Source organism: Dendroctonus ponderosae, unplaced genomic scaffold (genome assembly GCF_020466585.1).
Source record: "Dendroctonus ponderosae isolate FM_Combo_2020 unplaced genomic scaffold, Dpon_F_20191213v2 Dpon_F_20191213_1, whole genome shotgun sequence".
Lineage (NCBI taxonomy): Eukaryota > Metazoa > Arthropoda > Insecta > Coleoptera > Curculionidae > Dendroctonus > Dendroctonus ponderosae.
The window spans coordinates 42,246,359-42,304,401 of NW_026017110.1; the positions used below are offsets into that span (position 1 = coordinate 42,246,359).

Sequence of the window (58,043 nt, forward strand, 5' to 3'; positions counted from 1 at the left end):
TGCTGCTGCTTGCTTCTTCAAATTGTGCCAAAGCCAAAAAATTCGGCAAATTGCCCCATTTATTCAACTTCCTGTCCACGCCTATTTCACACCATCAGTGACACGGCCTGGTGTGAACAGATCACCTCAATCATAGAGCGCCCATGTAATCTTTCGCCTACTAGGCAGATGATTTACACCTCATTGAGGACTTTTGCGGCTCTTTAGCACGTCTAGTGGTCAAATTCGCGTTAGGCCGTCTAGTTGGGAGCAGACTGTCTTATTAGGGAGTCGTAAAACTAATTTTTGTGCGAATCTTTGGGGTTCAAAGCGCGCGGCCCCAACAAGGTCCAAATTATGGGTTAGAAGGCTCGTTAACTGGGCGCCTTGTCTAGTTAGGCTGCTGATTTATTGGCTTGCCCCAGAACAAGAACCACCACTCTTGGTCCAAAGTGTGCAATTTGAGCCTACAAAGCTCAATTTCGCTTTGAACTCATAGTCCTGAAAGAAGATCTCCGTTTTCACCTAGTAGTGAAGTCTAGATTGGATGAGTTTGATCAATTCTTAGAGCGACCAGTGCCAATTGAGATCGATGTATCAGATAATGTAAAATGCTCAGCACAAGACCGGTTCTGTGCTGTCTAGTCAATATCGAAAATGACGGTTCTTGCACATTTATTATCGTCGATCCAGCGACCGATATCCGTTCATATTTCATACAGCAGGTCCGAAAAACAACCACCTTAATACTATACAATTAGGTATTAGAAACCATTTGCATAATTTTAGAGCAGAGCCACAGAAATTAAAAACTCAATGTTTCTCATAATGGCCATACATTACTGGGGCCGTTTTGCGAAAATGGTGCGCGTGTTGCCGACACGCGAATTATATGTGTTTTTTTGCCATTATTTGGGGTAAATGAACGAACTTTGGCTGCATTCGGGAGGTGGACTTGATGGATCTCGGCCACTATTCACTCGTCTAACATTTGAACAAACCTTCGAATCTTGGTGGGCCGAGCATTAAACAATCCTTTCAACAGTGTGTTTGGTCGGGAACCTTCCGAAATGGAACACGGCGCCACTCGCCCACGTGGGGCGTCCGAACCGATAAAATTATATCAAAACATTGTTTTCGGCCCATTTGTTTCCCCAGTCTCAAACTGTGACTCTGACTAACCCCCGAACAGTTTCGGCAGTATTAAATGCAGTTTATTTAAGCGGACCTGATGTGGACTAATTAGTTTACTCGGTTGTTAATTATGGCTATGTTTGTCTAGTGGGGAATCGAACATCCATTAAACCTCTCTTAAGAGCGAAATGGAAGCCCTGCATGCGCTGCATAAACGCAAGGTGTCATGCCAATGAGGAATAAGGTAACGCGTATGAATAAAGCGAAAAATATAATAAATTGGGGGGCAGATGTTTTTCGCGCTACATATTGCCGCCAGTAGAAAGTGGCACTTTGGAGCGCACATTTTCAACTTCTTAGGATTTTTATTATCAGGCCAATGAAGTGAGCGTCGCCGTTCTGTCCTCAGGTTGAAAAACCGTTGAAAAATGTATCTGAAAGTGTGAATAACCCGGAAAACAGTAGTTTTTCATTATCAGCGTTCTTTGTAGCGAAAATCGGCCGGAACTTGCCTCGTTTGTCCACCCCAAAGTTAAAATATTCACACGATTTGAGATCTAAATTATAATCGGGCAATTACAGTTATTATGACAGAACGAAGAGGCAAGGTGTTGGTTTTCACATGAACCCTTCAACTGGGGGAGTTTTATGATAATTGATATTTCGATTAAACCTGTTTCCTGCATCACTGACTCGTCATATCCTCTAGCTGAAAGAGGGACTCGTCACAACACAAACTTTTCACTGGTTATAATGACAACAGTACACTTTTATAGATGGATTAAATGGCGCGATTAACTAGTTCTGTTTAAAGTAATTTTCCTAACCCCTAACTATTTGACTTTTTTACTTTTTAGGGGCGAAATAATACTAGTTTTGCACAGGGTGTCAGTGGAATTTGATACAATTTTGAGTTTATTGTCGAGAGTTTTCACTGTGTAGCGGCAACAGAACCTGTAGGTCGATTTTAGAACTTTTCAGTTTCAAGACGCCGTATAAATCAACATGCTTAATGCATATTTATAAAAGTTTTAGGCGAAAACTCAGACCTTAGCTAGAGGTATGGTTATCTAAGTTATTCGCTTATTTCAGGAATCAACTATTTCTGGCAGACAAAAAAAAATTATTACGATTATATAAAAGCAAGCAACCTGAACTCAATGTCTGCCATATCTCTGCCTCATCAGAGCATCAAGTACGCTGTTAATATTGTAATATGCTCACCTTACAGAAAATTCCTGCATCAACACCTTTTCTTTCTTGTATTTTATGTGAAAATGCAGTTTTGATGCAATCGTTGTCCAACTGTTGTCTCTGCGACACAGTTCGGAAAATTTTGCGCATTTGCCAAACCCACATTTAGTTAGTCCATACAAAATTCAGGAACATTTTTAGCTTTTCATAGGTTTTGTTAGTATTGCTTTATTTTTTTTATCAATGCTAAACAGTTAAGCTGTTGCCTCCTCTGCCAAAGTTTTTCGATTAACAATGTTTACAATCGCCATTATGCGACGCTCATAAAGACCCCGTTTACCGTTAGGTGCTCGAAGTTGATAAAATGTTGCAAAAAGGCTGTAAAATTAACACTGGCCGAATGCAAAGTGCGTTTTTTGTTTCAGCGCTCGTAACCGTCGTTGTTTTACGAGTGTCCAAGCCGTATGAAACTAATTAAGGAACATTCTAGAAGCGAAGCACCCCGAATTTCAAACCCGGTCAACGATCAGCGTCAGATTGAAATAATCAAAATTCAATTTGCCAGCCAATGAATAATCGCCACGCTAGCAGAGACCGATAAATCCAGTCGCCCACTACATGCGCTCTTATTTGTTGGGACCTTCGGGCTCTATTCTGGTAGTTTATTGGGATTTTTTCAATTGAGTGTTTCGATTTAAACTTATTAGCGTTATTTATCGATTTTCGATGAACCGCTCATTATTTATATCCCGATTTCACGCAACAAATGTTTATGGAACCGCCAACTTCCCTTAACCCATTTGATGGATCGAATTTGTCTGTTTCTGGGAAGACAATAATGTTACATAACGCTTCTACCTGCTTGCTTTATGTAACGCCCTGATCTATGGCCTTAACGACAAAATCGGAATTGCGGTATCTAATTTTTGCCTGCTTTTTAGGGACTAATCGACTGTGGTCCTACCGGGCAATTACACAAAAACAGGTGAATTTGGCAAGATTTCCTATACTTCAGAGCGTCTTGAACCGCCACCCTTATCGCCAGAGCCCACTTGTTAACAAAACGACATACCACAATCCCATCAGATGAGTATTGAATTTCCAACATTGTCCATCCGACTCTTTGCCTAATTGACAGAACCGGACCGTTTTGTTCTTAATAAAGGGCGATCGTTATCGAACGCTGAGAAATCGTGTCCGATGACGGAAAAGACAATCAAATTTGTTTTTCGTCAAAACGGCCTTATTATTCTCGGCCCACAGCCCGGTCAACGATAATGGATTTGTATTTGTAGGTGTCAAATTGCCTATTAAGATCGTCGATAAGTGTGTCAATTATTTTCGAAGAATCGACAGTTTCTACCGGGCACGATCTTGAATAGATCACAAAATGAGCGTTTTTCTTGCTCAAAACCTCATTGAGCCAAAAAAGTCTGATTCCTTTACCACTTATAGAAAGGCGTTGATTTATGCAGAAGCCGTGCCTTATCCGACACTATCTAAATGGTAGTCGGATTGCTTATTGCGATATTGCCGAAGATATCGCACAAACGGTCCACTTATCAACACTTTAAGGTTTAATAAATAATAATTTTGGACTGCCCAAATCACACCGAGGCGCTAACCCCCCAACATTTCTTATGGAAATTCGGCAGCTTCGAGTCTTAAAAAAAATCGCTTATTTTCAGCGGGCGCGTTAAACGAGGGCAAAAGGAAAATTGCCATGTAAATTGCTTTAAAGGAAGGTTCACAGGATAAAAAATCATTAAACCGAAGCTCTAAGAGATTGACTCATTTGCCTGAAAATGTTGGATGTTTCAAAGGTTTTCACGACCATTGCATGGAACTGGTCAGTTTTTCGAGCTTTTACATCGAAAAAGTTGTGGTAAATATTTTTTCCTGGGGTTTCAAAGCCACTCGCGCTTGCGAAAAGACATAAAGAATTTTTTTACAGAACGATTCAAAATTCCGAAAAAATCACCAGTTTTTACTGAATTTGTTGTGCCGTTGTGGGGAGCGTTTTTTGGGCTCTTAGGCTGTTTTTCTTTCAAACCGTCGGAAAGAAATCCGTTTTCTAGAACGTTGTGAAAGCCGAAAAACTTTCCAGTTTCCAATGAGTTTTTCTACAGAGCCATTGGAGCACGACACTGATTTGGACGCTAAAAAACCTAAATTTGCCAATTCTTCAGTTCGTTCACCCCGAAGAGTTCAGCCCAAAAACCTTATTAGAAACTAGGCTGTTTTTAGGACTTCCAGGCCCTTGAAGTAAATAATTTCTTCCTGACGACTTAAAATTTTCAAAAAATCTTCAGTATTTAATCAATTTGTTGTGTCGAGACCGTCGGGAACGATACTGGTTTGGACACTAAAAATCCCGAAACTGGCCAACTGTTTCAACAAACAAAAGTTCATTAAAGACTGGTGATTTTTTGGGAATTTTAAGCCGTCAGGAAGAAATTGTTTTCTAGAACAGCCAAAGAGCCCGAAAAACTACCCAGTTTCTAAAAATAATTTTCGGCTTTCAAGCCGTTCTAGAAAACGGATTTCTTCCCGACGACCTAAAATGTCGAATTAATCTCAAGTTTTTAATACATTTGCCGTGCCGAGCCCTTCGGGTACGACAACGATTTAGACGCTAAAAAACCTAAATTTGCCAATTCTTCAGTTTGTTCAGCCCGACGAGCTCGACCCAAAAAACTTATTAGAAACTGGGGAAGTTTTCGGACTTTAAGGCTGTTGTAGAAAACAATTTCCTCCTGACGGCTTAAAACTCCCAAAAAAATATCCAGTCTTGAATTAATTTTTGTTTGTTGAAACTGAACAATTGGCAAGTTTCGGAATTTTTAGTGTTCAAACCAGTGTCATTCCCAAAGGTACCGGAACAACAAATTGTTTAAAATCTCAAAATTTTCTGGGAATTTTAAGTCGCCAGGAAGAAATTCTTTACTTCAACGGCCTGGAAGCCCCAAAAACTGACTAGTTTCTAATAAGTTTTTTGGGCCGAGCTCTTCGAGCTGAACAAACTGAAGAATTGGCAAGTTTAGGTTTTTTAGCGTCCAAATCAGTGTCGTGCCCCAATGGCTCGATAGAAAAACTCATTCGAAACTGGCGAGTTTTTCGGCTTTCGACACTCCGTTCTAGAAAACGGATTTCTTCCCGACGGCATAAAATGTCGAAATAATCTCAAGTTTTTAATAAATTCGTTGTGCCGAGACCTTCGGGCACGACGCCGATTTGGACGCTAAAAGATCTAGATTTGCCAATTCTTCGGTTTCGTCACCCCGAAGAGGTCGACCCAAGAAACTTATCGGAAACTGGGCAGTTTTTCGGGCTTTCAAGTAAATAATTTTTTCCTGACGATTTAAAATTTCCAAAACATCAGCAGTCTTTACAAACAACAAAAAATGATTAAAACTGATGAGTTTTTCGGGATTTTACGCTGTTGTAGAAAATAGTTTCTGTCTGACCCCTTAAAATTCCGAAACAACCATAAGTTTTTCATAAATTGTTGTGCCGAGCCTTTCGGTTTAGTAGCACAAAAAACCTAAATTTGCCAATTGTTCAGTACTTTAAACATTTGAAACTGAATGTGAATTAAAACATCTTCCATTTTCCTTTAAAAGTTTCAAACTTGCAAAAACCTCGGAAGCAAGTGTTGTTTTTCTAACAAACATTTACGAAAACGTGGGAAACGAAGCAGGAAAACACATCAAGATTCGATTTCATTTAAATATGCGCTGATTTCTTCTTCGTCTTCTGCTCTCATCATCTTCAGCAGGACGTTTACGGGCATTTTAACGAGCCCGCGCCAAATCAACCGATCCTACCGCAAAAGGGACAGATTGAAATCTCTTAATTAGGCCGAAAACCAGTAAAATAGCCTTTTGACTGCAACGCAATAATTAACGAAATTCGCTAATTAGTTACCGAAAACTTGCAAGGTTTCACTTTGCGTTCATACTTTTTGCATTATCGACGTGTATTGACATTTTACATCGAGTCTGGCCCGAGTAAATGGCAACTGGAATGAGAGCAATTTGCCGCTTCTGAGAACGCATGATAAGTATTATAAAACACCGGAACTTTTGCCACTTTTGAACTTCGCCATGTAGTTTTGAAATTACCAAAGCACTTTTTATACAAGGGACGATTAGATGTGGCCATTCCCATTGAAATCGCCATATTTTCGGGCTGATTAGGGCACTTCTTTAATAAAACTCACATTAAGATTATTTCCGGCCGTTTGAGTGGCCATTACGAATGTAATTCGTGTAGATTACCCAAAATTTTAATATTATTGGTGAAACCCGGATGCTCTTTTGCACCAATTTCGAGGCAAAATGCACCATATTACGGTCTCAAATTAGGGGCCTTAAAGAGTTGGTTATGGTCCAGACACCATACAACTTTGTTTCATTTCATTTTCCCCGAATCGAAGCAGCAATTTGATTCAGTAGCTCACAGAAGATATGGGGCAGGTTGTCAGCAGCATGAAAGCAACAAAGTAGTAACAAGGGCATAAATAGTGCACCCAAATCGGATTAGGCCAAACAACGTGCAAACCTATCGGCTTGATTAGTGCGAAAAGTCGTAAAAAGCGCCGATTTTACGGCGGTTTAATCCCGCGATTGTACTGGACTCGTGATTTTCGGGCACTGGATCGCTTTAGATGACTGGCACACTTGTTCAAAGGCATTAAAATAACGAAAATCTAATAAAATCGCCTGCCAACTGACCGCTGGGCCACATTCTTCTCGGCCAACGAAAAATGTTTTATTCACTTTCCGCAACAAACATTAGCTAGTGACCGGAATGGCGTGTGGTGAGTTTCATTTTGCAGATTAAATTTGATCCATTAAAGGCGCAAACAGGAACGCTGTTGCAATCAGCTAAATCTGGCTGTTTGTTGCCAGCATTTTAATCGGGAAAATGACTCTTTTGCTTGAAAATACGGGTATTTTTCTAGATGTCTCAAGTATGCGCGCAGCAGAAGCAAACACCCGGTGAATGTTGGCCCCCAAAAATTGATCTAAATGTTCGTTTTTTTCCATATACAGGGTGATTTATGGTCGATGGCGTATTAGACGTTTAACGAGAATGCGACGCCCGATCTATCTGCAAATTTCTACAGCGAAGTCATCGGATATGCTCTTTCGGCCTAAAATATTTCAGCAATGCGACGTTGCCGCGTATATCAAAAAGTACATACAACTTTGCTATTTTAAATGAGACACCCTGTATATTGTTTAGGCACGCTTAGAGTGGCGATATAGATCTGATTATTTTTGCATTACGATTCCTATATCTATCTAAAGCGGTTTCCGAAATATTAAATAAAATTAATCATTTTTAATCAAAACGTAGCCCCAAGGAATCTTGCATTACAACGCGATTTCGATACCTGGAAATTAAAAATTTTGGTAATGCGTTAGAAAAACCCTATCCTTGGGCCCGGCGTACAGAAATTTGTTCCAAATTATACAGGATGTCTTGAAAATACTGATCTTTCGGCTAGAGATAAAAATTCAAATACGGAAAGACCGTTAAATTCCCTGTGAAACGATATAGCATATTTCTATACCTAAAGCGTCAAATTTCCGAAATAAATGAACATTTTGCAGAACTTCAATTATGTCGACGTATTCATAAAAATAGCCATGAAATGTCATAACAGTTGAAGATTTGGCAATTCTTCAAACCAGTTGTCAGCTTAGCTGTAGATACAGCTTCTGTACGCTTTTTATACAAAATGGAGAGAAACAAATATTCAAACGAAGTTTTAACGAACTTATTCATTCTTAACGGACAATGTAACCAAATTGTTGTAAGGACATGCAGAAAATTCATCGAAGTGTTTCCTAATTTAAAGCAAATGCATGCAAAGAAGTTATAAAACTGGATTGAAACATGTAAGCAAAAGCATAACTGAGAATTAAAAAAAGGTGCCTAATAAATACTTAAAAAAACTTAAAAACTATTTACAATAAATTTTCGAAATGACGGCCATTGCTTTCCAAGCACTTCAAAATTCGTACATTTACAGAGTGATTTGTGGCTCTGTGTATTTCATCAAGATACAGTTCTTCGATGCAATGGATGATTCGACGCCGCAATTCCCCTATGTGGTTGACCGGCGTCTTGTAAACTTTTCTTACATTTACCCCACAAAAAGAATCCGGTGGCGTAAGATCGGGAGATCTCGCAGGCCAGTCCCCCAGGAAGTAGGTACGCTAAAACATTTACAATGTTGTCTTCATCAGAAGTTGCAGGTTTTACTAAGTTCGGTTCAGCTTTCAGTTTGGTGCCATAGTTAAGGATATTGTGTTGAATTCGAACAAACTTTTTTGCATTAATTTGCTTTAAATTAGGAAACATTTCGTTGAATTTATCTGCATGTCCGTTGCAAATCAGTTTTACCTGAATGTTTGTTCAGTAATCTTATTTGCGCATTTAATAAATCAAATTCCGGCCTCAAACGTTCCTAATATGCCTAATAAAGTATTTCGCAAAGCTTCCGTGATTAGCGGTGTTGTCGCTTAAATCGAAATTCCACCAAACATCAATGAAAAATACCAAAGTTCAGTTACAAAAACACTTCATTTTTTACTACTGTGCCATCCAAAATACATTTTAGATTTAGATTAAATTAATATATTTCTCTTTGATTTGCCTTAAGGTACCTATTAGATGTTGCTCAACTGTGCAGCACAGTGCTGTGTGCGTTTATTGACTTTGTGAGATTCACTTGCTAATTTTTCTTATTTTTTGGGTAATTCTCTCGGTTTGTAAACACAACCCGAATTATAACCAACAATAATCGCACTAATATTTAAAATTATTCATTAGCTCGATCACTAACAAGGGCGCGTCGCGCTTGCTTTATAAAGCCTGTGTTCTATGCATTCGTTTGTACGATGGTACGATCATACGAAAGTGTTTCTATTGGAGATCTGCCAGTTCGCACGACGGCCGACGAATTGACAGACCTCCAACCAATAGAAACAGTTTCGTATCATCGTACCATCGTCTAAACGGATGCATGGGACACAGGCTTTAGCCGTTTGGCAACACTCGAATATTCTCCTTCAATTATGGAAAATTCCTTATTCCAAATCCGTCAACTTGTCTCAAAGTTTTATTTCGAGTTTATTTACTATCGAATTATCGAATTTAATTGCATTTCTTTGTCTGTCCTCTTCTTAGTCTTCCCTGTACCCACTGTAACCAGATCTAGCATTTCCAACTTCGAAAAAAAATATTTGGTTGGATGGGATCAACGTGTGTGGTTTTCCCCATAAAGCCGGTCATTTTTTCCACATCATAGACTTTAATGTGACAACATTAGGTAAATGACGGCTAGTTCGAGGCCCGTCGCAAATTGCGGCTAAAAAATATCTCTTGTGCGTGTCGCCGCCCTTTAAGCTCTAATGTCTCTATTAGAGACCCTCAATTTGGGCTCGGTTAATCACAAATCACCTTGGAATGTTACCAAATTATAAACGGAACACTTTCAAAAATGCGCTATTTATCTGTAATTAGAATGGTGTAGCGCGTTGTTTTGCAAACTCCACAAATCATCAATCGAATGGATTTGAGTACGTCGAAAACTGGTGTGGGAAGTAGAAAATTCTGGGTAAAAAACTATGTTTCAACTCCTCTAATGCAACAATCAAAGAGAATAATTGACTCTTGAAATTCAGTTCCAGTTTTTTATTCTTTTCAGAAATTTTTCTTTCGTTTCAGAATTAATCGGTTTCCATATTCTTGGTGAATCCTTTAAGTTACTGTGTTTGTTGAGGTTGGTTTACGCGCTTCTCATCGATAAGATTGGCTTCATAGAGACGCCAAAAAATCACCATGCCCGAGCCTGATAAAGCGATAAAAGGCAGGTTGCCAATAGTCTTTAATTAATAAAAAGATAATGGCGCCATATTAAGATATCAACCTGTCAAAATAGGTGATAAACAAAAAACAAGAATCCACTCGGGCCGTGTTTTCGGTGATTTAGGTGTGAAGTTAATGGAAGGTTAAGATTAGCCTTGTCCAAATAGTTAAAAACCATTCAAATGCAATCGTTAAGTCTATTCTGGGGTTTTTCTGAAACCGATAAAGTTGCGTCTCTTTTATCGATCACCCCTGGCCGCTTTCCCGTGGGCTTTCTTCGAAAAGTTTCAATAACAATTGCTGCCTGATGGTTAAACGAAATGACATGGCCAGTCTTGGTCGGCCAGGGGCTGGTGGTGTGAACGATCCTTATAATTAAATTTTAACACTTTGGGTGCGATAATTAGGGGTTGAAATGCCACTACTAACGTTTAATTAGCCGGCCGAAGAAACTTTCCAAAATGTATGGTTGGCAGGGTGTGATTATTTAAATTATCACTTTTTCCACCTACAATTATAAAAAATGCAGCGGTTCTAATAGAAAAGCTTCAGTTTTTACGGAATGCACCGATTTTTACGGAATGAAGATTCAATATCGTATCTTGTTGGTAAACAGTGGGCATTTTGCGCCATTTTTTTCCCAACTCTGCACAAATCCGGTTAGAGAACCCGAAAAGGTTTAATTACGACTTTAAAGTATTGAGTGATATCGAGAGGAGCATCTCGGCAAGTTAATGTATATTGCATCAGGACACGTAATCCTTTTATTGAAAAGAGGCGAATTTATTTAAGGGGCCACGAGGCATTATTAACATGAAAAATACACCTAATTTAATACGCAAGTGTGACCGCCATTACCGGGATGTATAATGATCATTAAAGGTATATGTATAACGACGTACATCAGAAAAACGTCCTGGAGACCTCAAGATGAAATTAAATAAGGTATCTCTTTTCATTATTTTCCACCGACATGCTGTGGGACAAGTTCGTCGGCCAAAGACAAAGCCCTAAGTTCCTCGTCAGTTACTTTCCAGCATTTCGAAGTTTTTCCCCTGAAAATTCTTGTGTGAGTTCAATCTGAGTCTCTGCTTCTGGTGTGGGAAATTGATACTAGCCAGAGCCTGAAGGTGAAAGTATTAAGGAAGTTTATAGCTGGAATGTTGCTCTCAAAGCGCTCTCGATCATGATGTTGCCTCACTGTGCGTCAGGCTTTATCAATTGATTAATATTTATATCGTCCTCGGTTTGCTTTATTTTATCACTTAATATAATGTAGTAACGGGATTGCTGTTTTGCCCAAAATATAGAATTTTACATGCCTGTTTTCTCAACGCAAAAGTTCTTTATGGTAAAGATATGCTCAGTTTAGGATCGTCTTTGGCTCAAAACTGGGTGAAAACTTGAAAGAAATTTTCGTCAGTGTGATTTAAAAAAATCTATCTCTCAAAATGTCTGCAATTCTACATCATTCTCATGTCAAAGAAGCGAGGAATCCAACGAACTCATTGAAACATACACTGGAAGCTTAAGATTCGAAGGAATCGAAAATTTTGCCTCATATTAAGCGGTTTTCGAGCCCTATCGATCTTGTTACGTTGAAAGCAATCCATTGAGCTCAAAAAACACTCGTGTGAAATTTGGAGTTTTCAGCGAAATGTTCATAAGGATCGATGGCCTATTTTTTCGAAAAATATCAATTTACTCCAAACACGTCGAATTCTACCTCATTTTCATCTGATACTGGAGCCATCAGATTTGGAATAATCGGCATTTTTGGCTCGTTTGTGGGTTTTTCGGCGCTCACGATATTTAACCGACGATATTTTCTATATTATAAACCAAAACACTTCAAATGTGCATATTGGGGAGCTTCTTATTTCGAAAAGAATCGGTTGAGTTGAGAAAATAAGCACGTTAAAATTTGATTTTTGGCCGAAAAGTCCGTAAGAGTAAAAGTTGATTTTTTCAAAAACTATCAGTTTGCTCCGCATAATTCGAATTCTACATAATTTTCATCTCAAAGAAACGAATCGAACAAACTAACTAAAATATACAGTGGAAGCTTCAGATTCGAAAGAATCGAAAAATTGACTCATATTAAGAGGTTTTTGAGCCCTTACGCCCTTTAACCAACTATAGTTTCGTTATTGTAAGTCCAAACACTTCAAATATGCACAAGGAGAGCTTCTTACGTCGAAAGCAATATGTTGGGCTCAAAAAATACGCGCGTGAAATTTTGAGTTTTCGGCGAAAATTTCATAAGGGTGGAGATCGATTTTCTCAAAAAATATCAATTTGCTTTGAATGCTGTATCATTTCCATCCCAGGGTAGCGAGGAATTTCACGAACTAATTGAAAAACGCACTGAAAGCTTTATATCCGAAAGAATCCAAAGTTTTCGAGCGCTTATGATCTTTTCGTCTTTATAGAGCCAAAACCTTCAAATATGCTTAACAAAAAAGCTTCTTAGGTTGAAAGCAATCCGTTGAGCTCAAAATACATGCTCATGAAATTTTGGCTATTGGCAGATTGGAAATATTTGGCTCATATTAAGCGGTTTTCAAACGCTTACGATCTTTTCATCAAAATATTCATAAAAACAGCTTCTTACGTTGAAAGCAATCTGTTGAGCTCAAAAAACACACGTGTGAAATAACTTAAATTACAATTTACTTTTGGTCGAAATTTTTATAAAGGTGATTTTTCAAAAAATATCACCTGACTGAATGCTTCATATTCTACATCATTTTTATGTCAGAGAAACGAGGAATTGAACGAATTAATTGAAAAACACAGTGGAAGCTTCAGTTCGAAATTTATCGAAAATGTTGGCTCATATTAAGCGGTTTTCAAACGCTTTCGACCTTGAGCCGAAGATATTTTCGTTGTTATAGACCCAAACACTTCAACGATGCTTAAGAAAATAAGAGCTTCTTACGTTGAAAGCAATCTGTTGAGCTGAAAAAACCTGAGTGTGAAATTTTGACTATTGGCCGAAAATTTCATAAGTCAAATGCTTCTAATTCTACATAATTTTCAAATAAGGGAAGCGAGGAATCGAACGAAATTCAGAGACACACTAGAAGCTTAAGATTCGAAATAGTTGACATTTTTGGTTTATTTGAAGCGGGTTTTCAGCGGTAACGATAGACCCAAACACTTCCCAAATGCACCAGGAAAGCTTCTTACGACGAAAGCAATCCGTTGCGTTCAAAAATTCCTATGTGAAATTTAGACTTTAGGCTTAAAATGCCATAAGAACCCAGGTCGATTCTTTCAAAAAATTATCAATTTCCTCCAAATGCTTTGAATTCTACATCATTTTCATCTCAAGGAAGCGAACAATCCAACGAACTCATTGAGACACACGCTTGAAACTACAGATGCGAAATAATCGATATTTTTGCATCATTTTAAGCGGTTTTCTAATTATCTTTAACCGACGATACCTTCCTTGTTATAGACTCAAACATTCTATATATGCGTATTCAAAAGCTTCTTAGGACGAAAGCTGAGCATTGGCTCCAAAAAATCAACTTTTCATATGTATGTTTTTTGAGCTCAATGTACAGCTTTCATCCTAGCAACCCGTAGAAGGAGTTTCTGAAATGCATATACATGCATGACTGTTGACTTGTAGACTCATAATAAAAACGATTTGTTGGTTAAAAGAAACATTTTTTGTTTTGTCGGATCAGAAGATCACTTTAAATATTTTTTTATTTCCAACAATATCAACCACCGGATGAGCCTCATTCACCCCTAGTGCCCATATTTGTGCTGAGCTCGAGTCGAGATTAGCAAAGCACTGCTTTCTTGAAGTTTGGCATTTAAAAAATGACCTCAAGCTAAAACTTGAGGAGGTTTTCTTCGATCAGTTGCATGACATAAATGGACAAACTGGTCTCGGCATTTAACGGCTTCTGAAAGGAAATTCGACCATAATATGCGAGTTAATCGTCGATTTTAAATGGCAATATTGGCTTGATGCAAATTTCATATTTATGGCATAATTGCCGTCATTACAGTAAAAAAACTGCCATTGGAGCTCTACTCTGCAGGTCTGTGGCAGTCAAATTCTACTTCTTTCGCCCAAATTCCACTTGGTCAAATAAAGATAGATCTTCAAATTTCCCCTGACAAATTAATGATGAGTTTGTAGGTGGTATGCGTTTCCGTGGGTTTCTAGACGGAATAACCCATATTTCACGGCCCATTTAGACAAAGCACAATCAGTCGGTAATTAATCAACCGATATCTTAGAGCCATAACGTCCAGTCTGGAGCTTAAGAATCGGTATTAGGTACTGCGTTAAATAGTTGTTTTGTAGGGCATAAAGAGGTTATAAATTTCCGTCTAATTATTGGGCTGCCCTAAGGTGACACCGGGCCTAGAAGAGGCCCAAGATGGTTTAATCATAGAGGCAGTTTGATGGTGATTTGGATAAGCCGGTCGAATAATTTATGCAATTTCCCCGAAAATCATGCCGGCTAATTGAATTTGTAAACAGTTTGAAGCAAAGAGGCCGGACGCTTCGGAATAATGATGGCCAAACGTTACACTGCACTTTATCGGCTATTAACTAGCGACGGTATTGATTGAATATTCTTATGAGGTGCCAACTCGATTAAGCCGAGAACAAATTAAGTTATAGCATTAATGTCAGGACTTGTTATTAAAATCGATTGAAAAATTGATTTCGAACAGGATTTAATTACTGCGGCTCATCACACAGACCAATTGGTCTATGAAAAATCGATTTTTTCAATAAAATTACTAGAAAGAATGGAATTAACTTAAATAATACTTTAGTATCGGTACTGCGCAAATAATAGGAACGCATAATTAAAACAGGCGGTTATAATAGGAAAACACATACCCACATACCAATTTGACTTCAAACCGATACACTAAATTCATTGTTCATCTGGACAAACAATCTAGAGAATTCCCGCTTAAATGGGCATAAATCACCAAGTGAGATTACTAAGAGGAGAAAACACTTTCGATCGATGACCTACAATTGCAGAGGAATCAGCACATGGTGGATCAGGGAACTTTTTTCTTCGGGACTTTCTCCCCGGGGAAACCCTCTTCTCTAGGCTCTAAAAACTCAAAGCGCAAAAAGGAATTGGACTTTTAAAATCGAGTTATCGTGTGCTTCAGTGCACTTCCAGTTTTCCATTGATTTGATGTTGGGACATGTTAATTTGTTCAATCAAATGGTACGATCAGTTTTCCTCTACGTATGTTCAACAAATTGTCGAAAAACGAGTGAAAAAAGACAATAAATTGTCCTGCAACGACCAAAATCAGTCAATTTTGTTTTAAATTATATATTTTTGAGTGGGTTTTGAGCTGCTGTATCCAGTGGTGCGTTAATTTTTTTGTCTATTTAGACTTTTTACAAACAATTTTAATCTTTTTTCAAATTAAACTGTATTTTCCCCACTTAGATGACATTTATTGCTAGTCCAGGGGGCTCCCAAAATCACATCCAATTTGCGACTATTTGAATGGGTTTTTTAATGGTTTCCTCCTCACTCGATTTTTCTTTTTGTTGATGTTTTCTTTAGTTCAATTTTTTTCAATCAATAATTTTAACTCTCCACTTTTGTAATTTCCTGCGATTATTGTATTTACTTTATTATTTATCAGCCTGATACAAAGAAAGCGTATTCATCCAAACGAAGAGCTGCTGGTCTGGCGGCTTGAAACGCGCGATTAGTTCTAGTCCGACTGATGAAAACTGAGCAAAATTAGACGAAAAACCAATTTGATACCGTAATTGAAGTCCGATGATGATTCGCGACGGTACATGCGAATAAAAAGCAGCAAAGAGTTTTGGCACCTGCTCATAGGGGGAAACGATCCTCTCGCATTCGACCATTCAGCATTAAAACATTAAAAATTAAGTTGGTAGTAAGTCCAAAGTTACAACGGCAGGTGCGGCACTGTCTTACATCATCACACGTTACAAATGTAACGGACATTCGGGCCTAGTTTTTGTCGAATTTTTCCGTTAAAATCCATCAGTGTTTCATGTGGGATCCGATTGAAAAACGGGCAACATGCACTTGCAAATTTATGCCGATAAGAACCTTATCGATTGGCCAATAAATCCGAATGGAAATTGTGTTTTGATTCTGGAGCGATGATAAGGGCCTTAAGTGATGCGATTTGTATGATAATCACTTTACTGAGCAATCGGCGCAATTTGTACTTGCAACTGTTTGGGACAGTGCCGGCGAGGAAAACAGCCATCCACCAAAAGTGCTGTTTTCCTTCTTACAACCTTCTAACGATGCAAACTAACGGCCTTTTTTCATCTTCACTAACTTTTCCACTAATTACACACCTGCGAAGTTTCCGCTTTCGCTAAGTGCTTGCCTGAAAGCAACCGCCTGCTGATACGCCCCTGCTGCATTGATTTGACTTGAAATGTTAATTGGCGCATATTAACCAATGTTATCACACGGAAAATCGGCACTATCTTCCAAGAATGGCTCAGTCGATTACCTCTGGGGTTGCTAATTTATTCCTGGAATTGTTCACGGCAGGGACAACAATAAAACGCTTCTGAATCTAGGACAATGGCAATCCCTGTAGCCAAACTAGATTATTTGTTGATGGCTAGTTTTGCATAGGAGAAGAGGAATCAGTGGCGGCTCTTGGGGAATGGGTATGGAGGTATACCAAAGTGCAGAAAAATATGAAAAAAATTACAGTGCAACTCCAAGTTGATGGAAATTTAAAAAAACGCATTCTGCATCTTCCTCAGTCACACCTTCCTCCCTCATAAATCTACACATAAACTTGCTTGCGGAACTAGTAGAGGTCAGACTTGTACTTAGTACTTGACTGTCATAACAAACAACCGCTTCCTCTGGTCACTTCTGGCCCCAAATGGGACGCGATCTCCGGAAAGTGAAAGCACTAAATGAAAGAAGACCAACAACATAAACCTCGACGACAATGTAGAAGACGCATGAAAGAAACTGAACCAAAACATCCTATCAGTAGCAGAAAAATTCGGATGAAGAAAGGTAAAAAATAAGACCCGCTGGTTCAAATCGAACACCCTGGTTTACCACTGAAGTAAAAATGCCGCCTGAAAAAAAGAAGCCATTTCTGACATGGAGGAGCTCCGGAGGGAATGAAGATCGATAAGTGTATGTTGACGAAAGAAACAAGACAAACAAAAGAATTCGAGAAATCAAGAAGGAGCTTTGTGAGGGATTCACCAAGACTATGGAACGCGACTTGTATGGTTCATAGCGAAAGATTTGGAAACTGTTACGAAGCAGGAGCGCAGATGCCACCGAAACTCTGAAAATTTATAACATCAATAAGAACCAATGGATGGAATATTTTACCAACTTATACAACTCTGCTCATTCTGTTCAAATTGTCGATGATGAGGACACTTCCAAAACCGATGGACCAAAGACCGAAGAAAAAACTCTGAAGTGATCAGCAGTCGTTTCCATTAAAAATAGAAAAGCTTTAGAAATCGATGATATCCCGAACGAACTCCTTAAATACCCAGGAACGAATTAACCAGTGGTCGCCAAAACGATAAAAATAATCTTCCGCTAGACTTAAAAACAAGTGTTACAATGTAAAACACATTACAATGTATAAAATAGCAAGCTTATAAACAAGGTAACAAAAATGATCCATCTAATTATAGAGAAATAACGTTACTTTGTACAAGTCTAAAACTGGTAACGATCTTATTGAAACCTTCACAATTCACTACAAAACACATTAATGCCGCCTATTAAATTGAAAGACTGGCACAATTCCACAAGCAAACGTCTAATAAAGCTAATCACTGCAAAACACATGCAACACACGTTGGAAAGGCTCCTAAAATCGCTTACAGCATATATAACTAGAACCACGTCATTGGATTGGTCTATTGGGCGATAAAATGCAATTTTTAATGAGCGACCTGCGGGGCCCATAATCATTGATTGCAAATTAGCAGTGTACTTTTCCATAATTTCCCATTGACATATCGAGGGCAATTTCCGCTAATTACTGAAATTTGTGTGGTGGATCCAGGGCCGTTAATTGGGCAAAGACAAGGAGTTATCGAAGCCACGAAATATGATTGTTGGCTATTCCTTAGTGAGTACCTACTCTAGACCAAATTTATGGCCGAATGGAAGCGCATTATCCGTCTGAAATAAATGATGGGGAATGTCCCAGGCCGGCCACCATAATGCATTCTCGCTGTTTTTAAAGATTGTTATTAAATGGCTTAAAATTCTTACGTTCGATTTAATTGTACCGGTGCGATAATGGTATGCGAAATATACGCACTACGACTTTCAATAACAAATTGTGCGGAGCAAAAGTAGGTGCGATAAGAATTGGCCGGTACCATTAAAACGGTTGTATCCTCGAGAATGATACATTTTTCCACCGAGGAACCATCTTTCAATGCTGCATCATGCATTCTTCTTCAATGCGGTACAATGGTGCTGCTGCAGTTCGGCTTTGTGCAAGAGCCCAAATCGAGAAAGTCGAAAGTTTAAACGATGTTAATGATGGGAACGGAACTTTTGAACTTCCGAATTTGTTTTATTGTGTGAATTTTTCATTCCAGTGGAAAATGCTCGAACTTTTTAGACACTCTTAAGATCTAAATCTCTGGTCTGTCTTTGAACTCAAAGACAGTCATTTGAGGTACCCTATTCTTATGCTCCACTAGATAAGTTACGCGAATGAATCTACTGTTCCCGGTTCTCTAGAACAACAATCTTATCACATTTGCAACCTTTGAAGTTGATGCCGAGTAGGTACATGCGAGTATCTAATGGAATATAAACTTTTGTTGGCTCGTTTCAATTAAAACTCTAAGACCTTCCATTAAAGCCCCGATGGGAAAAAAGCATTAATTCATGGATTTTAATCGTCCAAAGTTCTGATTACGTATTCGAGGGGTGCGACCTTGAGATGCACCTGTACCCGCCGAGACACGTGCACCTGTACGTTCCAAAGAACGTAATCTTCAAGGTGCAAGTGGAGCCCCCCTTTTACGTGGTTTACGATCGCCACCCTTAAGGGAAGAGCAGCGGTCAATGCAGCGACTAATTAAAAGGCGCGTGGACAGTCACTATTTGCCAAAAACTCCAATAAAATGGATTTGATCGTGTGACCACCGGAGGGGTAACACCAAATGTCCATTTGGCGCGCTGATTTATCGAGCTGGCTGGCTGGGAAAAAGGGTCCGAAAATGTGAAAAAAACGTGAATAAATGGCCCAGGCCATTCCGGTATCCTCCACACCATTACCGGTGGTCGTGTAAAAGATATTTTTGCTGATAATACACGGTTGCACTTATGTGTAATGTGCATTTCACACGATTAATTCCCGCTGCCCACCCACGTAATACTTCAATGCAACAATGTGATCGAATTAATTTGCGTCTCCGTATGCCAACTAATCCGCCTGTGAAAAAAAAATTATACAAGTCTCCTGGCTATTTTCGCTTGGGGACCACGAGAAAGTTGGAGGAAAGAAAAAAATAACGGTTTTAACCCACTGCGCCCTAATGCTTTTGATTTTTTTTGGAGAAAAACTTTCTACTGGCGCATTCGCCGCAAAGGGAAGAATGCTTTCAAGGCGAATTGCGTTTGCCTCAATATCCAGAAGCAATTGGGCGCAAAATTACCACAAAACTAAGAAAATTTTCCGCAGGCTCTGAGAATAAAGCTTTGAACCTGCTACTACTTTTATCGAACGTCAATATTGATGTTTTTGAGGCAAATACTATTTAGTTGCGATTCGCCAAAAAGTGAAGAAATACTTTCAAGCAAAACTGCCTTCGCCTCAATCTCCAGATACAATTTTGTCCAACGCTGCCGCCAAGAGCACATATTTTCAAATCAAACTGCTTCAAACAATGAGGAAATAGCCCCAAAACTGCCAGCTCCATTGCGCATTGTTGCAACTTGAGGAGCACAACAAGACACAAACTGGGGCACTTTATGGGGCTTATTACCAGAAAAAGCATCCTCAAACGATGCCGAAAAATATGAACAAACTTACAAACTAAATAGCGAAAATGGCAAATCTTACCCAAACTAATTTACGGCCTCTTTGCAAAAGCACAAACTAACAAAACATAAAATAATATAAAATACAAATAAACTTTGATGAAAATTATCGCACATGATCACAGACCTTCGCATACACACATAACCTGAAACCACTAGGAAAAGTGGAAGATTGCACTTTTAACCTTAAAGTTAAACTGAAATCTTGCGTACAGTGGGGCCCATTTTTCCGGTAAACATGGGAAATTCCAGTGAGGATGACGACGATAAGCCCACTGGGCCTCTGGAGAATGCATGGGAAATGAAAATCCCGGGATTCAAGCCCGAACATAACCCCCACGGTATGTTGGAGGAAAGCTCCTTTGCCACCCTGTTTCCCCAATATCGGGAGCAGTACCTCAAACAGGTGTGGCCTCTTGTGCAGAAAACTCTGCTGGCTCACAGTGTAAAGGCTGAGCTTGATTTGGTCGAGGGCAGCATGACAGTGAAAACCACCAGAAAGACCTGGGACCCCTACATTATCATCAAGGCTAGAGATATGATCAAGCTGATGGCGAGAAGCGTGCCCTTTGAGCACGCGAAGCGGGTGCTGGAAGACAACGTGGGCTCGGATATTATTAAAATAGGCACCATCACCAGGAATAAAGAGCGATTTGTCAAGAGACGCCAGCGCCTGATTGGCCCCAATGGATGCACCCTGAAGTCAATGGAGCTGATATCAAATTGCTACATTCTTGTGCAAGGCAACACTGTGGCTGCAGTGGGGCCCTACAAAGGGCTTCAGCAGGTTAGGAAAATCGTTGAGGACACCATGAGAAACATCCATCCGATGTATACTCTTAAGGCACTGCTGGTCAAGAAGCAACTGCTGAAGAATCCTGAGCTTCGCAACGAAAATTGGGACCGGTTTTTGCCGAAGTACGCCAACAAGAACCTGAGCAAACGCAAGCAGCCGAAGAACAAAAAGGAGAAGAAACCCTACACGCCCTTCCCTCCTCCCCAGTTGGAGCGCAAGGTATGTCGAAAAGGAGCAGGACTTTTTGCAGTTTTCTGACTGTGTTCACTTTTTTGCAGGTTGATAAGGAGATAGAGACCGGCGAGTACTTCCTGAACAAAGAGCAGCGTAGGGCGAAGAAGAAGAAGGAGCAGGACGAGAAGCATGCAGAGGCTTCTAAAAGGCGAGATGAGAAAAGGAGTCAGGCCTTCGTTCCTCCGGAAGAACCCCACGCCTCCACGTCCAAGGAAACAGCTGCGAGTACCAAAGTGGATATTGCTGCCATTAGGGCGAAAATTATGAAAGCCAACAAGAAGGCCAAGGCGAAAACAGGGTTCAAGCTATGATTTAGGAAAAATGTGTTTTTTTTGTATAATTATATGCCTAGGAGGATTTATGATTTTTCTCCACTCTCTCATGGCCCCCTACCGAAAAAACCGATTATTGAAAATGGTTGACTGGCTCCTAACCTAGCTCTTCTTTGTTGTTGTTTACACTTTTCAAGCTGATCAGTTTTCCAATGAATTTCCCTTAAAAAACGGGAAAATGTCGGCATACGTGATGGGAATTACATCAACAGGAGGGCTGCCAGTTTTTTCGCGCAAAAAGGGAAACTGCGAAAGCGTAAGCCTAGTTTACAGCCAGTCCTGCTCACCCTTTGGCGGCTTGTTTCTGCTTTGCAGCTCTCCTTCTCCAAATCAGGGTCTCTAAATGGGGTCCACATGTTCGGGAAGCCTCTGAATATCGAGCTGCTCAGTACAGTGACCGACGACTATGCGGTGGCCTGGAAGGAGTTCAACGACAGGTGAAACTGGAGTTTGCTTAAAGCCCCTCTTGAATTTTATTAGAAAGGTGTTTTCCTACAACTGAGTGTTTTTCTCCCAGTGCGTAGTTTTGTAGTTCGCGTTTATTTCACCGTGATACCCTTCTTAGGGCCAAAGTGGCTGCACTCAAATGTCCCCTCTAACCGTTCAAAAAACTATTGAATCAGATAGAACCCTTTTTGGACCAGTTGCAAATGTATCCGATTTTCCCGCTGTTAATTCAACATTTCGTTTTTGTCACTATTCAAGTTATGCACAATTTTTTAGAATGATTACCTCAACTTTTTCTGGTAATTATTAAGACCGTCAGGCCCTCGTCGGAACAGTTAACAATATATATAATATATAACTTTTGTTAGTGGTGTTTTTTGCAAAAATGCCATTTTCTACCACTTTTCGCTCATTGAAATTCACTGCTTCTCCATAAGATAACAAAGGACACCACCACATTTTCGCAAGAAACGCCACTAAGGAAAGTGTTGGTACAGATATCTAAGAGATCAACTGTTAACTTCAAAAACTCGTAAGTACGTGCGGAAGTAAAACCTGATGATACAATGATTCAAAACTTTCAGCATTTATTGCACATAACAAGCCCCATTCAATAAACAAACGTTCTTTAATCTACAACATCTCGTGTCGATTTTGTGAAAAATAATGTTTTTGAAAGCGACAAACTCAATTTTTCAAAATTTCGAAATAAATTCAATATTTTGACTCTAAATTTCTTTTTCTGTCTTTAAATAAAATTAAAAAGTCTTTAAATCTGCGGAGCTTTTTAAGAAAACGGGGCTCTCCGATTGAGTAAAACGCGTTTATCCAATCGGTTCCAGTTTTGGAAAAAACGAGGTTTTGTTTTGAATTTTGAGCTTTTGAGTTTTGAGCGGCGAATTTTAAGATCTGAAAACTCCGAAAAGCAGATTTTTCTTTCGTGTTTTTAGGGTCAAACTGTACTAAAATGCCAGCTCGAGGATCGATCACTTCGATCACTTGAGGAGTTGGAAAGACCAACCCTTCAAATCCTATCGAATTTAATTCTTAAAATTTTCAGCCGATGCATCAGAATGCCTTTCACCTTCGTCTACTTCACTGTCGTTTTTTTTTCTTGTTGTATCTTTCTTCTAAGTAATTTTTTCCGGCGTACCAATTCTTATGATGCTTCCATTCTTTCTCTTTTTCCGTGTTGAACAAATCGCCAATGAAAACCTTAAGATGACCATGCCTCCACATTTTGCAGTTTGGTAATCATCGGATTGGCCAGTGGATGTTCCGTAGACGTTCTGAACCGACTTCTTAGACTGGTCTACGATGCCGTTGTGCTCATTGTTGGAATCGACGAAGCTAAAAGCCAGCGAAACATCGAGCGACTTAAACGAGATCTGCGGGTAATTATGCTCCAGCCTGCTTAACAGGCGGCTCTTAGTTTTGTTCCAGGTTTGCTATCCGGTGCTGGATAGGCTTCTGGACTCTCTGGATTGTGGTGATGCCAGCAACAAGCACTCTTCAGACATCGTTGGCTATGTGGAGACGATTCTTTGCCCAGAGAACCACTTGATCCAGGTACAAACCTGGCGTAAAATGTTCGCTGTTTTAACCGTCGAATTTTTGGCTTTGCAGATCGTCCTGGATTCGTTTAGTGAATGCGTGGACTCGATGTTCAGCTGCGTTCTGATCAATGGGAAAATCGCCGCAGCAACTGAAAGCTGGTGGTCGCTGCATCCGCATGAACTCCGAATTTTGCTCTTCCTGGCCGTGACGGAAAACAAGGATATTTCCCGAGATATTCCAGTGTTCCTCCCCTACAAAAGCCCTTCGGTAGATGCGATGAATTTACTCACGCAGCCTGATTAAGGGTAGTTTCTAGGTGGCGTTCCGCTTTATCGCATGCAGCCTTATTGCAGACGTGCAAGTTTGCTGCCTGTGCGGCTCCACTCCAGCCCTAATGGACATCGAGCAATCGGCCACGCAGTGCTTCAGGAATTCTACCGATATCCTCAAGGCAGCTTCCGAATGCGCCCCTAGAAACTTTCCCTATTCCTTAGTGGTGGACAGTGGGATTTTAGGGTAAACGTCTCTAAAGATTGAAGGTGTTTAGGCTCAATTTGCACAAATCAGGCTGTTGTTGATCAACATCAAGCTGAAGAAGTACATGATGTCGAAAAACCCGCAGCCCAGCGCGTCGCGGAAGGCGTCCAGCAGCTCACATCGGCTGGATATTCTGCGCACCTTCTTCTATCAGGCGGTGATGAACACTTTGATCCCCAACGCGCAGACCTGGCAGGAGAACAACCTTTGCGAGGATCAGCGAACGGATAAGCTGGCTCAGGACGAGCAGAACGACGGAGTCGAGACCTACTGGTGTTCTGAGTACCACAAGTGCCATGCGGTCAAAGTGGGCATCAACATCTTATGCGTGTTGTACAGTTCAGCAACCCCCACTCATGCGATGCGACTGATCAGCAAAACCACCCTGGGCATGCTGGTTGGAGACAGGCAAATTTGTTGGTAGTTGAGGGTTTAATAAAAGCAATTATTCGTTTTATTCCTGGTCAAGTGAATGCACCAAATCCAAAATCCTGGCACAAACAAACGGAACATTGTTCGGGAGTGGAGGCGCATGGCTTAGCCGGGCGTCGCGACGTCGGTCAATAATACGACGCCGTGATGGTAGGAGCGTGCTCGGCCCCTCTCTGTCGGTCGCACGGTCGGCTGGCGAAGAATGAAAAAAGAGATCAGGCCTGAAAACATTCATCGACGGTGTTGGTGGCAGCAACACCCCGTCATCAAACGCAAGTTGGGAATCATCGTCATGGTGGCCGGTCAGTAGCGCGATTTAATCCAGTCGGAATGCGAGTGTGACAGGAAAAGCGGTTCAATGTCGCGGCATTTGCAGTAGTTTCGCGATTGAAAAACACGGGAAAAGCGGCGAAAATGCGACGGAACGTTAAGATAATGCTGGCCTTCACTGTGGTCTGGATGTTTGTTATCATTTACTATCTGCCGAGGGTGGCCGACGATGGAAGCAAGGTAAACCGCCCTTACATTTCGCTTAATCATTTTTCTGAACCCTCAAGGATTGAAAATCAGCTTTCGTACGAATATTTGCAATTTGATATTGAGTTTGGTAGTTTTTCAAGTCTGCAATTTACTAACCAAAAATGTTTTTTACGCTCGAGAAGAGCAATATTTTTTGGACAGTTTAATAGCAAATTAAAAGCACTAATTTAATTGTTTTTAAATTACAGTTTCTACTATTTAATTGAAAATTATTAATTTTGTAGCGCTCTTTGCTTAGGGGGAAATTAATTGAGCAACTGAGCTGTAGATTTGCTCACTATTAGACTCCAAGTTTGAAAGTTTCCTAAAAACGACCCGATAAGGCGAACATTCCGAAATCTGCACGACACGGACCCTGTCCTATTAAGAGCAAAAATCGGCAAGTTACTAGCTTCTTCCGTTTAAAAGATATTAATTAACCCAATGGATGGTGCATTTACTCACTTTTAGCCAGCATGTTTGAAAATTTCTCAAAAAAGGCCTGATTTTGCTAATATTCCGAAACTTTTATGACACATATCGGCAAGTCTCTAGCCTAGTCTCTTTTTTGTTTGAATAAGATTAATTAACCAAGTGGACTTCACAGGCGGACATTCACTCACTTTTATCCTGCATGTTTGGAAATTTCCAAAAAAGGCCTGATTTGGCGAATATTCCGAAACTTGCAGGATTTAGTAAACAGGCTTTGCCCTATTTAATGCAATCATTTTTAAAATGCCAAGTTTTCTATACTATGGAATATTAATGGAAAAAATGAGCGATGCATTTCAATGCAAATGCTCGGTGCTCTCTTTTAGTATGCAAGATAAAAAATTCTGAAAAAAGGCGTGATGATGCGAACATTCCGAAAGTTGCAAGATTGCTTACACAGATTCTCTGCTATTTAATACATAAATCGGCAAATATCTAGCTTTTTTTGTTTGAATAATATTAATTAAGCAAATGAACGGTGTATTTTCTCATTTTTAGCCTGCAGGTTTGGAAATTTCCGGAAAAAGGCCTGATTTTGCTAATATTCCGAAACTTTCAGGATTTAGTGAGCAGGCTCTGGCCCATTTAATGCAATAATTTGTAAGATTCCAATTTTTTCTACTAAAAAGTATTAATGAAACAAATGAGCGGTACATTTCAATGTAAATGAGTGGTGCTCACTTTCAGCCTGCAAGTTAAGAAAATTCAGAAAAAAAAACGTGATGATGCGAACATTCCGAAACCTGCAGGATTGATCGCTCTCCTATTTAATGCGAAAATCCGTAAGTCTGGCTTCTTCGATTGAAAAGATATTAATTAAACAAATAAATTTAGTTTTACACACTTACAGTTCCAGTCTGATTTTTTTTAAAGCGACCTGATGCAGCAAACTATTCGAATCCCGCAGAATTTATTAATTCCTGAACTATATAATTCAAAAATCCATAAGACAGTACATTTTTCCAATTGAACGATAATAATTAAATAAATGATGGGTGATAATGCTAACTTTGGGGATTATTAAATTAAGCATGCTTTCCACATGACTATAGCGCTTTCTATTTGAGTGATATTTGTTCAACAAATGAGAGTTGCAAGAGTCGGTGATCAGTCCGCGGCTTCAAAAATTTCCCAAACAATTCCTGCCAATGAGAGTCTGAGAAAACCTTCCTGCTTTGAGAAACGGAATTTCGTCTATTTATCAACAAAAATCAATTGAACTAAGTGGAATCTAAGGGATAATTTCAAAATATTTTTTGGTAACCAGCCCATTTTCCCTTACCACTCCATTATCAGGAAAGATCATCGTTCAATTCCTAAGGAAATGATACTTTCCAGGCAATCAATCATCGTTTCGAGTATAGGATGATGCAAGGTTTTCATAAGCACATCAATCAGTGGCGCCCTTTCCACTGAGAAGATTTGGCAAAGTCACGATCTGACTATGGCCAATCCGCAATCGATATTAACACTGTGAGAAGGCTTGGAAAAAATTGAAACTCTAAAATTCACTTAAGGATAACGATATGCATGTGCTGTAACGGTGCGACCTTCGCACACACCAAAAAAAAATGCTACGTGGAGTGAAAATGAAAGTACTAATTTTACAATCGGACTAATCAGGAATGCAATAATCAAGTAAAATTTGTCTTTGTAGATCCATATAATATGGATTATGTAACGAGGATATGCACAGACGACCAGATGTTGTAAAACTTATTAGGCAGCAAAACAATAGAAAGAAACCACGTCGAGCATACATCTGTTTCATGCACGAGAACAATTGCCGCTAATTTAGGCTAATTCCTGGTCGGAATTGGCTTAAGTAAGTTTTCCAGACCCAAAATCTAGCCATCGGTTTCACGCGAAACAATCGGTCTGCTTTACCTCAGCTAATAAGTTTAATTAAGACAATGTTTCACCATGTTTAACTGAGCAATAGCGGTAATTATGAAGATGAGAACGAAATTGACCCAGTTCATTTCATATTCCATTACATGGCTTGAACAGTGCACATTCCCATGGCTGATTGGATGGGTTGCCTCACAATTCGAGCGTTAGATAAATTTGTATATTTCAATGCACCAATTTGCGAACAAGTCGCTGTAAAAGTCCTCCTATTCACCGTTAATCCATCTTCTCAGTCAGCATGAGTGGATTATTATGCAATTTGATTAATAATGACGAAACTCATTATGTTTTCTTGAAGTTTGCCATTTACTATGAGGAATTGTGGGCATCGTTACACCACAAAGTCGGTTCTATTACAGAAATTGAACGTTATTCGGCTAAAGTGAATGTGGTTTTCCCCATTGCATCCAACTAGTTTTTGACTCGTTCAAAATTGCATTAAAAAAAAGTGATGATGGGTGCATGTCGAAACAGGTTTTATTAAACAGGTGTTGGTCTATTTGAAGCAAAAATTCGCAAGCCTGCTTTTACTTAAACAAATGAAGGTTGCATTGTATTCATTTTCAGACGCAAGTTAGGAAATTTTTCAGAAAAAGCCTGATGATGATGGCAATATCAGAATCAGAGATTTTCTTCGGTGGAATTTGGACTACTTAATGTGAAAATTGACGGCTTGTAGCTTGAGCTTGAGGCTTGTAGTTTGAAAGATATTAATTCAACTAATGGTGCTTACATTTCTCAATTCCATGCCGCAAGTTCGAAACTTTCTTCGAAAAAAAGCTGATAATTAAAGCAATCTGAAATTCACAGAATTTTTTTAGAAACGTTTGTTCAATATGATTCTAAAAGGGTTTGATCAATAGTTCTTTTCGTGTTTACGGTCTTAATTAAACAAAAATGAGGTGCATTTGATCACTTTCAGATGGCAAGTACAAATTTTTTTTTGCAATTCCCTGATAACAGCAGTGTTTCCAGACGAGAAGAATTTACTAAACTGCTTTCGCTCTTTTAAATGTAAAAATTGGCAAGTTCATCGGTCATTTGGTTTCAGCGATATTACTTAAACAAATAAAGGGTGCATTTGTTCATTTTCAGGCGGCAAGTTAGAAAATTTCGCTAAAAATATTCCAATAATGAGGGCATCCTGAAATCGGCAAGCTGTTTTAAACAGAATTTCCCCTATTAATTTCGGAAATGTCCTGGTCCATAGCTCTCTTGGTGTTTAAGATATTAATGAAACAAATAGGTGGTACATTTGATCAATTTTAGGCGGCAAATTAAAAAATTTCGCTAAAACGTCCTGATGCTGACAGTGTTTCGAGACTTCCACACTTTACTAAACTGGGTCCAGTCTTTCTAACACAAAAATCCGCAAGTCTTTACACGTTTTTGGGGTCGAAAGATATTAATTAAGCCAGTCAGTCACTTTTGCCTGCCAGTCATTTGTAGCTTGCAAGTTTGAAAATTTGACAACCTAGTCCTTATGATGCAAACATTCCGAAACTTGCTGACTTTATTAAACCGACTTTACCCTATTCAACACAGAAATCCATAGCCATCTAGGTCGCTTCATTCGAAGCATATGGGAGGAAGGAAACAGCGGGTTCAAGAACCGTCCTTTACTTCATATGCCATTCTTAGCGATTTCCTGCTGATAATTGCAAATTCAATTAAATCTTCTTAAAGTCGGTTGTTTACTATAAGGAAATGCGGAGTTAATTCCAGCACAAAGTCCGTTAAATTGAAGAAATTGGCGGTTATTTCTCAAAAGTGAAGGTGGCTTGGATGGAGATTTTCTCCATTGCATTGCACCCCACTAAGCAACAGTTGAAGCCTATTCATGTCATTAGAAATGGTTGAATCGCCTAACTACCGACCAATTTGAAGGAAAGTGTTAACTGCCTTTAATTAGCGCAATTTAGCTGGCGTGAAAACTCTGTTTATTGACTGGTTCGTCCAACTGCATACCAACAAGTGCCAAAAAATGGACAAAACTGCCCGTCGCATACTAAACACCTGTTGATTTTCTTGTCATAAAATATTCAATGTTTGATACGGTTTTTTTTTCAAATAAATATTTATTAGACGCGCTCCAGTTCACTTCTGGTTTGGCATTGTTTTACTAATAGCCGGTCGCTCGTTAACATTGTAAACATACATGCAGTCAAGTACCTTCTGAAATCCATGTAGAAGGTTTTGTGGTAAAAAATCTGTTATATCAGCTTTCGCTTCAGCGTGGACTAGAAAGTCCATGTGAAGCTAATCAGTTGAATAAACACGAGCAAATTATATAAATTAGTTGGGTCGGCTCGATGCCTATCTGGCAGACATCGAAAATTGCTGCTTTGAAGCCCGATTTCCATCAATATTTACACTGAAAGCTCCAACCAAACCAGTCCAGTGGGCTCTAGAACAAACCTTTGCCCATTTGCCCGGCCAATCAACAGATAATTATACGCTCTAAAATGCAAATACTGAATGAAAGTACGCAACTAGATCCGCATACACTAATTGAATGGATCAACTCGGTCGAAAAAATAACTGAAAAACGACGATCTCATGGAAGAAGTAAAAGGAGATCATCTGCATGGGCTGACGTAACTGAAAGAAATGCCTAGTTATTGGCTGAAGGTCGTCGATGGACTTTTAGCGAAATATCACAGAAGCGAATGTCGGTCAATTAATTGAAAGTGGATCCTTGATGGCTCAACAAGAGCTTTGAACAAGCTTTGAAGGTGAAAGGAGACTGTGGTGGATACAAGGTGATGAATGAGAAAAAAACACGGTTTTGACCACAGATTGAACTGAGGGTATGAAATGCACTGTCGATTGTCATGTTATCGACTCCTGAGTTTTTTGTTAAGAAGCAATGAGCGTTCATGGCTGCCCTAATTTTTCGAAAAAAGTCGCAAATTTAAAATTTTTATGGTCGACTTACACAATATATAAATTTTCCTCACGGTTTTGGGGCATTTTTTCCAGTCAGTAGAGCGTTTTTTTTAAGACATTACTTAAACAAATAAAGTTTACACTTGTTAATTTTTGGAGCCGTTTCGGAAATTTCTTTAAAAAAATCTAATAATGAGGAACATCCTGAAACTGGCAGGATTTTTTAAACATAATTTGCTCGATTAAATTGGAAAATGTTTAGGTCAACAATTCTTCTATTCTTGATTAAAATTTTAGTTAAACAAGTAGTACGTGCATTTGCTTACTTTCAGGCGTCAAATGCAAAAATTTCGCTTAAACGCCCTGATGATGACACCGTTTCGAGACTTTGTGGCTTTATTAAACTGGATTCGCTTGTACCAACGCAAAATCCCTTTCAATGAAAGCATTCTTAAACTGGTCGGATATTTTAAGCAGAATTAGCTCTATTCAACACAAGATACTTCAAGTTTATAGCTTACTTCGTGTCAAAGATATTAGTAAAGCAAATATGAGGTGCATTTATGATAATAAGTGGGTAAGCAAAACCATACTTTCAGGCCGTAAGTTTAAAAATTTCCCAACAAATTTGATAACGAGTGCATTCTGTAACTAACAGAACTTTTAAAACAGTGTTCGCTCTATTCAATTAAAAAATATTAGGTCTTCAGCTCTCTCGGTGTTCCAGCTATAAATGAGACAATTGGGTTTGGTGCATTTGATCACTTTCAAGTGGCAACACGAAGGCGTTATTAAACTGGATATGCGGTTTTGATGGCAAAAATTCGCAAGTTTGTAGATCATTTGATTTCAAAGATAATCGGTAAACAAATGACGAGTGTATTTCGTCACTTTCACGCAGCTAGTTCGAAAATTTCCCATTAAACTCACCGTAGTTTTTAAGCAGAATGAGCTCTATTCAACACAAGAAACTTCAAGTTTATAGCTTACTTAGTGTCAAAGATATTAGTAAAATAAATATGAGGTGCATTTATGATAATGAGTGCGTAAGCAAAATTATACTTTCATGCCGCAAGTTTAAAAATTTCCCACAAAAACCTGATAACGAGTGCATTCTGAAACTAACTGCTTTTAGAATTGTGGTCGCTCTACTCAATTAAAAAAAAATGCTTTTTACCTCCCTTGGTGTTCCAGCTATAAACGAAACAATTAGGAGGTGCATTTGATCACTTTCATTTTTTAAGCAGAATTAGCTCTATTCAACACAAGAAACTTCAAGTTTATAGCTGACTTCGCGTCAAATATATTAGTATGTAAAACAATAATGAGTTGCATTTATGATAATGTGTGAACAAGCAAAACTGCACTTTCAGGCCGCAAGTCTGAAAATTTCGCAAAAAAAGTATTTATAATGGGAGTATCTTTAAACCTGCAGGAGTTTACAAACAGGATTCGCTCCATTCAAGGCAACAAAATCAGGTTTATAGTTTTCTGCAGGTTAAATATTTTAGTTAAGCAAATATGAGGTGCATTGGATCACTTTCAGGTCAATCAAAAAATTTACCTGAAACGCCCTGATAGTGACAATGATTCCAGATGCGACCGTTTCATTAAACTGGATTTGCTCTTTTTAACGCAAAAAATTGTGAGTTCGTTGATCAATTGGTTTGCGATATATTAATTAAACAAATGCGGGTTGCAATTTTTCGTTCTCCTGATAATAAGCGCACAAAATCGTCGTTTTCAGCAAGCCAAATTGACCCAAAATAGAGGGCGAGTCAACTGGCAGTCAGTTTGCCTTAAAACTAGTCCAGTAAATAATAAACACCCAGTATAGTCAAAAACAGTTCACTTTTCTCCGAGGTCACCAAAACTGACAAATAAGCCAGTTTCATTCCAAACTATCCGTATCTGTATACAGAGTGACTGAAATTCCGCCTCATTTTTTCTACATTCTTAGGAACACTATAATTTATGGTGTCATGAGACCTTATCGGCCGACAGTTTTTTTTTGAAGAGGCAAATTCAACTGAAACCGACGTTTGACAATAAATTTATTTTCATACAATTATTATCATATTTGTATGTATAGAGGATGCTTCAAAAGTACGATACCAAAGCAAAAGCCAATATTCAGGGTGGTTTTTTAGTGCAGGAGAGTCCATTATTTCAGTTGGTGTTGAACTTTCGAAAAATAGTTTCATATAAAAGTTATTGACACACAAAGTGCGCACATTTTAAAAATATCTTATATGATACCGAGTGTCTCAGAAAAGCGAGGCAAGATCAAAGTGTATTTTTTTAAATAGAACTACCCATTTTTCAATAGGTCATGGAATGCAGCTTGAAACGCTGCATATGCACCGTAAATTGTTTTTTTCTTAATTGCGACGTTGGCAGATTATCGCTATTTTAGTAAAATTTTGCTTAAAAACATAGTATCTAAAAATTCATTGTAGAAGCAAAAAAAAGCAGTTAAAGATACAAAAATACGTCTTTCCAATCACCACAGATCCGTTAAGAATTCTATTGAATCAAAATATCAATACATCGTACAGGGTGAAATTTGGACTTCAATCTAAAACTTTTTAACGTAATATAACTTTTGTTTTTCAAATGGAAGTACCTGTATATTAATACGTCATTAGATAGACAATTTACAAAGTTACAAATTTGAATTTACACTTTAAGCTGTGAAATCAACCGTTTTCAAATTAATTTATTTTTTATTTCAAAGAGTTGTTACATTTTGTAAGGCGATTGGAAAGACGTATTTTGTTGTATCTTTAACTGCTTTTTTTCTTCTACAATGAATATTTAGATACCATGTTTTTAAGCAAAATTTTACTAATATGGCGATAATCTGCCAACGTCGCAAGTACGAAAAAAACAATTTACGGTGAATGAGCTATTGAAAAATGGGTAGTTTTATTTAAAAAAGTACTTTGATCTTGCCTCGCTTTTCTGAGACACTCTGTATCATATAAGATATTTTTAAAATGTGCGTACTTTGTGCCTCAACAACTTTTATATGAAACTATTTTTCGAAAGTTCAACACCATCGGAAATAATGGACTCTATCGCACTAAAAAACCACCCTGTATGTACAATTTTATGTCAACCTAGTATATCTATCTACTTTTGGGTACATGTAGACTAAACCTGAACAACAGCAATTACCGAAAAAGGCGTTTTTATTTTTCAAAACCACCTTGCAACATTAGCGCTCGCGAACACATCTAACTCGATTTAGTCCGCACTTTCACTGTAATAATGTGGCCTTTTTCGGTTCAAATGGGAGATAAATGCGGCATATTTGCCGGTAGGAAATCACTTTGCTGGTGAAACGTTGAAAGGAAGTGCTGATCACACTGACGTGGCCTGCACTCTCTGATCACAATTGATTGAAAACAATCGCTCCATAATTTGTTTAACAATTTTTACCAACTTTGTCGCCTTAATTCGCATTTATTTGCGGAGTAAACCGCTACAAATACCCCTTCATCCTTTCTTCAAGTGATTTTTTTCAATTTTGTCGTAGATTTCCCAAGTCCTCTTGAGCACTTAAGCGTGTAATCGTTCCCAAGTAATGACTAGGTGATCAGAACCATACCTGCGGAACAAACGAGAATCTTCAGCAATTCAAGGATGAATTGCAATGTGGGACAAACTTAAGAACCGTTCTTCATATTAGATTGATTTGCTCGTTTCACGGGTTTAAGAGCTTCGAGTGGGTTCAAGCTTCTTCCGCAATGCGGTCCCAGGGTAGTGAAAGGAAGCAAGTCCATCATCAGCGATCTAATGCCATTAGTAATTCGGAATGGCGAAAGTTCAGAAATAAGCCTTATCCGGGTTAATAAAAAATGCGTTGGGAAATAGTCGTGACTCGAGTACCGATTAAGAAGCCGCGGAAGAATTGTTGCTTTACCCGCGTGCTGGATGAGCACTTTCAATTGGTTCGATTTATTTCATTCCGTCCATCTCTTAGAATTGTTTCAGTTTTCCATCTGAACAGGATCATTTGAAGCAAATGCGGTAATAATTAAGCACATTCGAAGTTAAAAATGTGCTCATTTTCTTAAACCTTTCCTTCACTAACTACTGTTCTTATTGGTCTATTTTCCAAAAGTGTCGTTTTCGATCAGTTCTAATTGCCAATTCTGGGGTTGCAGACTGAAAACCGAGCATTGAGACTGAAAGACGAATTTCTGGCGGCTGAAAGCCTCAGTCCATCGATTTCCACCGACAGTGGAATCAATCATGGAGAACTTCCGAACGATACCGGCTTCCATTTGGCATTGCAGAGCGCTGAAACAACCGATGGCAGGTAGAAGTTGCAAGTCTAAACTCCATCGAGAGTAAGTATAAACCTATTGCTCCTTTCAGAGTGTCTTGGAAGTACTTTGATGAATCGGGCTACATATCGAAGGGCGGTTTGAGGCAAGGCGAAGATCCCTATACGAGAAACCGATTCAACCAGCAGGCCAGCGATAGCCTGCGCAGCAACAGGGATATTCCTGATACCAGAGATCCTGCGTAAGAAATTTGCTTCTTGACCCAAAGAACCGTGGATTGATTAGCGTCTTAATCAACATTACAGATGCAGAAAAAGACATTGGAAGAGCCAATTGCCTGCCACTAGCATAGTGATCACATTCCACAACGAAGCCAGGTCGACCCTGCTCAGAACCGTCGTAAGGTAGGGAATTTGGTGCATTCACGAAAAATCGCCTTGAAACCTTGCGGTTTAATGTCAAGGCTCTTTCGATCAGTCGCGACAGTATCAATAAAAGTAATCACCATGTAGGCGATTTATGTTTAGCAATAATTTCCAATTAATCACGGTACTCAGCCCAATTTGGGAGCATGATAATTCGGACTGAAAACGCCAAGAATTTGACCCAAAATCACCTGATTTTATTCGTTCTACAGCGTCCTCAATCGCAGTCCAGAGCATTTAATCCATGAAATCATCCTGGTGGACGACTATAGCGACAATGGTAAGTGAAGCTACGATACCTTCAAAGTCCTTTTACATTTTTGGATCATTAGAACCGAGTCCTCGGAGATTCAGGATTTCTAGCCGGGCCTCGGGTCAATGGATCAGTTCCAGAACCAGACAACCAGAACAATAGCGCTTCGTTACGAACCGATTTGCATTATAAAATGCATCATTTGAAAAAAGAGTTTCTTTTTAACACATTTTGAAGTACTTCACTGTGCAGGCTGTAAGTGTTTTCTCAAAGTTTCCTTGCTCTGTCTTCGTTCATCTAAACATAAACCCATTTATCTGATAAATTTCAAAAACATTTTGGTGCTATAGGAACATTCTTTTCAGTCTTGGAGATAATTAATTCCTTCTAACAAAATAATTCTTTATTCACTGTATTGTAAGTTAGAACAGATCTGACTAGAAAACAGGTACCGATAATTAAAATAGCTAAAAAAGTTTCTTTCATTAAATAAACCGACAAAAAGTAACTGCATCATCTCATATAATTCCCGGATTTCTAGTGCCGACGTATGAAATTGTTAACGACGTTGGGGGCGAAAAAGTATTTCAAAAAGTGCCCTAAGCAACTTTGAAAATAAATTCAACAGCTGGAGATTTTTATATAAAGTTCCAACTTGTGTAGATACCGCTGTTAAGGTCTTGAGCGCATTCCGAATAAATCGGGGGTTTCCTATGGGATTTATAAATTTAGAAAAAGGGTTTGCAGGGAATATGTTCTTTAAAAAGTGCCCTAAGGATTTTCGATCAAACCTTAACAAATTGGGACTGTTGGAAACTGAAGTGGGACTGGACATTGGAATATGAAATTCCAATGAATGTACGTTCCTACGTACGTACGTAATTCGCCGATATCTGGTGAAATGTTCGAAATTGCCAAACTACGTTGGGGGTGGAAGACTTTTCTAAAATACGCCCTTAGGAATTTTCAAAAAAATTCAGCAAACTAGAGGTTTTTAAATAAAGTTCCCACTTTTGTAGGTATCGTTGTCAAGGCCTTGAGCGCATCTCGTATAACTTCGGTGTTTCCTATGTGATTTATGAATATGGAAAAAGAGTGTGTAGAGAAAAAGGTTCTTTAAAAAGTACCCTTAAGGATTTTCGATCGAACCTTAACAAGTTGAGACTGTCTTATAAATTTCCAATTAATGTACGTACCTCCGTTTGCGTCTTAAGCGTGTCTCGTTTAATTCACGGATATCTTGTGCTATGTTCGAAATTGTCAAACTACGTTGGGGGCGAAATACTTTTCTATAAGATTCCTTTAGAAATTTAAAAAAAAATTAACAACTAGATTTTTTAAAATAAAGTTTCTACTTTTGTACGTATCGCTGTCAAGGCCTTGAGCGCATCTCGTTTAACTCCGGTGTTTCCTATGAGATTTATGAATATGGAAAAAGAGTGTGTAGAGAAAAAGGTTCTTTAAAAAGTACCCTTAAGGATTTTCGATCGAACCTTAACAAGTTGAGACTGTCTTATAAATTTCCAATTAATGTACGTACCTCCGTTTGCGTCTTAAGCGCATCTCGTATAACTCGCGCAATTCTTGTCGGATGTTCGAAATTGTAAAAAGAAGTTGGGGCTTAAAGAGTTTTCTAAAAAGTGGCCTTCTGAATTTTCAAAACAAATTCAAAAACTAGAGATTTTTAAATAATGTGTATTTATCGCAGTTAAGGTCTTGAGCGCACCGCGTATATTTCCGATGATGTTTAGGCGATTTGCTAACTTTCAAGACGTGACTGTGGGGAAGAAGGCTCTCTAAAAATGACCCTTAGGAATTTTCGAAATTCCGATATAACAAATTTATTAAATGTGTAAAATTTCTAGTTTTTCCTTCCTAGTGTCACATTCGAACCATCCAACTCGACTTTTGGCCAAATGATCGGAACTCGATTTGAAAACAATTCGGTGAAAATGAGCAGAAATAGGCCCAACTGGTTGGACACAGTTGAAGTTTCTAAAACTCCTAGTCTTCCTATCCTTAGTGTCTTTTGGTCAGACTAGAAGTTTTTGGGTTAGACTGGTTCAGAAGCAAGAAGCGATTTGGAACCGTTTCCCCGTTCTTTACGGATTGCCGAGGAATTATGCCCCACGTACTTAAAATGAAAGCGATGTAGCTTAGATATTTTTCCTTTTATTAAATTGGATAAGGTTTTGAACAATAACGAATCACAACCATAGAATATTTCTACTACGTCTAATCACTCTATCTACCACTCGGATCCGTTAAGACCCGAGGCCCGAAATGAAAAATTTCCAGATTCGCTCGGACTTTTTCAAAGACGCGACAATATAACGTCTTTTGCTTTCTAGCATCCGATGGCGAAGAACTGGCCAAAATCCAGAAGGTGAAAGTGATTCGAAACGACAAAAGAGAAGGCCTAATGCGCTCTAGGGTAAAAGGAGCCAATGCCGCCACTTCTTCAGTGCTAACGTTCCTGGACAGCCATTGCGAGTGCAACGAGAACTGGCTGGAACCGTTGCTGGAACGCGTGGCCGAGGCACGCAAAGTCTTTATATAAACTTTCGGGCTTTGAAAACGTTTTGCTCTTCAGGACCCAACACGCGTGGTGAGCCCAGTAATCGACGTGATCAGCATGGACAACTTCCAATACATCGGCGCCTCTGCAGACCTGCGAGGCGGCTTCGACTGGACCATGGTCTTCAAGTGGGAATTCCTCAGCTTGTCCCAAAGAGAAGCGCGTCGGCACGACCCTACTAAGGTAGCCGAGCTCTAAATAATCACAAACCAAACTAATACAAATTGTACAGGAAATCAAGACGCCGATGATCGCCGGAGGGCTGTTTGTTATTAACAAGGCCTATTTCGACCGGCTGGGCAAGTACGACATGCAAATGGACGTCTGGGGGGCGGAGAACTTCGAAATCTCCTTCAGAGTGTGGCAGTGTGGCGGCAGCCTGGAAATCATCCCCTGTAGCAGGGTAAGCGCCAGCGCAAACGCCACCAGTCTTCCTAAAATAATCCTTGTAGGTGGGCCATGTGTTCCGCAAAAAACACCCCTACACATTCCCGGGTGGCAGTGGAATTGTTTTCGCCAAAAACACTCGACGCACCGCCGAAGTGTGGATGGACGAGTACAAGAACTTCTACTACTTGGCCGTGCCGCTTGCCCGAAACGTTCCCTATGGAGAGTAAGTGCTCGCTTAAAGCGTGCGTTTTTGAGCTAATTTTCAAACTTTTAGCATCAGCGAACGGATGGAGTTGCGACGCAACTTGCAGTGCAAACCCTTCAAATGGTATCTGGACCACATCTACCCGGAGCTCACCGTTCCGGCGAATTTCCCCCGGCCGGGCGAGATTAGACAAGGAGCGTTTTGCCTGGACACTCTTGGACATGTTCTGGATGGAACCGTGGGAATTTATCAGTGCCATCACACGGCAGGTGAGCTGCCCCAGTTTGCCTGTGATCTGAGCTTCATAAGCGCTTTGCGGCAGGTAATCAAGATTGGACGCTGACCAGCGACGGTCTGCTCAAGCACCAGGACCTCTGCCTGACGTTGGTGAACGCTGAGGAGGGATCGCAGCCGATAATGCGGATCTGCGATGGTTCCGAAGCGCAAACCTGGCAGATGAGCCATCCAGGGGCGCTGATTCGTCACACCACGTACCCTCTTTGTCTGGACACACTTCACAATGACCTCAAGGGGCTCACACTGCAGCAGTGCAACAGCGGCTTTGAGTCGCAGCGATGGCGTCTCGGGAATATTTTCTAAAAATTCCCAACATGGTTTGGGGGGTTGTTTTGTGCGCTTGTAGCTTGGAATACATGGTAACTGTGATAGGATCTTGTACAGACATTCTGTTTAGTCACAACCCTTCTCGAATCTCGTGCGGGTTCTCAAATTCGCTCATTCCTCAAGCGCTGGCGCTCAAATTTTGTAACTACTTACAGGTTCAAAGACACACACAGGGTATTTGTTTACTATTGATGCCTAACATAGCAATAATCTACTTTGGGAAATGAGCTCTTTGCCCAAGTCGACTGAGAGACTCTGGAAAAGGAGCGTCAGCGCTTTCTCATAAAATTGGTGGATGTGTAGTTACCAGCAACCTTTTAAATTATTTAGTACCACTAGAGTCTATATTGTGGTTGTTTTTTAGAGTTTAACAGTCCGCAAGAGCCGACTGAGGATAAGTGTACATAAGAGATAGATCTCGTGTTTTCTGTCTGTGTGAAGTGGAACATTTCCGCTCAAATGAACCCTACATATAGCTTAATTTATGTACATAGCCCTATAGATAGTAAACAATAGGTATTTTATATATATAAAAAACTACATACCAGAACGATATTACGCCATGTCTTGAACTTTGGAGCACAAAAATCGACGATTCTGTTAAATTAGTTTCTTTTTTAATAAACCAGTTATGCCAAACTGATAACTCATCCTGCTATTTCCCGGCCCTGTTCCTCAGTCTCCATAGAGACGCTTGATCAATGAGAACACCTGCAAAAAGCCATGTCCAAGCCGACAATTATCAAAGACGCCATCAAGCGCTGGGAGGAAAAACATCCGGGTATTGGCCAGCACTTTTACCATAAAACACAGCAACCCCCCCCCCCCTTTTAGGTGAACAAATAGCGGAAGCGAGCGAGGTGGGCTTTCAGTTCCAATGGCCTCCAATCGAGAAAATGGACAACTCCCTGTCGGCGCTGCAAAAGTGCAAGAAGCTCAGCCTATCGACCAACATGATCGAAAAAATCGCCGGCATCAGTGCGCTGAAGAACCTCAAAATACTCTCATTGGGCCGCAACTACATCAAATCCTTTTCCGGATTGGAAGGAGTGGCTGAGACTTTGGAGGAGCTGTGGATTTCGTATAATTTCATCGAAAAAGTCAAAGGTGTACAGGTGCTGAAGAAGCTGAAGGTAAATCCTTTTGATGGGCGCGTGGGAAAGTTCCGGCGAGTTTACACATTCATGGATTTAGTGGCGCCAATAAGAATAACAAATTTGCACGTGTTACAATCCTTGCATGCATAGCCGGAAAAAGCCTGCATCCATCCGATATCACTGGCGCCAGTAGTAAAGAATATCGTCCAAAAGGCATACTTTTACGTTGATTCGTCAGTTAATTTTTCGTTTCCCTGGCGCTAAGAGCAATAATTCTGTTTGATTTGTGCGGCTCCTATAAAGATGGCTTTAAAGAAAACATTTCTGGCGCAACTAAATCAATGCATGTGCACACACCATTATTAAAACCATTGCAGGTGCTCTACATCGGCAACAACATGATCAAGGACTGGAGCGAGTACGTGAAATTCCAAGAACTTCCCTGCTTGGAGGACTTGCTGTTTGTGGGCAACCCGTTGTACGACAGCATGGAGGAGGCAGTTTGGAAAGTGGAGGCGACCAAGCGGCTGCCCAACCTCCGCAAATTGGATGGCGAACCAGTAGTGCACGATGACGAATAAATAGATAGTTTTTATGTTCTCCAGTTTTTACTCTTAGGGCTGTTGTGCCTGGTTCAGCTTCTGGAGCAAATGATCCCTCCATTGCGCCTCGGGAATGTCTCGCGCCCATGCAGGGATGGCCTCCTCTGGCAGCTTGATGTTCTGCATCATCTGCTTGACTAAGTCGATTTTTTTATCGCTCATTTCGATGTCAACTTCCTTAGGAGCTGGTTGCGACCACACCTGAATACAGTGTTTATTAACCACGCGCAATAAGTCAACCATAGGGCTTAAAACCTCTTCAACTTGCACTGAGCTGGAATCCTTGATCCCTTGTTCAGCTGCTGGTGGCTGCTCTTCGTCAATGCCCTCATCTTCATCAGAATCTGTTTGGAAAGAGTGACATCAGTAGGTTAGAGAATAATGTTCTAGAACCGTTTGTTACCATTGCTGGATCTGAACAGGGCTTCGCTGTCGGCAGGATTTTGTGCCAATGGCATGTAGCCGCCCCAAGGGCCATTGTCTTCCAGCTCAGAATCGGAGTCCTCTTCAGCCCTTGGCTGCGCTAGTTCGCGGTTTTCAGCTATTTCAGTGTCGTTGGCCGGAGCGTTCGACAAGCCGGTGTCCCTTTTGCCCATTGCACAGTTTAAATCGAAAATTTACGTGATTTAAAAGGGGCTTGAGTGATGTAAACAATGCGCTAAAAGTGGGGTTAATTTACTGCATGTTGAAATTGACGGATTGCTGAGTGCGTTCATGTGGCAAGGCGGGCGTGCGCTATTTATGGCCACGCCCAAGGCGCGACTAGCAACTTTTTCTGAATTCTAGCAAGTAAATCTAGTAAGCCTAGGTGCCCGGAAAATATTATGAGAACTATTGTTAAAATATTTTTGTCCCTTTTAGGATTTAATTTTTTTTATCTGGATAAATTCGAGTAATTATTCATCTAAAACAATTTCCGTGTCGTTTAGCATAGGGCAGAGACGGAAGAAGACTAATTTTTACGATTTATCTTAGTTTCGGGTCAGCGCTTGTCCAGCTGCGGACAGCGTCAACCGGACACGGTCCAAAACGAGGAGAAAATCGTCATTTTAGAGCGATACACAATGTGCAGCTGAAAAGGATTACACGATTACATGGTTTCCTTTGTACCGCTGACTCTTTTTAATGAATGCAAAGATAAATCGTCTCTGTCTGCCTTAGAACTGGTGTTTTTTTGCGTTTTTCTAAATATAACTTTCAGTGAATAAAACTGAAAAAAACCGATTTTCTTTAAAAACAATTTTTATGACATACATACGTCCAATCTGTGATTGTTTTGATGTATGTAATGACCCAATGTCATTTCTGATGGCAGTTGACAATGTGCATGTACTGTTCTTTTAGGAGTTTTTCGAAAAATCTTTTAATTTTTGAGTTGTTTGGAAGGAAAATGATCAGTTTTCTCAGAGCGGAAGTTTTTCTTCACCGTTCCGTGGTATTTTTGTGACTAGCAGTGCACTTTTAACGATGAAAATGCGAATTATAATTTCAAAAGGTTTCGACATCAAAACTTTGTCGTCCCAGAAAATTACGGAGTTTTGCAGGACTATGGGACTACGCTGATAGGAGTTGATCAGGTACCTTACTAGAAATAGGGAGATTAAGGTCAATGGAGCCACTCACCTTAATTTGCTTAATAAAGCTTCGAAGGTTTTACTCCTTTTGCGCCGTAGGAATCAGCATAATTTCAAATTTGCCAGTAAATGCTGTTATAAATATGTAATTTAATAGTACGGGATTTTAGTGCCGTGTCCTCTTTTAGTCCTGTGCGAGTACGACACTGGTTGTACATTAACAAAACACTGGTTTTTAATCGGTTGTCACTTTTTTCTTCTCAAATATTGCCATGCCCAAAGGGCTCCGCACAACTTTCACCTTAAACTCTCGAGTTTTGATCAGCGCATCTGATAAAGTCGAAGTTGTACAGAACTTTTCGGGCACGACACTGGTTGTAAAGCAACTGTCGCATTGCCTTCGCCTTAAACTGTGCATGTGCTTTGAATGTGAGCATACCTTTGAAGATGCAAGCCACTCGTGTTTCTGACACGTCAGGAAGAAATTATTTTACACGACTTTTCGACCTAAAACCCCGAGAATTCACCAGTTTTAAGCAATGCTCGCGATTCTTCTGGCAGGCTTATTATGGAAGGAATATGCAGTGGCATGTTTTGTGATCAATGATGAATAAATAAGCCTGCCCGTAAAGGTAAGAATCCAAACTTCAAAATTAACCGCTCTGGTTAAGAGGGTGGCAAATATTCCAGGAGGATTCGTTCCCAATTTCATCCGGACTTGTCTGTGTATTTGAAAATTCGTTTTACGTGCTTTCCGCTCGCCGTTTTGTCACGTAATATTCAATAACGCGTTCTTGTGTCCTGGTTCGGACCATCAAGATTGCACGTAATTGGAGGGGGGCAATTAGTTAATCGTCTGGCAGATAAATTCCGATCCATGAACTTTTCCCGAAACTTCCCCGGCTGCTGAAAGAGCGCCTGCTAATTCCCAAGTTTCCCAACATTGGCGATGAATTGATTATTTCTTTGACGAAGCGTCCAAAGTCTCCACCATGGAAAGTAATTTTCGTGCCTTTGTATGCGACAAACTAATTCTCGAGCGGATTTAATTAATGCTGTTTAACTGCACGCTGGAACAAAACTCATGATGGCTCCTGATTATGTGCGCTTTGTGTCTATATTGCGGCTCTTCTTGCATGAACTCGACTAGGAAATTCTTGTTTTAATTGGATGTTTTTTACGGCTTCTTAACTGGGTCATTAGAGCTGTGTTTTTGGAGCTCCCCGGATTTCTCCTAAGAAGTTGCACATAAATACGAGGATTTTATTCCGGCTGCACGTCTTGCTCTGTGGGCAAAAAATCATAAACCACCCTAGGGGCCGTGTCATAAGGTTATGAAATACGTGATACTTAAGCGAACTAGAGGAGTCCCATCTGGAATTTAAATAGGCCGTGCGGGCGGGACTTTAAAGCCACATTAAATCTGAAGGCAATTTTATTAAATGTAGCCTTACAAAGTATCTACTAACGCTCCTCATAAGGGATTTGTAAATATCAAACAACCGACCTGTACAAGCCCAACTTTTCCGTTTTGGAAATTAATTTTTTTGTTTCACATTCGCCACAAAACTGTAATTAATGCCCGCATTTATCCCGACTAATAAAGTTGCAACTTGCGTCCTAATGATTGCTTCTGATTTATGGCTCAGTCCCGTGTAATGGAGAGTGACTGCAATTTTTCAATTTACCTAATTGCCTGTTCAGTAGAATGCATATTAAACGCCACGAGCGCAAGTTTTCCATCTGGAACTCTTGGATTCGATACTGGCAAGAATTGTTTGTGCGTCCATTTGGGCCGTCCTCACTTTACATTGAAACAAAACTTTCGCTGGTTCTCGTCGATTTTTAAGCAAACAAAGTTGTAAACATAAAGTAGCGCGCTTTTACGGGCTTTTAGAGTTCCAATTTAATGCATGCTGGATGAATTTATTATCCCCTTTTAGCAATAGATTCATTCCAACTGGGGGGAAAACTTTCCGGGAAATAAGTCGGGGATTATTTAATAAAATCAATTTCGAGTACGGCTTCATTTGCTAGGCGGCCTTTAACTGGGAGGCTTCGTTTATCTTTCTACCTTCAACCCACCTGGAAAGATTGATTTTTCCACGTGGCGTCTTTCCAAAATGTGCAGAAAAGTTACTTTGGCATTATATATTTTTTATTTTATTTTGGACTGCCAGAGAAAACTCATTGAGAAACGGTGTTGTTTTCTTGGTGTATTTGGTTTTGGCACAACAAAAATTCGACAGTTTAAGTGTGCAGCGTGTTAAGCAGAGTTGTGGTGATCTCTTTGGGCACGACACTGTTTGAGAAGAGAAAATGGTAGGTCATTAAAAAACAGCGTTTTGTTGCTTTACAAACAGAAACAAACACTTTGCTTACCCGAAGGTTCGTTTAGTAATTAAAAATCGGGAGTTTAAGGCGAAAGTTGTGCTGAGCTTTTAGGGCACAGCATTGTTTGAGAAGAAGAAAATGGTAGGTCATCAAAAAACAGCGTTTCCTTGCTTTGGAAACAGTGTCGTGCCCGAAGGGCTCGGCACAACTTCGACATTAACAGATCATTAGTTCAATGTAACGCGTAAGTTGTACCAAAACCCCTAAGTTACGGCACAGTTTGAATAAGAAAGTGGCAACTCTTTTAAAAATAGTGTTTTGTTGCTTTCCAACCAGTGCTGCGCTGGAAGGGTACGGCACAACTTCGATATTAACACATTGTCCGTTTAGAAATTAAATCGTGAGTTTAAGGCGAAAGTTGTGCCGAACCTTTAGGACACGGCATTGTTTCAGAAGAAAATGGTAGGTCATCAATAAACAGCGTTTTGTCAGAGACAAGACTTGTCTCTGGTTTTGTTGCTTTGAAAACAGTGTAGTGCCCAAACGGTTCGGCACAACTTCGACATTAACAGCTTATTAGTTCACTGTAACGCGGAAGTTGCACCAAAACCCTCAGTCACGGCACAGTTTGAAAAAGAAAGCGGCTACTCATTTAAAAATATGTTTTGTTGCTTTACAATCAGTGTCTTGCTCCATGTGTACGGCCGTTGGAACATAATTTATTTCAGCTAAATTCTACAAAATTTCTTACTGCTAACTTGTCTACGAGTACTTAAATCTAACATCTTTATAGTGTTTTACACTCTATGTATAACTAACATTACTGACTTAACCTACCTTAATCTACCTTAACCTAAAGTGGGTACATTACCCCTAAGTCTAGACCTAAGTCTAATACAGCCTCTGTTGCTACCTAAACTAACTTACAGCTAGTCCTGGTCCTCTACGGACTCCATGGCGGATAATTAAACTTATTTTAACTTAAACCTAGTTCTGGTCCTCTTCGGACTCTATGACGGATACTTAAGAACTAACAATTTAATGTACACTTCGCCCTCTACTTTATTCTACTTAAACCTAGCATAAGCACATGCCTAACCTAAGCCTACTACATCCTCTCTTGCTTCCTAAATCTAACCTAAAGGTTGCTCATGGTCTTCGATGTGGCGATGGAACCGGTCATCGCATGTGGTCCACGTCTTCTTCTTAGACAGTGTCCGCAGGGAGAGGTCTGCGGTCACTTAACAGGTTCAGCGATAAAAATTCGACAGTTTAAGAGCGAAAATTGTGCTAACACTGTTTGAAAAGGCGAATTTGAAATGTCATTAAATACTGTGTCTAATTTCTCTGCAATCTGTGCCGTGCCTGAAAAAATTCGTCAGTTTTCTCCACTTCAAAGAAAAGTTGGTTACAGAAAAAAATATTCCACTGACGTGAAGAAAAACTCAAGCAAGATGATTTCTGAAGCAATTTTTAAGAAATTGAAAAGGTTTTTGAGCGAGGTCAAGTTGCCGCCGTCAATGCGTTTTCATCCATCATCAGATGTTCTGAAGAAAACATTATTCGTTAAGAAGTTTGTTATTGAAAATGTTCAAAAACCTGGAGGAATTTGGTCGATTTTCGTAGAGTAATTTGGGTCGAGGTTTATTTGCAGCACGCCACAAGACAACTCGGTTGCGAAACAACAGCGCCAGCAGCCCAAGAAACTACTGAAATCATTTACTTGCTGTAAATATGATTTTCCAGAAAAATCCCCAATGTTAAAGTCGGCCCATACACTAGTGGCTTAGCTATTGATAAAATGCGCGCTTTTAAAGAGCCATCCGACTTCAAAAAAGTTTACTGGAAGCTGAAGAACCAGCTTCAAAAAGTGACAAATTTCAACAGAAAAATCGTTCATATTGTCTTCTGCCGTGCATTTGCTTGCCATATTTGGTGCAGCAAATGCACAGCAAAACAGCCGTTTTGACATCGCAATTATCGCTGGACGGTAGCTGGAGTTGCCCTGATACAGGCCGACTTGTTTATGCGAAAGATAGGCTAATTCGGTCGGACGCAAATGATTGGTGGCGTCGAGCCGAGAGCGTCGCAACGTTATCGGCCTGACAAAGGACGGGCGTCGGGCCGGTTTCGGTCCCTCCGGCAAATTAGGGCCTCTATTCCCTTTGCAAGTTGCCTCTATCGCACATCAGATGTTAGATGGTAGCTTTCCAAGACCAACTTCCATTTCAACCATCGCAAAATCTACAAAAGGACCTTTTCGCTAATAGCATTGAGGGAATGGGGTTTATTTAGTCAGAGCACTCAGAGAGTTTTCAGGGAAAACCGCCGATTCTATTGGCAGCATCACCAACACAATTATGTTGATGGATGCAGGCAAATGTGAAGAACCCTCGAAAAAACCAAACTCTCCATTATTCCAGTTTAATTACTTTCCATATTCATACCGGTTCCAATCAGCAGGCTCGAGGAATGCCGGCAGGAATCGGGGCCGATCGGCCGGGAAAACTTGAACGAAACGCGCGGAAAATCCCGTAGTTTCACGGAAAATCTCGCAACGGCTTCATTTGGCCGGCTGTCGCACTTTCGCCGGACGAAATCGCGCAAAGTTTCCTTCGACTATTGGAACTCACTTGGTTTGTGTGGCTGGTGTTTATTTTGCACCCGCGGTTCCTTTATTGGATTTTTTCTGGAAAATTTAGCCTGAAGGTAGGAGGAAGCTTAAATATTCTAATTAAACAGCCCTGAGGCTTAGCGCCACAAGTGTTCAAACAGTTGAAAAGTGGCATCTATCTGGACTCATATTGTCCCGTGATGATTTATGGGTCTGAAGGGGTTTTTATTAAACATTTCATCGTCCACATTAATTTTACGCTTGCTTTTAATAAGCCCTTATTGATTTATGTGGCACGTCGATGTTGGAAATGTGCTACTCCCAGTACTGAATGAAAAAACTGTGCTTAATGATGAATGATTTTACTTGCCCGCTTGCATATTTTCTTGGCGTATGACACACACACTTCCTTTTCGGGAAATATTCCTGAATAAATTGCCTTCCATCGTTAGCCAGTTTTCTCGAATAAAATTCGCGAATCTTTGCCGTAGCTGCGACCCAATTTTCAATTATTAAAATCAGCTTTGCATTGGCGCAAATTCAAATTGTGACGAATGCGATTTACGGCACAGGCAATCGAATTAGGGCCCACGCCGAAGGAAAAGAGTCTGGCTTTGCGATTGTGAAGCATCATTCAAATGCATCGTGAAAGCGGAATTCTCAACATGTTTTGTCCGACTTTAGTCGGAGCCAGAAAAGCCAAGGAAATCGCCAATAACCGACAGAGTTTCGCAAAAACTTCGATTTGTTGGCCGACGACAGGCTGGAATTGTTGGATGTTGGAAAACGACAAAAACCTAATCATTCTCTTGCCGTTAGCTAAATGTTGCTTTGGATGAAAATTGGAGTTTTGCGCCACTATCAATCAACTGGTTGATTGCAAAATCTGCTGAAATCAGGCGTTGACAAGCCCCTCTTGCAGACAATTACCACTGAAACATTCGATTGGCAATGATTGCGTCAATCTCCCCAGCTACTAATTAACACGCGAATAATTTCAATTTGTCGACAAGTATCGCATTTGAATTGCTTATGGGGTTTAGTGGGGAGAGTTGGCGTAGCCCCACATTAAAAGCTTTCTTACGCAAACAATGGACGCGCCACTGTTACACTAGTTGCAAAGCTGGGAACCTTCACGCAAGGGCCCGCAAATCCGATCATAAGCGGCCATTAATATGCCACGTGAACTTTCCTTTTACAGGGACAATAGACGAATTTAAAAAGTTTCCAGGCCCCGGTCCCAAGTTGAAAATAAAAGCAGAAGTTTCGGAAGGGTCGCGCCCTCCAGCCTACCAAACCGTCCCACATAAACAACGATTCACCTACGACGTCTTTTATGGCCTGCTGGCAGTTATTACTTGCGGTGTTCCAGTATGTTTCAGCAGTTTGCTGTGGATGGCCTCTTTGTCATTTCGAACAAAAGCAGATCGAGCTTCGCGTAACGATTGAGGGCTTACCTGGCAAAACTAATGGAATTCTTGAAAATTCCCCCCGATACACTTTTAACTTAAGCTAATGGCTTGTTTGGCCTAATTCCGAATTGATCACTTTTAGATTTCTGCTGTCGTTGCCTCTTCCCCAAGAAAAAAAATGTAAGTCTACTGTTTTCCAACAGTTTGCCGTGATGTTAGGGTTTTTTTGTTTTTTTTTGGCTAAATTTGCGCAGATACTTTCAAATGCGGATGAGCCAATTAGCTGTATTTTCCGGCAATGGCATCATACGTTATAAGGGCACTTCCTGACTTAATTTTGCGGAACGTCACATAATTTGAGTCCGTTTTAATTAGGCATTGTATGCGGTTAGGCCGTTTATTTATCATAGTCATAAAACCCGTTTTGTTTGCATTGACAACATATGGGCTGTAAACTGCGTTATTTCAAAAGCGGGCGATTTATAATTATCATTTTCCGATGTTACGCGGTAGAACTTCTTCCGGGTCTTCATTTGTCTGGTTCGAGCCTTTTAATTGCGGGAGAAAATTTGGGAGTTCCTCAAAAATCAGGCTCTGGTTGCTTTTGAATGGGTTTTTGTTTAGAGCAGCTTCAATGTATGGTTTTTACTGTGGATGAGCTTAAGTGGGCTTGTGGCTGAAGAACTGTTCTAGATATGAAAATTTCAGTTCCAGCACTCGATACCGGAAACATTAGCTCACTCGAGGTATGAATGTAGTGGCGATGTTATTGACTTCGAAATTTTTAAACTTTCTGAATATTTTGGGCGGTTTCGCATTTTTGCATCAAGCTCATCTAAAGCTTGTCTGTAAAGAACCATGCAAGATGTGCAAATGTTTGTTACAGTAGCTGATATAGGAAGCATCAGCCCAATTGCGCTGTAAATTTAGTGCTGATTGAGCTATTGGTTCTTTTATAATGAATTTGTAAACTTTGGGAATGTTTTGCGCGCTTTTGCATTTTTGCATCAAGCTCATCTGAAGCTTTTTCGGCAAGGAGCTGTTTTAGATCTGGAAATTTGGGTACAACCGATCAATACCGGAAACATCGGTTCACAGGTAGTATATATTTGAAGCCCATTGTTTAATTGGTTTGTATCAATTTTTAAACTTTGAGAAAAATTTGGGCGGTTTTGTACTTTTAAATTAAGCTCATATGAAAACTGTTTAAGCGATGGAACTAAGGGTTCCAGCACTAGATATAGAAGGCATAAGCTTACTAGTAGTCTGAATTTTGTTGATGGTTCCTCCATAAGAATGTTTATACTTTAAGAATATTTTGGACGATTTTGCATTTTTGCAAGCTCCTTTAAAGCTTGTTAACAAAACCGTTCAATCTATAAAAATATAGGTTCCAGTACCCGATATAGGGAGCATTTGCGTACTCTTAGTGTCAATTTGGAGCCGATGTGTGAACTGATTCTTTCATAATGAATTTTTAAACCTTGGAATTTTGGCGGTTTTTTAGTTTTATTTTATCTAGATTATCTATCAGTTGCTGGGTGTATTTAAATGAGTCTTCCTTGAGAAATACTCTAATGCAGGGTTTTCAATGTGGAGTATTTCCGAGTCACTACTTGATCTGGTTGGAAAATTTAAATTTTTTTAAAAATAATGCTGTATGTGACAGTGTTGGTCAAGATTAGGAACTTCTCAAAATTCAGGTTGTAGTTGCATTTGAATGGGTTTTTGTCGAGAGCAACTTTAATGTATGGTTGTTACTGTGGATGAGCAGTCATCTGAAGCGTATTCGGCAAAGAGCTGTTCCAGATCTGGAAATTGTGTACATCCGATCGATACCGGAAACATGGTTCCTCCATAAGGATTTTTTTGGCATTTTTAGCATCAAGCTCCTATAAGGCTTGTTAAAAATGCCGTTCAATCTATAAAAATATGGGTTCCAGTACTCGATATAGGAAGCATTAGCGTACTCTTGGTGTAAATTTCGAGCCGATGTATGGACTGCTTCTTTCATAATACATTTTTAAACTTTGAAATTTTATCGGTTTTTTAGTTTTTTTCGGCTAGATTATCTATCAGTTGCTGAGTGTATCTACATGAGTTTTCTTTGAGAAATACTCTCATGCATGATTTTCAATGTGGAGTAGTTCCGAGTCGCTACTTGATCTGGTTGGACAGTTTCAATTTTGTTAAAAGAACGCTGTATGTGACTAATGTGACTGTTGGTCAAGTTCGGGAGCTTCTCAAAAATTAGCCTTGAAGTATTGAAGCATTTGCATTCTTCAATACTTCTGCAAGAAGATTCGTGGAAAAGTACTTAAGTGCCTAGTTTTTCTATTGGAATAGTTCCAAGTGGCCACTAGGTTTAATTGGAGAATTTCAATTATTTAATGAAAGCACTGCACGTGATTGAAAGGTCCCGTTTGTGAGCTAATTGCAAATCAGCCTTTGGCCCGATTTTTCTCCTTGAAGTATTTCGGTATTGCTTTTACTCAGTAGAAGTTTCAATTCGCCTCTTGATCTGATTGGAAAATGTCAATTTTTTAGTAGGAAGTACTACATCTTACTATTGTTGTGAGCCGTGATTTACTCTGACATTACGGCCTGTTGTTTGAGTTATTGTAACTAAAGTTTCAGTACTCGAAAGAGAAAGCATCAGTTAACTCTGATGGAAATTTGGTTCCGACTGAGCCAGTGGTTACTGCAAAATTAACTTCTAAACTTGGGTAATTTTGGAAGGTTTCCCACTCTTACTACTTCGTAATTCAAAGCTCTTCTCTGAAGAACCACATTAGATATTGAAACACTGGTTACTGCACGCCCTAAAGCAGACTTGAGTTTAATTGTGGTGTGGAACAGGAACCCTTCCTGTGGGGACACAGTTTTCCTTGTAACAATTTTTTTTAACTTGGAATTATTTAAAGCGCGTTTTAATTTTTTAAGCATGTGTTTTTTGAAAGCTTGCCTTGAAAGCAGCCTTCAAGAACTACATCAGATATTAAAATAATGGTTCTATCACGCCATAAAGCAGACCTAATGAAAATTATGGTGTTAATTGGGCTCCAGCGGGTCATAATTTTTTTGTAATGAATTTTGAAACTTTGGCATTAATTTGAGCGGATTTTCTTTATTTAATTATGGGCTCTTATGAATTTCGCCCCTGAAGAATCACATGAGCTATTGAAATAATGGTTCTAGCACGTCTTAACGCAGACTTTAGTTGAACTTTCGTTTGAATTGGGTTGCAGTCGGGCAATAGTTTTCTTTGAAATGTTTTTTTTTAATTTGAGTCATTTTTCATAGTTACATCACGTGTTCAGGCTCGCCCCTGAAAATCAGATATTAAAATAGTGGTTCCAGCACGTAATAAAGCCAACTTCAATAGAATTGCGAAGTGAATTGGGTTCCAGTCGGGATATACTTTTTTGTTGATGATTAAACTTGGCATTAATTTGAGGGGGTTTTTCTAAAGCTCGTCCACGTCAGTTAATGAAAAAATGGTAACAGCACGCCATAAAGCCGACTGCAGTTGAATTGTGGTGCAAACTGGGTTCCAATCGGGCCATAGTCTTAATTTTAATACATTTTTAAAGTTTGGGATTAATTTGAGGGGTTTACATTTTTACGTCGTGTGTTCTTCTCGAGTTCACCCCTGAAGATCCCCATGAGTTGTTGAAATAATTCTTACAGCACGGTAAAGCAGGGAGCAATTGGGTCCTGGTTTTCCATGCAAACTAATTTTGAAGTTTGTGATTAAAAGAAGTAATTTTTAATTTTTACATCGTGTTCGCTCAAAACTCATCGCTGACGAACAGTAAAACTATCGAAATGGCGGTTCCCGTAGCCTATAGAAGAGCCCTCGACTCACCCATCGTGTAACTTCCATTCCAATCCAGCCTTTGGTTCCTTGATAATACGTTTTTAAACTTTGCAAATAATTTTAGAAGAAATCGCTTCTACTTCTAGTACCGCGAAATCTTTATCCCGCCCACTTAGTAGGTATATTTTGATCCCTTACATTCTTTGGCGTTCTTCATGAACAATTAGGGAGCATTTCCCAAGCAATGAAAAATGCGATTAAAAGTCTCGTGTGGCATTTTTCAATATGCCAAGTGCTGAACCAATACGAAAAAAGGGCGCAACGCCATCGATCGGGCACCCTATAAATCAGGCAAAGGCCCCGAAGATAAAATACCGTTGTTTTTTGTCATTCGCCGCCGTTGATTAAGTTTACAAATAGACGGGAAATGGAAAGGCCATTTGCATGGATGGATAGATTAAGTTATACATCTCTGTCGGGACTATTAGCTGAATGGAACCGGGTTAGTCATTTAAAATGAACTGACTCGGCGTTTAACAACGTTTCGAGCCATTTCTCTCGGGCATTTTATGGCGGCGCTGGAAAAAACCGGTCGCATCATGTTCGCCAATTGAAAAGGGCCGAATTTGATTTGCATAATCCCTGATAAGAGACTGAACAAACAGTTGCATCAGAGTTTATAGACAACATACTTTGCAGGGCGAGTTTGAAGAATTTTAAAGGGTGGAACGCATGGCAGCAAACCCGAAAACAATAAAATAGGTCCCTTTGAGCGGGTTTATTAAGATTAATTTCCCAATTATCAAGCCATTCGTGCCAGTTTTAATGAGTGCGGAAAGCTCTCGTAACTGCCAACGATACTTAATTATAATTTGAAACTCATCTAATTATATTTCGAGTTGCAGGAAGAACTTACACGATAATGCTCTTCAGCCTGCTTATCTGCGGCATGTTCGCCCAACTACTTTCAAATACTGCATTGTATTAATGTTAATACACTTAAGGCTTGCAGTTTCCGGCCTTGCCGCAGGATTTGTTTATCGATTATAATTAAGAGTGTTTTTTCTCAGCTGAAAGTGGCCACTTTCTATTCAGCTACACATTAAGGGGGTTTTTCCTGCGGTCAGGGTGAAATCTTCCAAACTTCAGTCTTTTAGAGCGGGCGCCACTAAAAACATAATCGATGAGCAAATACACAACTTTAGACACCCATCACTAATAAGCCCATGCGATTTATCATGGCAAAAAGCGCTCGATGCACGGCGCCTCTTTTTTCTTCGCCTAATTTGTCAAAGTCCGTAATCGGACAGATTTTACTTCATCGGGATGTTTTTCCTTTCGGGCAAAGAAAATACGAAAGCCGTTATCCGGGTAGTCAGATGGAATAGAAATAGCGCTTCTAGTCTGAGTTTAGCAGCAAAGTCGCCTTCCACTTTAGTTGCATACAAACTAAATTTGAAATAAGCCGAGAAGGAGGAACGAATGATCGTCCAGAAATCCTGAAATGTTGACGAAATTGCCAAACATACGATCGCCTTTTATTAGAAATTCCTTGCCGGACTCAGCTTAAAATGTTTTGTATTCCACTGGGCCAAACAATGTGTTATTTTTGCCCGTCAAACGTCCGAATGTTCTGATTTACGCGACTGAAAATCGAAACCGTTCACTTGTCTGAAGGGACGGAAAACAAAAAATTTATCACCCTTATTGGCATGGAAGCCTTTGATGTGCAGTTTTTCATTTTCACATTGTGCTCTTATGAAGCGAGTTTCTGAACAACCAGTCGAGATATTGGAATGTGGCCATCTGTGTTATGACATTGTTCTTAATTCCACAGTTAAACCCTTCTTGCCACAAGATCTGTTTGCATCAAAAGATTCTTTGACCAGAAATGTTGGTGTGTATAACTCAGAAGCTCAGAGTGACTCAACGTGCAATGGAAAGATCAATGCTAGGTTGACACTTAGCGACCACATTACGTACACTGAACTCCGCAAAAGAACAGGACTGGTAGATGCAGTGAAGAAGATCGCAACTCTGAAATGGAACTGGGCAGGACATATTGCCAGGATACAAGACAATACGTGGACCAAGCGAATAACCCAGAGAAGACGCGAACAGAAATATGGGACGATCGCGAACTAGATGGTCTGACGACATAAAACGCATCAGGACCAACTGGATACAGGACGCACAAGATATGAGTGGGTGGAAGAAACTAGGGGAGGCTTATGTTCAGCAGTGGACAAATCTAAGCTGATGATGAAGAAGAAGAATGTTATTCTTGATAAGTTCCTTAATTTGATAAAATTGATTGTGGTTGATTGAATTTTAATTCCCTCAAAAGTTATGCTGATTTTGCACGCGTTGTGAATCATCATCATTTAAGGCCGCTATAGCGTCCGCTGTTGAACATAGGCCTCCCGCAAACTGTGCCAGTCATGCCTATTCTGCGCGACCTGCATCCAGGTGGTTCGGATTCTCCTTAAGTCGTCCGTCCATCTCGTCGGGGGTCGACTTCTACTTTGATAGGCCTCACATCGTGGTCTCCATTCGATAATTTTTCTAGTCCATCGATCGTCTCTAGTTCTCGCAACGTGACCTGCCTAGTCCCATTTTAAAGAAGATATTTTCTTTACTGCATCCGTAACTCCTGTTCTGCGCCGTATAGCTCTGTTATGTATTCTATCTCTAAGTGATACCCCCAACATCGATCTTTCCATTGCTACTTGTGTTGTTCTTATTTTATTAATCGATTTCTTAGTTAGTGGTAGGGTTTCGGCTCCATACGTCATCACTGACAGGAGACATTGGTTAAAAAGTTTGCGCTTTAAACATATAAGGAGTTCAGACTTGAATGATTCTCCGAGGTTGCCAAATGCTGCCCATGTCATACCTATTCTCCTAAAGATTCAGATTCAGAGGTCTGATTATCCCGGCCTATTCGGATTTTGTGGCCCAAGTATTTATATGATGTTATTTGTTGTACTTCATTATCACCTAAGGGTATATTTATTAGGGTTATAGATGTTCTTTATGAGTGCTATGTAGCGGTGGTCGATACGGCAATCCGCTAGGGCTAGGAGCATCTCATGTTGGTCCATAGTATCGAACGCTTTTTCATAGTCTACAAAGATCAACACTAGTGGTTTGTTGTATTCAACACACTTTTAAATTAGAGATTTTATCACTTCTAGGTGATCGTTGGTACTACAGTCAGAACGAAAGCCAGCCTGTTCACAGGGTTGGTAGTTGTCAAGTTTGTTGGTGAGCCTCTTTGCAATAACTGCCATGAATAGCTTGTATACGTGGGACAGTAGGCTTATTGGTTGCGCGTTGTGAATGTCGATCTGAAAATAACTGGTTTCACGCAACTGCCAGGACTTCAAATAAAAACCGACATCTTCCAATTTGGAGGTGATCGGAACTTGAAAGTTTGACATTCTATCGAACACACGTGAACCTAAAAGCCCTCAAAAGTTCAATCGCAACGCACCAAATCTTGATTTTTGTGCATTTTGTGAGTGATGGCCTGAAAATGAACGGTCTCGTGCGACTGCAGACTCTCAAAAAATTTCATCTTCGAATCTGGAGCTAGTAAGAACTTGAAAGGTTGACATTCTATAGAAGACAGTTCGATCTAAAAACTCTCAAAATTGCATTCAAATCGCACATAATTTTGAGTTTGGCGCGCATTGTAAATGCTGGTCTCAAAATAAACACCTTCACTCAACTGCAAACTCTCAATTAAAAAATTCCACTCTTCAATCTAAAGCCAGCAGGAACTTGAAAGCTTGGCATGCTTTAGAAAAAACGTCGGCCTCAAAGCTATCAAAAGTTAATTCACATCGTACGAAATCCTGATTTTTGTGTGCTTTATGAGTGCTGGTCTAAAAATGAACGGTTTCGTGCAACTGCAGGTTTTCAAATAAAAAATTCCATCTTTCAATCTAGAGCCAGTAGGTACTTGGAAGTTAGGTATCCTATAGAAAATACTTGCATCTAAAATTTCTTAAAAGTTTAATCACAACGCACCAAATTCTGTTTTTAGCGCGTTTTGTGAAWGTTAACTCTCTCAACTAATAAACTCAACCTTTCGAAGAAAAAAGTTCAACTTCTAATTAACCGCTAGGAACTTAACAGCCTGGCATTCTATAGAGGAAATTTGAGTCTAAAACCCTTGAAACGTTCAGTTACAAAGCACTAAATCCTGATTGTTCCGCGATTTGTGGATGCCTATCTGAAACATTACAATTTCGCGTAATTGAAGACTTTCAAGGTTTTCTGCCATTCCAGTCTTGGTCTTTCTCGTCTTCTTCTACCTGTTTGTTGCCAATGCAGTATTTTTCTTGGCCACCTGTTAGTTGGCATTCGTTCTACGTGGCCGTACCAGGTAAGTTGTCTTTTTTCCATGCCTTGAACTATCGTACCTTCTATTCCCATTTGTTGTTTTATACGGTCGTTCTTTATTCTGCCTCTTCGGTGAGATCTCTGCTGATTCTTCTTTTGTCTGTGTGTGACCCTTTCCGACCTGGGTGGGAGAAATTCCTGACCATTGTCCGCTTCCCAATTTCCGTCCTGGGTGCCTATACATAGATATTTTGTTTTATTTATATTGACTGTCAGGCACCCTTTCTTGGTACTCGTCCATCCGTTTTCTAACTATGTATTGCATGTCCTCTCTGTCACAGGCCACTATGACCCGATCATCTGCAAACTGAAGAGTTATCAAGCACCTGCCATCTATCTCTACCTCCATATCATTGATCTTCCTCTTCCAATTTCTTAGTGCCACCACTACGTATACTTTAAAGAGTGTAGGAGAGATGCAGCATCCCTGACTTAGCCCTTTATTTACTATGAATGCGTCTGTGAGTTACAGACGTCCCGTCGTCCTTAATTACGTCTGTTAGCCTATCTTAATCCTTGATATTGTACCGTGGATGGCCAGGTATCAAATTCTTTCTTCATCTTCCAACTTTACAAACAATAACAATAACAAACGGAAAACTCGGTCTTCCGACTCGTGGGGCGTAACATCTTCCGCACTCAGTCGCTGCTGTCACTTCACTCCGTCCCGTCTGGTTGTCGTCGTCGCTTATATAGTTTCTTACAGATAACCCGGACGGTTCTCGAAATCTCCAGCCCAGGTGCGAAATTTCCCGCTTTTCAGTCTCATATTTGATAGTAAATGGGGCGCAAATGGGGCTCCCATTTACTGAAATACCATCAATGTCGATCCCCCCATTCCAAAACGTGAGTACCCCAGGCCATTTCCGTTACAATATTAAGTCTCTATATAATTATTTAAGAGCCTTTATACAGGGTTGCTCATTAGTGCGTCAAAGTGCGATATCTCAGTAAATATGAACTTTACAAGAAAATACGTCCTACGAAAGTTTTTCATGTT

At 39.8% G+C, this 58,043-nt stretch overlaps 5 protein-coding genes across 7 annotated transcripts; 4 read left to right on the top strand and 1 right to left on the bottom strand.

Moving 5' to 3' along the window:
- Positions 1-20,396: 20,396 nt before the first annotated feature.
- LOC109533334 (KRR1 small subunit processome component homolog) lies at positions 20,397-21,653 on the top strand. The gene is made up of 2 exons (XM_048662798.1): positions 20,397-21,279; positions 21,339-21,653. Exons 1-2 carry the CDS (start codon positions 20,503-20,505, stop codon positions 21,603-21,605), a joined length of 1,044 nt encoding a protein of 347 aa, XP_048518755.1. The 5' UTR covers positions 20,397-20,502; the 3' UTR covers positions 21,606-21,653.
- A 70-nt stretch (positions 21,654-21,723) lies between these two features.
- On the top strand, positions 21,724-24,624 carry LOC125503052 (protein fuzzy homolog). The gene is made up of 7 exons (XM_048662787.1): positions 21,724-21,882; positions 21,942-22,063; positions 23,320-23,467; positions 23,517-23,642; positions 23,700-23,897; positions 23,947-24,146; positions 24,198-24,624. Exons 1-7 carry the CDS (start codon positions 21,805-21,807, stop codon positions 24,589-24,591), a joined length of 1,266 nt encoding a protein of 421 aa, XP_048518744.1. The 5' UTR covers positions 21,724-21,804; the 3' UTR covers positions 24,592-24,624.
- A 182-nt stretch (positions 24,625-24,806) lies between these two features.
- LOC109543902 (polypeptide N-acetylgalactosaminyltransferase 2-like) lies at positions 24,807-39,819 on the top strand. The gene is made up of 11 exons (XM_048662777.1): positions 24,807-25,109; positions 34,583-34,737; positions 34,797-34,946; positions 35,011-35,109; positions 35,343-35,410; positions 37,735-37,922; positions 37,977-38,144; positions 38,194-38,364; positions 38,414-38,574; positions 38,626-38,825; positions 38,879-39,819. Exons 1-11 carry the CDS (start codon positions 25,014-25,016, stop codon positions 39,154-39,156), a joined length of 1,734 nt encoding a protein of 577 aa, XP_048518734.1. The 5' UTR covers positions 24,807-25,013; the 3' UTR covers positions 39,157-39,819.
- Positions 39,820-39,869: 50 nt separating this feature from the next.
- On the top strand, positions 39,870-40,876 carry LOC109543906 (dynein axonemal light chain 1). 2 transcript variants are annotated; one of them, XM_019913833.2, is made up of 3 exons: positions 39,870-39,961; positions 40,015-40,313; positions 40,655-40,876. In XM_019913833.2, exons 1-3 carry the CDS (start codon positions 39,904-39,906, stop codon positions 40,856-40,858), a joined length of 561 nt encoding a protein of 186 aa, XP_019769392.2. In that variant the 5' UTR covers positions 39,870-39,903; the 3' UTR covers positions 40,859-40,876. The 2 variants fall into 2 exon arrangements, with proteins under 2 accessions (XP_019769392.2, XP_048518769.1); XM_048662812.1 differs by having other exon boundaries at positions 40,015-40,302; positions 40,653-40,876.
- On the bottom strand, positions 40,248-41,585 carry LOC125503067 (male-enhanced antigen 1). 2 transcript variants are annotated; one of them, XR_007280668.1, is made up of 4 exons: positions 41,283-41,585; positions 41,135-41,223; positions 40,635-41,080; positions 40,248-40,572 (listed from the first exon to the last, which is right to left on the bottom strand). XR_007280668.1 is itself a non-coding variant. In XM_048662817.1 (3 exons), the coding sequence occupies exons 1-3, from the start codon at positions 41,473-41,475 to the stop codon at positions 40,892-40,894; spliced, it is 471 nt and encodes a 156-aa protein (XP_048518774.1). In that variant the 5' UTR covers positions 41,476-41,585; the 3' UTR covers positions 40,248-40,891. The 2 variants fall into 2 exon arrangements, 1 of the variants encoding a protein (XP_048518774.1); XM_048662817.1 differs by having other exon boundaries at positions 40,248-41,080.
- Between the last annotated feature and the right edge of the window lie 16,458 nt (positions 41,586-58,043).

What these genes read in the sequence shown, in the direction of transcription:
- LOC109533334 (XM_048662798.1), top strand. Translation starts at nt 20,503, where the DNA reads ATGGGAAATTCCAGTGAGGATGACGACGATAAGCCCACTGGGCCTCTG. An exon ending in CTCCCCAGTTGGAGCGCAAG is followed by an intron (nt 21,280 to 21,338) that starts GTATGTCGAAAA and finishes ACTTTTTTGCAG; the next exon opens with GTTGATAAGGAGATAGAGAC.
- LOC125503052 (XM_048662787.1), top strand. Translation starts at nt 21,805, where the DNA reads ATGTCGGCATACGTGATGGGAATTACATCAACAGGAGGGCTGCCAGTT. An exon ending in AAAAGGGAAACTGCGAAAGC is followed by an intron (nt 21,883 to 21,941) that starts GTAAGCCTAGTT and finishes TCTGCTTTGCAG; the next exon opens with CTCTCCTTCTCCAAATCAGG. An exon ending in TCCCCTACAAAAGCCCTTCG is followed by an intron (nt 23,898 to 23,946) that starts GTAGATGCGATG and finishes GGTAGTTTCTAG; the next exon opens with GTGGCGTTCCGCTTTATCGC.
- LOC109543902 (XM_048662777.1), top strand. Translation starts at nt 25,014, where the DNA reads ATGCGACGGAACGTTAAGATAATGCTGGCCTTCACTGTGGTCTGGATG. An exon ending in GTCGGCACGACCCTACTAAG is followed by an intron (nt 38,145 to 38,193) that starts GTAGCCGAGCTC and finishes CAAATTGTACAG; the next exon opens with GAAATCAAGACGCCGATGAT. An exon ending in CGAAACGTTCCCTATGGAGA is followed by an intron (nt 38,575 to 38,625) that starts GTAAGTGCTCGC and finishes TCAAACTTTTAG; the next exon opens with CATCAGCGAACGGATGGAGT.
- LOC109543906 (XM_019913833.2), top strand. Translation starts at nt 39,904, where the DNA reads ATGTCCAAGCCGACAATTATCAAAGACGCCATCAAGCGCTGGGAGGAA. An exon ending in CTGGGAGGAAAAACATCCGG is followed by an intron (nt 39,962 to 40,014) that starts GTATTGGCCAGC and finishes CCCCCCTTTTAG; the next exon opens with GTGAACAAATAGCGGAAGCG. An exon ending in AGGTGCTGAAGAAGCTGAAG is followed by an intron (nt 40,314 to 40,654) that starts GTAAATCCTTTT and finishes AAACCATTGCAG; the next exon opens with GTGCTCTACATCGGCAACAA.
- LOC125503067 (XM_048662817.1), bottom strand. Translation starts at nt 41,475, where the DNA reads ATGGGCAAAAGGGACACCGGCTTGTCGAACGCTCCGGCCAACGACACT. An exon ending in CCTGTTCAGATCCAGCAATG is followed by an intron (nt 41,224 to 41,282) that starts GTAACAAACGGT and finishes CTTTCCAAACAG; the next exon opens with ATTCTGATGAAGATGAGGGC. An exon ending in GCTCAGTGCAAGTTGAAGAG is followed by an intron (nt 41,081 to 41,134) that starts GTTTTAAGCCCT and finishes CACTGTATTCAG; the next exon opens with GTGTGGTCGCAACCAGCTCC.